Here is a 72,089-nt window from a genome sequence, read left to right on the forward strand (position 1 = left end):
TCAAAGTATTCGGATTGCTAGGTCGAGAGTTGTGGTTAATTTTGATATATATATGTGGGAGTAAATGGATACTTGGGTCGGATTGTGGATTGATCTGTCCACAAACTTAAAACGGTTATGTATGTTTTGAAATTGCAATCTAACAAAATAAATACAACATTTTAACCAAATGTGATTAGGATGTGATTTGCCGAGGAATAATAGATTGGTAACAATTGAATGTTCGATAAAAAAAATATAAATCAAATATTTGATTGACCAAAGTGTGAAGTCACGATGTTTAATATTAAAAAATATAAATTAAATATTTGATAAAGCAAAGTGAAAGTGTAAGGTCACGATATCAAATGTTTACTATGTAATGAGATATGTGAGAAGATTAGTTGTTTTACCAAAGTGAATAAAATATGAAATGAGAGTGTTTTATTTTTTATTATTCGTGATTTATTAAGAATTTTAAACATTAAATAAATGTTTTATTTTTTATTTTATTATATTATTAAAATTATTATTTTATTTTTTATATATTTTTATCTGTATGTATTAATTACAAATAAATCAAGAAGAAGAAAAGAAATGATTTGGATTTTAAAAAAGAGACCGTGAGATTTAGGAAGAAGAAGATGAAAATGTTTCCTTTCATATTTGGTCGGTGACCCGATCCAAGATTGCCTTACTTTGACTTGCTCCGGAGTGGGCGGGTGTCTAACTATGAATTTGAATACTCTCCTTTTATATTACTTTTTTATATTAGAAGTGTAACGTTTATTTAAAATTGAGTAATTATTATAATTAAAATAATATGTAAAAGTTTATTAAATTTTATAATATTTTTTTGTCTTATTTTTACATTTTTAATAATACGTGATAAAATTTTAAATGTATAAATTTTCTATTTAAATCGGACATTGCCATCAGTTTTTAGATATCGTATAATTATTTTATTTTATTGGATATTCGTCGATTAGTTCGATTAATATGCTTGATATGTTCATTTGTTATCCATAATAATGTAATATCTATAATCTTTATAACTCAGGAAAAAAAATTATGAATTCGCCTTGATTAGGTGGACTATACCGACTTTCATATTTAATTTTGGGTTTGGTACAACTGTTGAAACGACAATGAAAAGAAATCTATATAAAATAAGTAACATATTGAATAAAAAACGAAAACATTTTACAAATTGAGAATAAATAAAATAAAATTATTAGTATTTAATTTTACAAAAATATTTAATATTTAACATATCAAATTATATAATTTAAAATATTTAATTTATTAATTAATATAATTAATATATAAGGATATAATAGTATTATATTTGTTCATATATATATTAGTTTTACATATTATCAAATAAATTCACATATAAAGTATTTAAAATTTAGATGTTTATATTTGATTAATTCAATTTTTATCTCCATATATTAAGATACAAATATTTAAAATTTAATATTTATATCTTAATTTTTAAGTTTATCTAAAAATTATATTAGGCCTCTTCACCTACTATTTAAAAAACCCTTATATCTTAAGTATTAAAATAAATAAATAAAAAATATTATTTTCGGCTCTACCTAAGGAGTTCGTGAATTGCTTCATTTAAGTTTATTTAACTAAACATGTATCTAAAAAAGAGTTATACAAAATTCAATATTCATTACCCGTCTTGCATATTTAATAGGATCGGTTGATTCGAATGTAGGCTTGATTATTCGGTTAATACAGATATTTATATTATTTTTTCTACAGCAAAAAAATAACAATAAATTTAATTAGTAACATTTTTCTTACTAAATCACGGATTATAATTTATTTATTTTAAATAATGCTGATATATTATTTAAAGAAATATATATATATATATTTATATATAACAAACATAATTATTTATTTATTTATTTATTTACAAAAGTTTGTTTAGTAAATGCGTTAATAATTGCGTAGATGTTTGTTTAGTAACGAAAGTTGTTGTACAATGCGTTAATTGCGTAGATGTCATCACGCTGTAAAATTCTTTTGGTAACCCCTCGTTTTGCATATGGCCACATTACGGCAGAAGGATCACTACTATGCATAAGACCAAGTATGTGTCCTAGCTCATGCACCGCAACTGTTTCAATGTCCCTTTCCCAAGGCAACAAACGCCTTGCTCCGTTCGACCAAGGAAGGTCTGCCCTGAAATGGAGCTTTCCTACAGGGGGATGATATGCGTAAGCCATCATTGTTGAGTCCTGTAGAAATGGGTAATAATCCTCACTAGGGTAACTAGTGAAACTTAGTTGAATATCTGCATTTCTATAAGCATCACTTCTTATAAAATTGAACTTCGTGACCTTTTTCCAACTGTAAAGCGCATAAGTAATTGGATTAATAGCGTCTGATCGCGTTCCGGGTGCTACAGTCCAGGATAGTCGGAGTTTCGACCACCTAGGTTGTCCATACATATTGTAGTTCAAACCACTTTTATAAGGGTCCCGAACTAACTTCACCCCGTGTTTGACGAGACATTCATTAACCAAATCAGGGAAGCCGCACCGGGGTTTAACCATTAGTGACAAAGTTTTCTCGTCTAAAATCCCCGAAACATTGAGACGAAAAAACTGTTGAAATTTTTTAATTGCTTTCTCCATGGCGTGATCCAAAATATTAGAGTCGTTCGATGTGAAACTACTCGTTTGGTAACAACCATCATTGGAGGAGGGACCAAAATAACCATATTTAGAAAGATAATTTTTCACTTTATCAAGTTTCTTAACTTTGTCACCTCTCTTGGAACCCAATAAATGTTTCATAGAGTTGAAAGATAATAATGAATTATCATTAATAGATGATGATTGGACAACTAGAAACAAGTCCAAGACAAAGAGTAACAAAAGAATACATATTTTGACCGTATTCATGTTTGTGATTTGATTTGTTACTTAGTTCTTGATTTTTGTTTCACGATTTGTTTATTCATTTTATAGACATTTTTTTTAATCAAAAGATTTTGTTAATCTTATGTATAAATCTATTTGATTGTAATATTATAAATTTCACTATTTTATCGTTCTAAAATAGTTAAAAGATACTAAATATTATAGTAAATAAAAGTCTTTTTTTTTCTCTTTTTAAAAACATATTAAATAATATTATAACTGGACAACTGGCCAGGCATGTATAAAAAAACAAGAATTCGACGCAACATAATATTTGATATTAATTATGTTAAACTATATGAACTATGTCATGAAGGTTAACACTACACTTACAAATTTTTATTTCAATTCAAATAAAAAATTACAACAAATCATAAATTTCTGGAAAAACAAATCAAATCAAACCATAACATAAAAATATAAAACAAATATAAATAAACTGGTTAGAATTAAGCTAATTCTGAATGAAAATAAGGATGTGATCAGTAAATAAAATCAAATAAAAATCACACTCAATTCAAACTTTTAATCCAAATTATAATTATATGTTAATTGTTTAATTAATATTTATGTCCAATTAGAAAATTAAAGTAATAATGTTACGACAAACATTCAACTATTTGCCTACCAATTGATTAAGGCATGGACTATTCAAGTATTGAATGTCTAACCTTGCAATAATGTTAAGTAGTTATGGATTAAGTGAAAATGAATGTAAATAAACTTGAATGATTTTATGGTTAATGTAAATAAACGCTTGAATAATGTTACGATAAACATTCAACTAATTGTCTGCCAATTGATTATCGCATGGAATTGAATAGTCTAACATTGCATTTCATCAAATCAACATAAAACAATGAGACCATTAATGTTAAGTAGTTATGAATTAAGTGAAAATGAATGAGCAATATTTACTATATAAATAAACGTTTGAATGATTTTATGGATTGTTTAATTCACATAAATTTTTGTGTAGAAATTATGAAATTAATGTGGTAGTTAATGATTTTTTTATTTAGAAATCAGTTAAAATTATTTTGGTTATTATTAAAACCAATTGATTTTAATTTTTAGGGTTAAATATATAATTTTGTGTTTCATTCTAAATTATATATTTTAATCCTTGATTTTTTTTTCCTAAAACTATTTTAAGATAAATAAGTACAACATTTATCTTAAATAATTTTATTTTATTATTTTGACATTTTCCCTTAATTATTTAATCTTTAAATATTATAATAATTAGGTAATTAAGTGTTTAAATTGGACTTTCCATGGGATTAATTATTTTTATTTTTATTTTATAAATTGGTGTGTATACTTTTACCATAATAACGAGAGTCTAAGTGAACAATAAATAATGATTTCAATATTTCAACTATCTATATGAGAGAATTTTTTTTTAATAACATGTCTATATCTCATATAAACAATTTTGTTCTCATATATATGAATAGAAAGGAATAATGTAAGGTGAACAAGAGCATATATTATATATTATGTTATATGGATGAGAGAAAAACGGTCATCATAATTGAGCGCTCCCTAGTTGTTGATTCTCTTTATTTTTCTGACCATTTCCATTAATGCATTTCATGGAATACGGCTTGTTTTGCTAAAAAAAAAATGATTGAGTGCTTCCTTAGTGGTAATGACATACTCCACGTATGCTTTAGACACAATAAATAGATCATCCGTAAAATATGTGTGTGTTAATTGCATCCCTTCAATGTGGGTGAAAGATAAATGATCGACTTTTTAATTGTATATTTGAAAACGCAATAAAAATCTTCATGATAAAGAAAAAAGGATAATGGATGTTTTATCTCCTTTATCTACCATGACTTCAAGACAACGCAAAACATTTTTTTAATCAAATAAACTTTATAGTCAAAAAAGATTATAAATAACTTTAACAAATATAAAGATGTGTGCTACATTTAAAAAAAATGGCTTCATGCAGAATTCTTGAACAACATATAAAATGTTATAAACAAAAATGATTCAAAAAACTCACAAACATCTACAAAACATAATTAGAAAAATAAACGATAAACCATGCTAACAAGAACATCATATTAGTATTAGTGTAATTTGTTATGCTTATAAATTTTTTTTATATGTGTTTTAGATCTATTTATATTTTGAATTTTTTATGTGTAATATTTAATAATAGTGAATTTTTATTTTGAAATTTTTATGTGTAATATTTAATAATAGTGAATTTGATTTGGACAAAATGTTTTGTGATTTTTACTCTTTTATTTAAAGAGGTGTTCCACTTCAAAATTATGTGTTATTTTATTTTATTTCTTTTTAGTCCTATATTAGTTTGATTACATCAAAAATATGCATTTTATTGTATTTAATATATTTAATTAACTTTATATTTAAATTTAAAAATAAATATATGTTATAATAATATTTATCCTTATAAAATAAAATATAATTCTATTAATAAATATTATTAATAAAATAACATGATTAAATATGAAATTTATAAATTAAATAAATATCTCATTTATAAAATTACAAGATGAAATTAATTTTATTAACTAAATAAAAATTAAATTTATAAAATTAATATTCAATCTAAAAAGTTTTTTGGTTTAAGAAATTTAATCTATATATATATATATTTAATGACGCTTAATTTAAAATGTTTGAGGTGTACAATTATTTTATATTTTATAAGATTTAAAACTATTTTTTTTACTATAATTATTTGATTTTTTTTCAAAACAGACATAATGAAGTCTAATATGATGTTAAGTTCATGTCAAATATAAAATACGACTCAAAACATAGTAAGAACAACTTTAAAACCAAAACTCCTTATAACTTTTAAATAGAGTAAATATTTTAGGAACGCTATGAAAATAGACAAGAGAGTTGGTTGATGGAAGAATACTACTAATCGAGGTATTCAAATACTGTCAAGTTGATATTTTAACCGTTTCTAGAAGTATTAGTGGGTTGAAAACCATTTATTAAAAATGTGTTAGTTGAGTCCATTCTATGAAACAAGTAGAGCTTTAAGATGTTATAAAAGTCAAACTATATTGACGAACAAGATAATGTGGCAAGAAAGTATTTTGGTTTCACATAATTTTAACCAGAAAATGTGTGAAATAAAATTGAACAAGTATGTGATCCTCAATGAAGCGTCATTTAAATTTGTCGAAGGAATGAGGTTTATGAGATTATTACATGAAGTACAACTGCGGTTCAAGGTTCTTGATCGAAAGAAAGTTGCAGGTATGGTTTTTGATTTATTCTTAGTTGAATTGATTTTTTAAGTTAATATGTTTCTTAGGTATCAAAGGTATAATATCGATACCGTGCTAAAATTATGGTATACTTTAAGCAAGGTAAGATAAAGATATGCATTTTTCTTTACCGAAGGCTAGGCGGCAAGTGTTGAAAGGACTGAAGGGAAGGACTCATACCAGGTGCGTAAATATAAAGTTGGATTGCCTTCCAAAGGCCTCTTAAAATGTAGTTGAACATCCTCAATAGGTCCGACTGCTATGGTTGATGCCCCACCTCAACTTCATGAGGAAGGCCTAATTGTTCACACATATCTCTTCGAGAGCTACTTAATGCCTTACTTGGGACTGACTGACTTCTATCTAACAACAATTCTGCCTTCTGGTGGGGAGGTTATCGGAAGCAAGGAAGAGCTCACGATTTACTAGCATAATCATTATTATTTAACTTCTTATAATGGAAAGCTGCAACTGAGGTTAATACTTTTTTATAGGTATCCTTATTATCACTATCCCTGGGCCTAGTAGAAAATACTATTAGACTTAGAGTATAATCACATTCTCCTAAATAAAAATATATCTTAACAAATATCATATATTTTTTTAATAATTATATTTTGATATTTATTTCAAATTATAAAATTCTATATTTATAATATTTAACTAAATTAATATATTAAATAATAATGTACATATTAATAATTTAAAAAATACTTAACATATTATACTAACTTAACTCATTCAGTTGGATTAATAATCTATATATAAACTAGTAAATAAACACAAAATAATAAAAAAATTAATTTAAATTCTTCCCAAAATTATTTTCAATTACTTTTATACATATGTTATTTAAAGTTTTTAGAATAATAGAGTGATACTATAATCACTAAAACTTACCTACCTAATTTATAGATTTTAAATAATTATTTTTGAATAAATAAATTTAAAATAATTAAAATTAAGGCAAAAATATGATTACATAATTTGTTAAATTAATTATTGTAATAATTAAATTCCAATTTAAAATAAAGGCCAAAGAAAAATAAATTAATTAATTTGAGATAAATGTTATATTTATTTTATCTCAAATTAATTTTAAGGACTCAAAATATTAAATAAATAATTTAGGATAAATGTTGTACCTATTTTATGTTAGGATCGGGTACAATAATAGAGATTGGGTCTGACTATGTTAGACGATTACACACACTACTTCGATATTAACTCTGTTAGAAGTTAATATCTAGTTTCTATTCTACACAAGTCTTCGCAAACTCTTGAACCGAGTTCAAGTGCAGAAATGTTTGTTTGGACTTGAAGCAGCAAGTAAGTGGGAATCAAGGAAAGAAACACAAGACATAAGAGATTTATGGATCTTCGGAGTAAAAGCTCATACGTCACCCATTATTCTCAACCTTGAGAAGGATATTTACTAGAAGATTTAGTTTAATACAATATTTGTACAAACTCAGCCGAACAACTAGGACTTAAACATTACCTGTTTCCGAACTCCTAGCACAACAAAAACAGATTCTGTCAAATTACAATACTGAATACTCACACAAAATAGGCAGTATGTAATACAACTTTAAAACTCTAGTAAACTTGTGAGCTTTTTGAGAATGATTACACTGATATTTCTTGTAACTCTCGTAAGATTGATTAAAAACTAGTGTCAATCTTGACTTCCAACTGCTCCTTAAATTGGCAGGTTGCCAACGAATATATTTTCTTCAAAGGACACCTGTCTTAATTTGATTGGCTGAGTCCAGAATAGTACATCAAAGAATATCCTTCTTTGATCTTGTCTGTACTTTATGATAATGAGCCAATAATTCATTAATGGAGCCTGTTGTACTAGGAACTTTCATTGCAAATGATTAGAATAATCTTGGTATGTGGCAGTCTTCTTTAGGTCTATCTATACTGCTGTGTCAGACTGCCCATCCCAAATTGGTGATATGTTACTTTGCCAGATTGTCCATGACGAATGCTCAATTTGGAGTTGTGATTGATCAGGTACTAGAAAACGTTTACCCAAAATGCCGAACTTGAAAGATATTGGAAGCGCCATATGTAGAACTGAAGTGGTAAAATACTTGAGACGCTTGAATAAAACCGATCTTATAAACTACAGGACGCGTATTTATAGAAACCAATCTCATAAACTAATGATCTCATAAACAAACTGGTCGCGTGTTTATAGAAACTGATCTCATAAACAAATCGGACGCGTGTTTATAGAAACTGATCTCATAAACTACCGGATGCGTGTTTATAGTAACCGATCTCATAAACTACTAGACGCGTGTTTATAGAAACCGATCTCATAAACTACCGGACGCGTGTTTATAGAAACCGATCTCATAAACAAACCGGATGCGTGTTTATAGAAACCGATCTTATAAACTACAAATCTCATAAATACCGATCTCAATTATAAAACCGAAGTTTATATAAAATCGATCTCGATTAAATACCGAACAACTTTCTTTCTGGTTTTCTTTAATCTGCACAAGATTAATTTAAACAATACTCAGTTCTTATTTATACATTTATGCTTTGATATTTTAATATAACGATTTCTCCCTTTTTGATTATTTAAACTAAATATTCAAAACTTGGTGATTTATAATTATTGGCTAATTCTCCTAAGTTAATTAGCTAATACAATCTAGAAGGCTTTATTATAACATTTTATTTTAAATGAATTAAAAATAAAGCCCCAAAATATACAAAAATAAAATAAAATAAATGGACAAAATAAATGTTATGTATATTTAAATATTTTGAAGGTTAAAAATGGAGCCAAAAAGAGATTGAAAAATATCGATTTCAAACAAATTCCAAAGCTGGAAAAGGGTCGGATCCGTCGCTGCCGAAATTAAGAGAAATCAATGCAATAGACCACACAACCATCATATGAGCGCCCATGCTTCATCCAACGAACGACAGAGGACCGTGTAACCCGCTGCAACGGAAGAGAAGTTCGTTCGCATTGCTGCCTGAAACGACGTTGTTTTCGCTTTGAATTGTCTTCTTCCTCGTGACGAACATCAATCATCATCGACTTAATGTTTTGATTTTTCAAAAGTGGAACTCGACCGTTACTGAATCAAACCGGCTGATTCAAATGATGAAATGATCACACTAACATGGTGATCTTTTCATCTACGATCGTAAATCTTCATCATCCTATAACGAGCCACTACTTCTAAAACTTGATGTGTTATCTTTGAGTCTAATTCACATCTAACCATAAATTTATACTATTATCTTTTGCTCCCTCTTTTATGTCATTTTGTAACATGTAAAATAAAATATATTAATGAAGATAAAAAATATATAATCATTAAGGATACAAAATAACCCAAATGAATGAATACATCAAGATATTAACAATCGGTTTTGATTGGTTGTTTCGACTAATAACAGGTTTATGAATGTTTGTGTACGTTGTAATTCGAATGATAACAGGTTGTTTGGATGATTGATTTGGTTTAGAATTTTGAATGATAATGGTCATTATCTTTATGAATGTTATTTGTATATATATTGGTTGGGCTGAACAGGTTTGGTTGTGTACAAAATAATCGGACTATTTTATACATTTTATAGGGAAAAACCGAGAGTTATATGGAAAACTTTAGGTTTTTCTTCAATGGGAAAAACCGAAAATTTTTCATAAACCTCTCGGGTTTATTTCAAAGGGAAAAAACAAAAGTTAATTGAAAATCTTTCGGGTTTTCCTTAAAGAGAAAAAACGAAAGTTTTTCATATACCTCTCGAGTTTATTTGAAAAGGAAAAAAATGAGAGTTATATTGAAAGTTTTTGTTTTTCTTCAAAGGGAAAAACCAAAAGTTTTTCATAAACCTCTCGGGTTTATTTCAAAAGGAAAAACCGAAAGTTAATTGAAAATCTTTCGGTTTTTCTTGAAATCGAAAAACCGAGAATTATAGGGAAAATTTTCGGGTTTTCCATTTCAAGAAAAACTGAAAGCTTTCCAGTTAAATCTCGATTTTTCTCTCGAGTATCTAAACCGAAAAATTTATGATATCTCTCGGTAACCACCCAATTATATTTACCGAGAATGTCAATACTGAGGGATGACGAGAGTACTTAAACTTTTGGTATTAAGTCTATATCGAGAGATATAGAGTCATTAACGAAAGTTTTTACTCTCGATTTTGATCTCTTTTTCACCAGTGAAGAGATAAAGAGGTTACAATAATAATAATGATCTAACTATATTTTACCGGTCGGATAATAATGGCGATGATTATCCTTCCTGTTGTTCCTGAAAGCAGCCAATCGAATAAACGATGATAAGGAAGACGATGAATATAATGTTCACCATTGCCACCTTCTTCCAATCATGTTTCAAATTATACAACAGACCCGCCTACAAGACCGACAACCATAGCACAATAAACTCTCATCATTCCTCCACACTTTGCAATCAGGGTTGCCATCGATGGTTGAATTTCCCGTCTGATTCCAATTCGTAAGGCTTACATATTCGAATATACAGTCATTCGATGGTTTACAGAAATCAGACGGTAGAGAAGATAAATATTCCCTAAAGAACTGATCAACATGGGTGGTTTGAGATTTGATCAAGCTCTTGTAAACATTTCTATCCTGTAAACAACTCTGTATTTTGTTCCAATTCTTAGGGTTGTTAACGCGTTTCTGAAGCCAATTTGAGTAGTCATCGAGACGATACTCTTTGTAACCCTTGCTGGAGAGATTTTCACCGGCTCCTTTGTTGGTGACAGCAAAAGCGAAGATGGTGAAGCAGAAGAGAATGAGGATGAACATGTCGAGAAGGTAAACCTAGAGTAACAAGGCGACGTGACAATAGGCACCGATTAGACCTGCTAGGAAAATGAGCATTAGAAAGTCTCCAAGTGCTATTAATGGGTTTTCTAGAAAATGCTCGCATTCGTTGACGCCTTGATTGATTAGCCATACTCCTGCCCAGAGGATTGGGATCGAGAGGAGGAAGGTGATGAAGTTTAAGATCCCTACTAGGTTGTTGTTATATATATATATATATATATATATATATATATATATATATATATATATATATATATATATATATATATATATATATATATATATATATATATATAAAGTGATGCTTAATTTTCAAAATGTCTGGATTGTCGGGTCGAGAGCTGTGGTTAATTTGGATATATATGTGAGAGTAAATGAATATTTGGGTCGGATTGTGGGTTGACCCGTCTATAAACTTAAAACTATTAAAATTAAAATTAAAAGTTCTATATATATGTTTCGGTAACCTAACAAAAATAAGTATAAATCTTTAACCAATTGGAAAGCCGTTACTGATAACCTTTTCCCAAAACGCTAACTGAAGCCGTATTTATAACGGCTATTGAGAAACTATTACAGTAAATACATTAGTAACGGTTATTGTAGAAAGTCGTTACTGATGCCATTTTCCCAAAACTGTAAAGTAATGTAATATCAGTGACGGTTATCCAAAAACCGTTACTGATACCCTTAATTCGAAAAATAAAATTTAAGTCGCTACTATCTGTAACTCTGTAATTCCATATATCCATTACAGTAACTTTTTATCTGTAACGGTTTTATAAAGCCGTTACTGATGTTCTAATAACAGTAACGGTTTAGTATAACCGTTACAGATAAAAAGTATTAGTAAGAGTGTTCGAACGCCGTTACTAGTAGTCGTTACAGAAGACATTTTTTCTACTAGTGCAACTAGCTAATAAGACTTTATATTTTAAATTTAACACTAAATTTGATTAACGCGAAATATTTTTAATAATATAAGTTCAACTTTTTAACTAACTAATTTATATATATATATATATAATTATATATATATATATATATATATATATATATATATAATGATACTTAATTTTCAAAGTGTCCGGATTGCAAGGTCGAGAATTGTGGTTAATTTGGATATATATATATATATATATATATATATGAGAGTAAATGGATACTTGAGTCGGATTTTAGATTGATCTGTCCACAAACTTGAAACGGTTATGTATGTTTTGAAATTGCAACCTAACAAAACAAATACAACCTTTTAACCAAATGTGATTATGATGTGATTTGCCGAGGAATAATATGTTGGTAACAATTGAATGTTCGATAAAAAAAAATATAAATCAAATATTTGATTGAACAAAGTGTGAAGTCACGATGTTTAATATTAAAAAATATAAATCAAATATTTGATAAAGCAAAATGAAAGTGAAAGGTCACGAGATCAAATGTTTATTGGAAAAAAATATGTAAGGAAATATGTGAGAAAATTAGTTGTTTTACCAAAGTGAATAAAATATGAAATGAGAGTATTTTATTTTTTAATTTAATATATTATTTGTGATTTATTAAGAATTTTAAACATTAAATAGAATGTTTTATTTTTTATTTTAATATATTATTATAATTTTTATTTTTTTTTATATATTTTTATGATTATATATTAATTACAAATAAATCAAGAAGAAGAAAAGAAATGATTTGGATTTCAAAAAAGAGACGGTGAGATTTAGGAAGAAGAAGATGAAAAGATTTCCTTTCCTATTTGGTCGGCGACCGATCAAGATTGCCTTACTTTGACTTGCTCCGGTGTGGGCGGGTGTCTAACTATGAATTTGAATACTCTCCTTTTATATTACTTTTTTATATTAGAAGTGTAACGTTTATTTAAAATTGAGTAATTATTATAATTAAAATAATATGTAAAAGTTTATTAAATTTTATAATAATTTTTTTGTTTATTTTTATATTTTTAATAATACGTGATAAAATTGTAAATATATAAATTTTCTATTTAAATCGGGTATTGCCATCAGTTTTTAGATATCGTATAATTATTTTTTTTATTGGGGTATTCATCGATTAGTTTGATTAATATGCTTGATATGTTCATTTGTTATCCGTAATAGTGTAATATCTATAATCTTTATAATTCAGAAAAAAAAAAATTAATTCGCCTGGATTAAATAGATTATACTGACTTTCATATTTAATTTTGGGTTTGGTACGACTATAAATGGATGGTTGAAACAACAATCAAAAGAAATCAAATATCAAGTATTTAAAATTTAGAAGTTTATAATTGATTAATTCAATTTTTATCTCCATATATTAAGATACAAATATTTAAAATTTACTATTTATATCTTAATTTTTAGGTTTATCAAACACTGTCTTAGGCCTCCTTACCTACTATTTAAAAAAACCTTATATCTTAAGTATTAAATAAAAAATATTATTGTCGGCTCTACATAAGGGCGTTCGTGAGTTGCTTCATCTTAACGAAACATGCATCTAAAAAAGAGTTATACAAAATTCAATATTCATTACCCGTCTTGCATATTTAAACGGATAGGTTGATTCAAATGTAGGCTTGATTATTCGGTTAATTCAGATATTTATATTATTTTTTCTACAGCAAAAAAATAACAATAAATTTAATTAGTAACATTTTTCTTACTAAATCACCGATTATAATTTATTTATTATAAATAATGGTGATATATTATTTACAGAAATATATATATATATATATATATATATATATATATATATATATATATATATATATATATATATATATATATATATATATATAACAAACATATTTATTTATTTATTTATTTACAAAAGTTTGTTTAGTAAATGCTTCAATTAATTGCGTAGATGTTTGTTTAGTAACGAAAGTTGTTGTACAATGCGTTAATTGCGTTGATGTCATCATGCTGTAAATTCCTTTTGGTAACCCCTCGTTTTACATATGGCCACATTACGGCAGAAGGATCACTACTATGCATAAGACCAAGTATGTGTCCCATCTCATGCACCGCAACTGTTTCAATGTCCCTTTCCCAAGGCGCTTGGCGCCCTGCTCCGTTCCACCAAGGAATGTCTGCCCTGAAATGGAGCTTTCCTTTAGGGGGAAGATATGAGTATGCGATCATTTCTGATATCTGTAGAAATGGCTCATAATCCTCACTAGGGTAACTAGTGAAACTTATTTGAATATCTGTATTTCTGTAAGCAGCACTTCTTATAAAATTGAACTTGGTGACCTTTTGCCAACTGTAAAGCGCATAAGTAATTGGATTAATAGCGTCTGATCGCGTACCGGGTGCTACAGTCCAGGATAGTCGGAGTTTCGACCACCTAGGTTTTCCATACATATTGTAGTTCAAACCACTTTTATAAGGGTCCCGAACTAACTTCACCCCGCGGTGTTTGATGAGACATTCATTAACCAAATCAGGGAAGCCGCACCGGGGTTTAACCATCAGTGACAAAGTTTTCTCGTCTAAAATCCCCGAAACATTGAGACGAAAAAACTGTTGAAATTTTTTAATTGCTTTCTCCATGGCGTGATCCAAAATATTAGAGTCGTTCGATGTGAAACTACTCGTTCGGTAACAACCATCCTTGGAGGAGGGACCAAAATAACCATATTTCGAAAGATAATTTTTCACTTTATCAAGTTTCTTAACTTTGTCACCTCTCTTAGAACCCAATAAATGTTTCATAGAGTTGAAGGATAATAATGGATTATCATTAATAGACGATGATTGGACAACTAGAAACAAGTCCAAGACAATGAGTAACAAAAGAATACATATTTTGACCATATTCATGTTTGTGATTTGATTTGTTTCTTAGTTCTTGATTTTTGTTTCACGATCTGTTTATGCATTTTATAGACATTTTTTTTAATCAAAAGATTGTGTTAATCTTATGTATAAATCTATTTGATCGTAATATTATAAATTTCACTATTTTATCATTCTAAAATAGTTAAAAGCTACTAAATATAATAGTAAATAAAAGTATTTTTTTTTTCTCTTTTTTAAAAAATATTAAATAATATTATAACTGGACAACTGGGCAGGCATGTCTAAAAAAACAAGAATTCGACACAACATAATATTTGATATTAATTGTGTTAAACTATATGAACTATGTCATGAAGGTTAACACTACACTTACAAATTTTTATTTCAATTCAAATAAAAAATTACAACAAATCATAAATTTCTGGAAAAACAAATCAAACCTTAAAACAAATATAAATAAACTAGTTAGAATTAAGCTAATTCGGAATGAAAATAAGGATGTGATCAATAAATAAATCAAATAAAAATCACACTCAATTTAAACTTTTAATCCAAATTATAATTAAATATTAATTGTTTAATTAATATTTATGTCTAATTAGAAAATTAAAGTAATAATGTTACGTTAAATATTTAATTAATTGCCTGCCAATAGATTAACACTATTCAATTAGCTAGTATTGAATGTGTAACATTGCATTTCATTAAATCAACATAAAACAACGAGACCAATAATAGTAAGTAGATATGGATTTATTGAAAATGAAAATGAATGAGTAATATTTATTGTTAATATAAATAAACGTTTGAATGATTATATGGTTAATGTAAATAAACGTTTGAATAATGTTACGATAAACATTCTGTCAATTGATTAACACATGGAATTGAATAGTCTAACTTTGCATTTCATCAAATCAACATAAAACAATGAGACCATTAATGTTAAGTAGTTATGAATAAGTGAAAATGAATGAGCAATATTTATTGTGTAAATAAACGTTTGAATGATTTTATGGATTGTTTAATTCCCCTAAATTTATTGTGTAGAAATTATGAAATTAATGTGGTAGTTAATGATTTTTTATTTAGAAATCAGTTAAAATTATTTTGGTTATTATTAAAACCAATTAATTTTAATTTTTAGGGTTAAATAAATAATTTTGTGAGATGAGATCAGTACCTCGTTTCATTCTAAATTATATATTTTAATTATTGATTTTTTTTTCTAAAACTATTTTAAGATAAATAAGTACAACATTTATCTTAAATAATTTTATTTTATTATTTTAACATTTTCTCTTAATTATTTAATCTTTTAATATTATAATAATTAGGTAATTAAATGTTTAAATTGGACTTTTTCCATGTGATTAATTATTTTAATTTTAATTTTATAAATTGGTGTGTATACTTTTAGTGCTTACAAGATAGTTTTATTATATTTAGAGTATTATCTGATAAAATTGGTACACTACTTTTGGGAAATTCAAGACGTGAGTTAGAATGACATCGAATGGTGGTCTCAATATCTTATCTTCTTTGAGTATTTTTTTACTTTGTAGTGATCCGATATATCCTACATTTATGCTCTTATTTTTAACCATAATAATGAGAGTCTGAGTGAACAATAAATGATGATTTCAATATTTCAACTATCTATATGAGAGAATTTTTTTTAATAACATGTGTATATCTCATAGAAACAATTTTGTTCTCATATATATGACTAGAAAGGAATAATGTAAGGTGAACAAGAGCATATCTTATGTTCTATGGATGAGAGCAAAAAGGTCATCATAATTGAGCGCTCTCTAGTTGTTGATTCTCTTTATTTTTCTAACCATTTCCATTAATGCCTTTCATGGAATATGGCTTGTTTTGCTAAAAAAAAAAATGAATGAGTGCTTCCTTAGTGGTATTGACATACTCCACGTTTGTTTTAGACACAATAAATAAATAATCTGTAAAATATATGTGTGTGATAATTGCATCCCTGCAATGTGGGTGAAAGATAAATGATCGACTTTTCAATTGTATATTTGAAAACGCAATAAAAATCTTCATGATAAAGACAAAAGGATAATGGATGTTTTATCTCCATTCTCTACCATGACTTGAAGACAACGCAAAGCATTTTTTTAATCAAATAACCTTCATAGTCAAAAAAAGATTATCAATAACTTTTAACAAATATAAAGATGTGTGCTAAATTTTTTTAAAAAAATGGCTTCATTCAGAATTCGTGAACAACATATAAAATCTTATAAACAAAAATTATTCAAAAAATTCTCAAACATCTAAAAAAACATAATTAGAAAAATAAACGCTAAACCATGCTAACAAGAACATCATATTAGTATTAGTGTATTTTGTTATGCTTATAAATTTTTTTATATGTGCTTTAGATCTATTTATATTTTGAATTTTTTATGTGTAATATTTAATAATAGTGAATTTTTATTTTGAAATTTTTATGTGTAATATTTAATAATAGTGAATTTGATTTTAAAAAGTTTTGTGATTTTTACTCTTTTATTTAAAGAGGTGTTCCACTTCAAAACTATGTGTTATTTTATTTTATTTCTTTTTAGTCCTATATTTGTTTGATTACATCAAAAATATGCATTTTATTGTATTTAATATATTCAATTAACTTTATATTTAAATTTAAAAAGTTTAAAAAGATTTGTGATTTTTACTCTTTTATTTAAAGAGGTGTTCCACTTCAAAATTATGTGTTATTTTATTTTATTTCTTTTTAGTCCTATATTTGTTTGATTACATCAAAAATATGCATTTTATTGTATTTAATATATTCAATTAACTTTATATTTAAATTTAAAAATAAATATATGTTATAATAATATTTATCATTATAAAATAAAATATAATTCTATTAATAAATATTATTAATAAAATAACATGATTAAATATGAAATTTATAAATTAAATATCTAATTTATAAAATTAATATTCAATCAAAAAGTTATTTGGTTTAAGAAATCAAATCTATATAATATTTAATGACGCTTAATTTAAAATGTTTGAGGTGTACAACTATTTTATATTTTATAAGATTTAAAACTATTTTTTTTCACTATAACTATTTGATTTTTTTTTCAAAACAGACCTAATGAAGTCTAATATGATGTTAAGTTTATCTCAAATAGAAAATACGGCTTAAAACATAGTAAGAACAACTTTAAAACCAAAGCTCCTTATAATTTCTAAATAGAGTAAATATTTTAGGAACACTGTGAAAATAGACAAGAGAGTTGGTTGATGGAAGAATACAACCAATCGAGGTATGCAAATACTGTCAAGCTTAGATTCTAATCGTTTCTAGGAGTATCAGTGGGTTGAAAACCATTTATTAAAAATGTGTCAGTTGAGTCCATTCTATGAAACAAGTAGAACTTGTAGAGGTTATAAAAGTCAAACAATATTGACGAACAAGATAAGGTGGCAAGAAAGTATTTTGGTTCCACACAATTTTAACCAGAAAATGTGTGAAATAAAATTGAACAAGTATGTGATCCTCAATGAAACGTCATTTAAATTTGTCGAAGGAATGAGGTTTATGAGATTATTATATGGAGCATAACTGCAGTTCAAGGTTCCTGATCGAAAGAAAGTTGCAGGTATGGTTTTTGATTTATTTTTAGTTGAATTGATTTTTTTTTGTTTAAGTTAATATATTTCTTAGGTATCAAAGTTATAATATCGATACCGTGCTGAAATTAAGGTATACTGTAAGCAATGTAAGGTAAAGATATGCATTTTTTCTTTACCGAAGGCTAGGCAGCAAGTGCTGAAAGGACTGAAGGGGAGGACTCATACCAGGTGCGTAAATATAAAGTTGGATTGCCTTCCAAGTAGTTGAACATCCTCAATAGGTCTGACTGCTATGGTTGATGCCCCACCTCAACTTCATGAGGAAGGCCTCATTGTGCACAGATATCTCCTGGAGAGCTACTTAATGCCTTTCTTGGGACTGGCTGACTTCTATCTAACAAAAATTCTGCCTTCTAGTGGAGAGGTTATCGGAAGCAAGGAAGTGCTCACGATTTACTAGCATAATCATTATTATTGAACTTCTTATAATGAAAAGCTGCAGGTGAGGTTAAGGGCCTAGTAGAAAATAATATTAGACTTCGAGTAAAATCACGTTCTCCTAAATAAAAATATATCTTAACAAATATCATATATTTTTTTAATAATTATATTTTGATATTTATTTCAAATTTTAAAAATTATAAAATTCTATATTTATAATATATAACTAAATTAATATATTAAATAATAATATAGATATTAATAATTTAAAAAATGCTTAACATATTACACTAACTTAACTCATTCAGTTGGATTAATAATCTATATATAAACCAGTAAATCAACACAAAATAGTAAAAAAAATTAATTTAAATTCTTCTCAAAATTATTTTCCAATTACTTTTATACATATGTTTTTCAAAGTTTTTAGAATAATATAGTGATACTATAATCACTAAAATTTAACTACCTAATTTATAAATTTTAAATATTATTTTTGAATAAATAAATTTAAAATAATTAAAATTAAGGCAAATATATGATTACATAATTAGTTAAATTAATTATTGTAATAATTAAATCCCAATTTAAAATAAAGGCCAAAGAAAAATAAATTAATTAATTTGAGATAAATGTTATATTTATTTTATCTCAAATTAATTTTAAGGACTCAAAAAATTAAATAAATAATTTAGGATAAATGTTGTACCTATTTTATGTTAGGATCAGGTACAATAATAGAGATTGTGGTCTGACTATGTTGGACGATTACACACTACTTCGATATTAACTCTGTTAGAAGTTAATATCTAGTTTCTATTCTACACAAGTCTTCACAAACTCTTGTACCGAGTTCAAGTGCGTAAATGTTTGTTTGGACTTGAAGCAGAAAGTAACTGGGAATCAAGGAAAGAAACACAAGACATAAGAGATTTATGGATCTTCGGAGTAAAAGCTCATACGTCATCCCTTCTTCTCAACCTTGAGAAAGATATTTACTAGAAGATTTGGTTTAATACAATATTTGTACAAACTCAGTCGGACAACTAGGACTTAAACACTACCTGTTTCCGAACTCCTAGCACAACAAAAACAGATTATGTCAACTTATAATACTGAATACTCATCCAAAATAGGCAGTATGTAATACAACTTTAAAACTCTAATAAACTTGTGAGCTTTTTGAGAATGATTACACTGATATTTCTTGTAACTCTCGTATGTTTAATTAAAAACTAATGTCAATTTTGACTTCCAACTGCTCCTTAAATAGGCAGGTAGCCAACGAATATATTTGCTTCAAAGGACACATGTTCTAATTTGATTGGTTGAGTCTAGAATAGTACATCAAAGAATATCCTCCTTTGATCTTGTCTGTACTTTATGATAATGGGCCAATAATTCATTAATGGAGCTTGTTGTACTAGGAACTTTCATTGCAGATGATTTGAATAATCTTGGTATGTGGCAGTCTTCTTTAGGTTTGTCTCTACTGCTGTGTCAGGCTGGCCATCCCAAATTGGTGATATGTTGCTTTGCTAGATTGCCCATGACGAATGCTCAATTTGGAGCTGAGATTGATCAGGTACTAGAAAGCGTTTACCCAAAATGCCGAACTTGGAAGATACTGGAAGCGCCTTATGTAGAACCAAAGTGGTAAAATACTTGAGACGCTTGAATAAAACCGATCTCATAAACTATCGGTCGCGTGTTTATAGAAACTGATCACATAAACTACCGATCTCATAAACAAACTGGTCGCGTGTTTATAGAAACCGATCTCATAAACAAATCGGACGCGTGTTTATAGAAACCGATCTCATAAACTATCGGATGCGTGTTTATAGAAATCGATCTCATAAACTGCTAGACGCGTGTTTATAGAAACAAATCTCATAAACTCCCCGACGCGTGTTTATAGAAACTGATCTCATAAACAAACCGGATGCGTGTTTATAGAAACCGATCACATAAACTACTAATCTCATAAATACCGATCTCAATTATAAAACTGGAAGCGCTTCTTCATATAAAACCGAAGTTGATATAAAATCGATCTCGATTTTGATCTCTTTTTCACCAGTGAAGAGATAAAGAGGTTACAATAATAATAATGATCTAACTATATTTTACCGGTCGGATAATAATGGCGATGATTATCCTTCATGATGTTCCTGAAAGAAGCCAATCGAATAAACGATAATAAGGAAGACGATGAATACAATGTTCACCATCGCCACCTTCTTCCAATCATGTTTCAAATTATACAACAGACCCGCCTTACAAGACCGACAGCCATAGCACAATAAATTCTCATCATTCCTCTACACTTTGCAATCAGGGTTGCCATCGATGATTGAATTGCCCGTCTGATTCTAATTCGTAAGGCTTACATATTCGAATATACAGTCATTCGACGGTTTACAGCAACCAGACGGTAGAGAAGATAAGTATTCCCTAAAGAACTGATCAACATGGGTGGTTTGAGATTTGATCAAGCTCTTGTAAATATTTCTATCCTGTAAACAACTCTGTATTTTGATCCAATTCTTAGGGCTGTTAACGCGTTTCTGAAGCCAATTTGAGTAGTCGTCGAGACGATACTCTTTGTAACCCTTGCTAGAGAGATTTTCACCGGCTCCTTTGTTGGTGACAATGAAAGCGAAGATGGTGAAGCGGAAGAGAATGAGGATGAACATGTCGAGAAGGTAAACCTAGAGTAACAAGGTGACGTGACAATAGGCACCGATTAGACCTGCTAGGAAAATGAGCATTAGAAAGTCTCCAAGTGCTATTAATGGGTTTTCTAGAAAATGCTCGCATTCGTTGACGCCTTGATTGATTAGCCATACTCTTGCCTAGAGGATTGAGATCGAGAGGAGGAAGGTGATGAAGTTTAAAATCCCCACTAGGTTGTTGTTTTATATATATATATGTATATATATATATGTATATATATAAAGTGATGCTTAATTTTCAAAATGTTTGGATTGTCGGGTCGAGAGCTGTGGTTAATTTGGATATATATGTGAGAGTAAATGGATACTTGGGTCGGATTGTGGGTTGACCCGTCTATAAACTTAAAACTGTTAAAATTAAAATTAGAAATTCTATATATATGTTTCGGTAACCTAACAAAAATAAGTATAAATCTTTAACCAATTGGAAAGCCGTTACTGATAACCTTTTCCCAAAATGCTAACTGAAGCCGTATTTATAACGGCTATTGAGAAACTATTACAGTAAATACATTAGTAACGGTTATTGTAGAAAGCCGTTACTGATGCCCTCTTCCCAAAACTGTAAAGTAATGCAATATCAGTAACGATTATCCAAAAACCGTTACTGATACCCTTAATTCGAAAAATAAAATTTAAGCCGCTACTATCTGTAACTGTAATTCCATATATCCGTTACAGTAACTTTTTATCTGTAACGGTTTTATAAAGCCGTTACTGATGTTCTAATAACAGTAACGGTTTAGTATAACCGTTACAGATAAAAAGTATTAGTAAGAGTGTTCGAGCGCCGTTACTAGTAATCGTTACAGAAGACATTTTTTCTACTAGTGCAACTAGCTAATAAGACTTTATATTTTAAATTTAACACTAAATTTAATTAACGCGAAATATTTTTAACAATATAAGTTCAACTTTTTAACTAACTAATTTATATATATATATAATTATATATATATAATGATACTTAATTTTCAAAGTGTCCGGATTGCTAGGTCGAGAGTTGTGGTTAATTTGGATATATATATATATATATATATATATATATATATATATATATATATATATGAGAGTAAATGGATACTTGAGTCAGATTTTAGATTGATCTGTCCACAAACTTGAAACGGTTATGTTTGTTTTGAAATTGCAACATAACAAAACAAATACAACCCTTTAACCAAATGTGATTAGGATGTGATTTGCCGAGGAATAATATGTTGGTAACAATTGATTGTTCGATAAAAAAAATATAAATCAAATATTTGATTGACCAAAGTGTGAAGTCACGATGTTTAATATTAAAAAATATAAATCAAATATTTGATAAAGCAAAATGAAAGTGCAAGCTCACGAGATCAAATGTTTATTGGAAAAAAATATGTAATGAAATATGTGAGAAAATTAGTTGTTTTACCAAAGTGAATAAAATATGAAATGAGAGTGTTTTATTTATTATTTTAATATATTATTTGTGATTTATTAAGAATTTTAAACATTAAATAGAATGTTTTATTTTTTATTTTAATATATTATTATAATTTTTTATTTTTTTTTATATATTTTTATCATTATATATTAATTACAAATAAATCCAGAAGAAGAAAAGAAATGATTTGGATTTCAAAAAAGAGACCGTGAGATTTAGGAAGAAGAAGATGAAAAGGTTTCCTTTCCCTATTTGGTCGGCGACCGATCCAAGATTGCCTTCCTTAGACTTGCTCCGTGTGGGCGGGTGTCTAACTATGAATATGAATACTCTCCTTTTATATTACTTTTTTTTATATTAGAAGTGTAACGTTTATTTAAAATTGATTAATTAATATAATTAAAATAATATGTAAAAGTTTATTAAATTTTATAATAATTTTTTTGTTTATTTTTATATTTTTAATAATACGTGATAAAATTGTAAATATATAAATTTTCTATTTAAATCGGGTATTGCCATCAGTTTTTAGATATCGTATAATTATTTTATTTTATTGGGGTATTCATCGATTAGTTTGATTAATATGCTTGATATGTTCATTTGTTATCCGTAATAGTGTAATATCTATAATCTTTATAGTTCAGAAAAAAAAAATTAATTCGCCTGGATTAAGTAGATTATACTGACTTTCATATTTAATTTTGGGTTTGGTACGACTATAAATGGATGGTTGAAACAACAATCAAAAGAAATCAAATATCAAGTATTTAAAATTTAGAAGTTTATATTTGATTAATTCAATTTTTATCTCCATATATTAAGATACAAATATTTAAAATTTACTATTTATATCTTAATTTTTAGGTTTATCAAACACTGTCTTAGGCCTCCTTACCTACTATTTAAAAAAACCTTATATCTTAAGTATTAAATAAAAAATATTATTGTCGGCTCTACATAAGGGCGTTCGTGAGTTGCTTCATCTTAACGAAACATGTATCTAAAAAATAGTTATACAAAATTCAATAGTCATTACCCGTCTTGCATATTTAAACGGATCGTTTGATTCGAATGTAGGCTTGATTGTTTGGTTAATTCAGATATTTAAATTATTTTTTTCTTCAGCAAAAAAAATAACAATAAATTTAATTAGTAACATTTTTCTTACTAAATCACCGATTATAATTTATTTATTATAAATAATGGTGATATATTATTTACAGAAATATATATATATATATATATATATATATAACAAACATATTTATTTATTTATTTATTTACAAAAGTTTGTTTAGTAAATGCTTCAATTAATTGCGTAGATGTTTGTTTAGTAACGAAAGTTGTTGTACAATGCGTTAATTGCGTTGATGTCATCATGCTGTAAATTCCTTTTGGTAACCCCTCGTTTTACATATGGCCACATTACGGCAGAAGGATCACTACTATGCATAAGACCAAGTATGTGTCCCATCTCATGCACCGCAACTGTTTCAATGTCCCTTTCCCAAGGCGCTTGGCGCCCTGCTCCGTTCCACCAAGGAATGTCTGCCCTGAAATGGAGCTTTCCTTTAGGGGGAAGATATGAGTATGCGATCATTTCTGATATCTGTAGAAATGGCTCATAATCCTCACTAGGGTAACTAGTGAAACTTATTTGAATATCTGTATTTCTGTAAGCAGCACTTCTTATAAAATTGAACTTGGTGACCTTTTGCCAACTGTAAAGCGCATAAGTAATTGGATTAATAGCGTCTGATCGCGTACCGGGTGCTACAGTCCAGGATAGTCGGAGTTTCGACCACCTAGGTTTTCCATACATATTGTAGTTCAAACCACTTTTATAAGGGTCCCGAACTAACTTCACCCCGCGGTGTTTGATGAGACATTCATTAACCAAATCAGGGAAGCCGCACCGGGGTTTAACCATCAGTGACAAAGTTTTCTCGTCTAAAATCCCCGAAACATTGAGACGAAAAAACTGTTGAAATTTTTTAATTGCTTTCTCCATGGCGTGATCCAAAATATTAGAGTCGTTCGATGTGAAACTACTCGTTCGGTAACAACCATCCTTGGAGGAGGGACCAAAATAACCATATTTCGAAAGATAATTTTTCACTTTATCAAGTTTCTTAACTTTGTCACCTCTCTTAGAACCCAATAAATGTTTCATAAAGTTGAAGGATAATAATGGATTATCATTAATAGACGATGATTGGACAACTAGAAGTCCAAGACAATGAGTAACAAAAGAATACATATTTTGACCATATTCATGTTTGTGATTTGATTTGTTTCTTAGTTCTTGATTTTTGTTTCACGATCTGTTTATGCATTTTATAGACATTTTTTTAATCAAAAGATTGTGTTAATCTTATGTATAAATCTATTTGATCGTAATATTATAAATTTCACTATTTTATCATTCTAAAATAGTTAAAAGCTACTAAATATTATAGTAAATAAAAGTTTTTTTTTTCTCTTTTTTAAAAAATATTAAATAATATTATAACTGGACAACTGGCCAGGCATGTATAAAAAAACAAGAATTCGACACAACATAATATTTGATATTAATTGTGTTAAACTATATGAACTATGTCATGAAGGTTAACACTACACTTACAAATTTTTATTTCAATTCAAATAAAAAATTACAACAAATCATAAATTTCTGGAAAAACAAATCAAACCATAACATAAAAATATAAAACAAATATAAATAAACTAGTTAGAATTAAGCTAATTTGGAATGAAAATAAGGATGTGATCAATAAATAAATCAAATAAAAATCACACTCAATTTAAACTTTTAATCCAAATTATAATTAAATATTAATTGTTTAATTAATATTTATGTCTAATTAGAAAATTAAAGTAATAATGTTACGTCAAATATTTAATTAATTGCCTGCCAATTGATTAACACTATTCAATTAGCTAGTATTGAATGTGTAACATTGCATTTCATTAAATCAACATAAAACAACGAGACCAATAATGGTAAGTAGATATGGATTTATTGAAAATGAAAATGAATGAGTAATATTTATTGTTAATATAAATAAACGTTTGAATGAGTATATGGTTAATGTAAATAAACGTTTGAATAATGTTACGATAAACATTCTGCCAATTGATTAACGCATGAAATTGAATAGTCTAACTTTGCATTTCATCAAATCAACATAAAACAATGAGACCATTAATGTTAAGTAGTTATGAATCAAGTGAAAATGAATGAGCAATATTTACTGTGTAAATAAACGTTTGAATGATTTTATGGATTGTTTAATTCTCATAAATTTATTGTGTAGAAATTATGAAATTAATGTGGTAGTTAATGATTTTTTATTTAGAAATCAGTTAAAATTATTTTGGTTATTATTAAAACCAATTAATTTTAATTTTTAGGGTTAAATAAATAATTTTGTGAGATGAGATGAGTACCTCGTTTCATTCTAAATTATATATTTTAATCATTGATTTTTTTCTAAAACTATTTTAAGATAAATAAGTACAACATTTATCTTAAATAATTTTATTTTATTATTTTAACATTTTCTCTTAATTATTTAATCTTGTAATATTATAATAATTAGGTAATTAAATGTTTAAATTGGACTTTTTCCATGTGATTAATTATTTTAATTTTAATTTTATAAATTGGTGTGTAAACTTTTAGTGCTTACAAGATAGTTTTATTATATTTAGAGTATTATCTGATAAAATTGGTACACTGCTTTTGGGAAATTCAAGACGTTAGTTAGAATGACATCGAATGGTGGTCTCAGTATCTTATCTTCTTTGAGTATTTTTTTACTTTGTAGTGATCCGATATATCCTACATTTATGCTCTTATTTTTAACCATAATAATGAGAGTCTGAGTGAACAATAAATGAAGATTTCAATATTTCAACTATCTATATGAGAGAATTTTTTTTAATAACATGTGTATATCTCATAGAAACAATTTTGTTCTCATATATATGACTAGAAAGGAATAATGTAAGGTGAACAAGAGCATATCTTATGTTCTATGGATGAGAGCAAAAAGGTCATCATAATTGAGCACTCTCTAGTTGTTGATTCTCTTTATTTTTCTAACCATTTCCATTAATGCCTTTCATGGAATATGGCTTGTTTTGCTAAAAAAAAATGAATGAGTGCTTCCTTAGTGGTATTGACATACTCCACGTTTGTTTTAGACACAATAAATAAATAATCTGTAAAATATATGTGTGTGATAACTGCATCCCTGCAATGTGGGTGAAAGATAAATGATCGACTTTTCAATTGTATATTTGAAAACGCAATAAAAATCTTCATGATAAAGACAAAAGGATAATGGATGTTTTATCTCCATTCTCTACCATGACTTGAAGACAACGCAAAGCATTTTTTTAATCAAATAAACTTCATAGTCAAAAAAAGATTATCAATAACTTTTAACAAATATAAAGATGTGTGCTAAATTTTTTTAAAAAAATGACTTCATTCAGAATTTGTGAACAACATATAAAATCTTATAAACAAAAATGATTCAAAAAATTCTCAAACATTTAAAAAAACTAATTAGAAAAATAAACGCTAAACCATGCTAACAAGAACATCATATTAGTATTAGTGTATTTTGTTATGCTTATAAATTTTTTTTATATGTGCTTTAGATCTATTTATATTTTGAATTTTTTATGTGTAATATTTAATAATAGTGAATTTTTATTTTGAAATTTTTATGTGTAATATTTAATAATAGTGAATTTGATTTTAAAAAGTTTTGTGATTTTTACTCTTTTATTTAAAGAGGTGTTCCACTTCAAAATTATGTGTTATTTTATTTTATTTCTTTTTAGTCCTATTTTTGTTTGATTACATCAAAAATATGCATTTTATTGTATTTAATATATTCAATTAACTTTATATTTAAATTTAAAAAGTTTAAAAAGTTTTGTGATTTTTACTCTTTTATTTAAAGAGGTGTTCCACTTCAAAATTATGTGTTATTTTATTTTATTTCTTTTTAGTCCTATATTTGTTTGATTACATCAAAAATATGCATTTTATTGTATTTAATATATTCAATTAACTTTATATTTAAATTTAAAAATAAATATATGTTATAATAATATTTATCCTTATAAAATAAAATATAATTATATTAATAAATATTATTAATAAAATAACATGATTAAATATGAAATTTATAAATTAAATATCTAATTTATAAAACTAATATTCAATCAAAAAGTTATTTGGTTTAAGAAATCAAATCTATATAATATTTAATGACGCTTAATTTAAAATGTTTGAGGTGTACAAATATTTTATATTTTATAAGATTTAAAACTATTTTTTTTCACTATAAGTATTTGATTTTTTTTCAAAACAGACCTAATGAAGTCTAATATGATGTTAAGTTTATCTCAAATAGAAAATACGGCTTAAAACATAGTAAGAACAACTTTAAAACCAAAGCTCCTTATAACTTCTAAATAGAGTAAATATTTTAGGAACACTGTGAAAATAGACAAGAGAGTTGGTTGATGGAAGAATACAACCAATCGAGGTATGCAAATACTGTCAAGCTTAGATTCTAATCGTTTCTAGGAGTATCAGTGGGTTGAAAACCATTTATTAAAAATGAGTCAGTTGAGTCCATTCTATGAAACAAGTAGAACTTGTAGAGGTTATAAAAGTCAAACTATATTGACGAACAAGATAATGTGGCAAGAAAGTATTTTGGTTCCACATAATTTTAACCAGAAAATGTGTGAAATAAAATTGAACAAGTATGTGATCCTCAATAAAGCGTCATTTAAATTTGTCGAAGGAATGAGGTTTATGAGATTATTACATGGAGCATAACTGCAGTTCAAGGTTCCTGATCGAAAGAAAGTTGCAGGTATGGTTTTTGATTTATTCTTAGTTGAATTGATTTTTTTTGTTTAAGTTAATATGTTTCTTAGGTATCAAAGGTATAATATCGATACCGTGCTGAAATTAAGGTATACTGTAAGCAAGGTAAGGTAAAGATATGCATTTTTTCTTTACCGAAGGCTAGGCAGCAAGTGCTGAAAGGACTGAAGGGGAGGACTCATACCAGGTGCGTAAATATAAAGTTGGATTGCCTTCCAAGTAGTTGAACATCCTCAATAGGTCCGACTGCTATGGTTGATGCCCCACCTCAACTTCATGAGGAAGGCCTCATTGTGCACAGATATCTCCTAGAGAGCTACTTAATGCCTTTCTTGGGACTGGCTGACTTCTATCTAACAACAATTCTGCCTTCTAGTGGAGAGGTTATCGGAAGCAAGGAAGTGCTCACGATTTACTAGAAAAATCATTATTATTGAACTTCTTATAATGAAAAGCTGCAGGTGAGGTTAATACTTTTTTTATAGGTATCCTTATTATCACTATCTCTGGGCCTAGTAGAAAATAATATTAGACTTCGAGTAAAATCACGTTCTCCTAAATAAAAATATATCTTAACAAATATCATATATTTTTTTAATAATTATATTTTGATATTTATTTCAAATTTTAAAAATTATAAAATTCTATATTTATAATATTTAACTAAATTAATATATTAAATAATAATATAGATATTAATAATTTAAAAAATGCTTAACATATTACACTAACTTAACTCATTCAGTTGGATTAATAATCTATATATAAACCAGTAAATCAACACAAAATAGTAAAAAAATTAATTTAAATTCTTCTCAAAATTATTTTCCAATTACTTTTATACATATGTTTTTCAAAGTTTTTAGAATAATAGAGTGATACTATAATCACTAAAATTTAACTACCTAATTTATAAATTTTAAATAATTATTTTTGAATAAATAAATTTAAAATAATTAAAATTAAGGCAAAAATATGATTACATAATTAGTTAAATTAATTATTGTAATAATTAAATCCCAATTTAAAATAAAGGCCAAAGAAAAATAAATTAATTAATTTGAGATAAATGTTATATTTATTTTATCTCAAATTAATTTTAAGGACTCAAAAAATTAAATAAATAATTTAGGATAAATGTTGTACCTATTTTATGTTAGGATCAGGTACAATAATAGAGATTGTGGTCTGACTATGTTGGACGATTACACACACTACTTCGATATTAACTCTGTTAGAAGTTAATATCTAGTTTCTATTCTACACAAGTCTTCACAAACTCTTGTACCGAGTTCAAGTGCGTAAATGTTTGTTTGGACTTGAAGCAGAAAGTAACTGGGAATCAAGGAAAGAAACACAAGACATAAGAGATTTATGGATCTTCGGAGTAAAAGCTCATACATCATCCCTTCTTCTCAACCTTGAGAAAGATATTTACTAGAAGATTTGGTTTAATACAATATTTGTACAAACTCAGTCGAACAACTAGGACTTAAACACTACCTGTTTCCGAACTCCTAGCACAACAAAAACAGATTATGTCAACTTACAATACTGAATACTCACCCAAAATAGGCAGTATGTAATACAACTTTAAAACTCTAATAAACTTGTGAGCTTTTTGAGAATGATTACACTGATATTTCTTGTAACTCTCGTATGTTCAATTAAAAACTAATGTCAATTTTGACTTCCAACTGCTCCTTAAATAGGCAGGTAGCCAACGAATATATTTGCTTCAAAGGAAACCTGTTCTAATTTGATTGGTTGAGTCTAGAATAGTACATCAAAGAATATCCTCCTTTGATCTTGTCTGTACTTTATGATAATGGGCCAATAATTCATTAATGGAGCTTGTTGTACTAGGAACTTTCATTGCAGATGATTTGAATAATCTTGGTATGTGGCAGTCTTCTTTAGGTTTGTCTCTACTGCTGTGTCAGGCTGGCCATCCCAAATTGGTGATATGTTGCTTTGCTAGATTGGCCATGACGAATGCTCAATTTGGAGCTGAGATTGATCAGGTACTAGAAAGCGTTTACCCAAAATGCCGAACTTGGAAGATACTGGAAGCGCCTTATGTAGAACCAAAGTGGTAAAATACTTGAGACGCTTGAATAAAACCGATCTCATAAACTATCAGTCGCGTGTTTATAGAAACCGATCTCATAAACTACCGATCTCATAAACAAACTGGTCGCGTGTTTATAGAAACCGATCTCATAAACAAATCGGACGCGTGTTTATAGAACCCGATCTCATAAACTATCGGATGCGTGTTTATAGAAATCGATCTCATAAACTGCTAGACGCGTGTTTATAGAAACCGATCTCATAAACTCCCCGACGCGTGTTTATAGAAACTGATCTCATAAACAAACCGGATGCGTATTTATAGAAACCGATCGCATAAACTACTAATCTCATAAATACCGATCTCAATTATAAAACTGGAAGCGCTTCTTCATATAAAACCGAAGTTGATATAAAATCGATCTCGATTTTGATCTCTTTTTCACCAGTGAAGAGATAAAGAGGTTACAATAATAATAATGATCTAACTATATTTTACCGGTCGGATAATAATGGCGATGATTATCCTTCATGATGTTCCTGAAAGAAGCCAATCGAATAAACGATAATAAGGAAGACGATGAATACAATGTTCACCATCGCCACCTTCTTCCAATCATGTTTCAAATTATACAACAGACCCGCCTTACAAGACCGACAACCATAGCACAATAAATTCTCATCATTCCTCTACACTTTGCAATCAGGGTTGCCATCGATGATTGAATTGCCCGTCTGATTCTAATTCGTAAGGCTTACATATTCGAATATACAGTCATTCGACGGTTTACATCAACCAGACGGTAGAGAAGATAAGTATTCCCTAAAGAACTGATCAACATGGGTGGTTTGAGATTTGATCAAGCTCTTGTAAACATTTCTATCCTGTAAACAACTCTGTATTTTGTTCCAATTCTTAGGGCTGTTAACGCGTTTCTGAAGCCAATTTGAGTAGTCGTCGAGACAATACTCTTTGTAACCCTTGCTAGAGAGATTTTCACCGGCTCCTTTGTTGGTGACAATGAAAGCGAAGATGGTGAAGCGGAAGAGAATGAGGATGAACATGTCGAGAAGGTAAACCTAGAGTAACAAGGTGACGTGACAATAGGCACCGATTAGACCTGCTAGGAAAATGAGCATTAGAAAGTCTCCAAGTGCTATTAATGGGTTTTCTAGAAAATACTCGCATTCGTTGACGCCTTGATTGATTAGCCATACTCCTGCCTAGAGGATTGAGATCGAGAGGAGGAAGGTGATGAAGTTTAAGATCCCCACTAGGTTGTTGTTTTATATATATATATGTATATATATATATATGTATATATATAAAGTGATGCTTAATTTTCAAAATGTTTGGATTGTCGGATCGAGAGCTGTGGTTAATTTGGATATATATGTGAGAGTAAATGGATACTTGGGTCGGATTGTGGGTTGACCCGTCTATAAACTTAAAACTGTTAAAATTAAAATTAGAAATTCTATATATATGTTTCAGTAACCTAACAAAAATAAGTATAAATCTTTAACCAATTGGAAAACCGTTACTGATAACCTTTTTCCAAAACGCTAACTGAAGCCGTATTTATAACGGCTATTGAGAAACTATTACAGTAAATACATTAGTAACGGTTATTGTAGAAAGCCGTTACTGATGCCCTCTTCCCAAAACTGTAAAGTAATGCAATATCAGTAACGATTATCCAAAAACCGTTACTGATACCCTTAATTCGAAAAATAAAATTTAATCCGCTACTATCTGTAACTGTAATTCCATATATCCGTTACAGTAACTTTTTATCTGTAACGGTTTTATAAAGCCGTTACAGATGTTCTAATAACAGTAACGGTTTAGTATAACCGTTACAGATAAAAAGTATTAGTAAGAGTGTTCGAGCGCCGTTACTAGTAGTCGTTACAGAAGACATTTTTTCTACTAGTGCAACTAGCTAATAAGACTTTATATTTTAAATTTAACACTAAATTTAATTAACGCGAAATATTTTTAACAATATAAGTTCAACTTTTTAACTAACTAATTTATATATATATATAATTATATATATATAATGATACTTAATTTTCAAAGTGTCCGGATTGCTAGGTCGAGAGTTGTGGTTAATTTGGATATATATATATATATATATATATATATGAGAGTAAATGGATACTTGAGTCGGATTTTAGATTGATCTGTCCACAAACTTGAAACGGTTATGTTTGTTTTGAAATTGCAACATAACAAAACAAATACAACCCTTTAACCAAATGTGATTAGGATGTGATTTGCCGAGGAATAATATGTTGGTAACAATTGATTGTTCGATAAAAAAAAATATAAATCAAATATTTGATTGACCAAAGTGTGAAGTCACGATGTTTAATATTAAAAAATATAAATCAAATATTTGATAAAGCAAAATGAAAGTGCAAGCTCACGAGATCAAATGTTTATTGGAAAAAAATATGTAATGAAATATGTGAGAAAATTAGTTGTTTTACCAAAGTGAATAAAATATGAAATGAGAGTGTTTTATTTATTATTTTAATATATTATTTGTGATTTATTAAGAATTTTAAACATTAAATAGAATGTTTTATTTTTTATTTTAATATATTATTATAATTTTTTATTTTTTTTTTATATATTTTTATCATTATATATTAATTACAAATAAATCCAGAAGAAGAAAAGAAATGATTTAGATTTCAAAAAAGAGACCGTGAGATTTAGGAAGAAGAAGATGAAAAGGTTTCCTTTCCCTATTTGGTCGGCGACCGATCCAAGATTGCCTTCCTTAGACTTGCTCCGTGTGGGCGGGTGTCTAACTATGAATATGAATACTCTCCTTTTATATTACTTTTTTTTATATTAGAAGTGTAACGTTTATTTAAAATTGATTAATTAATATAATTAAAATAATATGTAAAAGTTTATTAAATTTTATAATAATTTTTTTGTTTATTTTTATATTTTTAATAATACGTGATAAAATTGTAAATATATAAATTTTCTATTTAAATCGGGTATTGCCATCAGTTTTTAGATATCGTATAATTATTTTTTTTATTGGGGTATTCATCGATTAGTTTGATTAATATGCTTGATATGTTCATTTGTTATCCGTAATAGTGTAATATCTATAATCTTTATAATTCAGAAAAAAAAAAATTAATTCGCCTGGATTAAATAGATTATACTGACTTTCATATTTAATTTTGGGTTTGGTACGACTATAAATGGATGGTTGAAACAACAATCAAAAGAAATCAAATATCAAGTATTTAAAATTTAGAAGTTTATAATTGATTAATTCAATTTTTATCTCCATATATTAAGATACAAATATTTAAAATTTACTATTTATATCTTAATTTTTAGGTTTATCAAACACTGTCTTAGGCCTCCTTACCTACTATTTAAAAAAACCTTATATCTTAAGTATTAAATAAAAATATTATTGTCGGCTCTACATAAGGGCGTTCGTGAGTTGCTTCATCTTAACGAAACATGCATCTAAAAAAGAGTTATACAAAATTCAATATTCATTACCCGTCTTGCATATTTAAACGGATAGGTTGATTCAAATGTAGGCTTGATTATTCGGTTAATTCAGATATTTATATTATTTTTTCTACAGCAAAAAAATAACAATAAATTTAATTAGTAACATTTTTCTTACTAAATCACCGATTATAATTTATTTATTATAAATAATGGTGATATATTATTTACAGAAATATATATATATATATATATATATATATATATATATATATATATATATATATATATATATATATATATATATATATATAACAAACATATTTATTTATTTATTTATTTACAAAAGTTTGTTTAGTAAATGCTTCAATTAATTGCGTAGATGTTTGTTTAGTAACGAAAGTTGTTGTACAATGCGTTAATTGCGTTGATGTCATCATGCTGTAAATTCCTTTTGGTAACCCCTCGTTTTACATATGGCCACATTACGGCAGAAGGATCACTACTATGCATAAGACCAAGTATGTGTCCCATCTCATGCACCGCAACTGTTTCAATGTCCCTTTCCCAAGGCGCTTGGCGCCCTGCTCCGTTCCACCAAGGAATGTCTGCCCTGAAATGGAGCTTTCCTTTAGGGGGAAGATATGAGTATGCGATCATTTCTGATATCTGTAGAAATGGCTCATAATCCTCACTAGGGTAACTAGTGAAACTTATTTGAATATCTGTATTTCTGTAAGCAGCACTTCTTATAAAATTGAACTTGGTGACCTTTTGCCAACTGTAAAGCGCATAAGTAATTGGATTAATAGCGTCTGATCGCGTACCGGGTGCTACAGTCCAGGATAGTCGGAGTTTCGACCACCTAGGTTTTCCATACATATTGTAGTTCAAACCACTTTTATAAGGGTCCCGAACTAACTTCACCCCGCGGTGTTTGATGAGACATTCATTAACCAAATCAGGGAAGCCGCACCGGGGTTTAACCATCAGTGACAAAGTTTTCTCGTCTAAAATCCCCGAAACATTGAGACGAAAAAACTGTTGAAATTTTTTAATTGCTTTCTCCATGGCGTGATCCAAAATATTAGAGTCGTTCGATGTGAAACTACTCGTTCGGTAACAACCATCCTTGGAGGAGGGACCAAAATAACCATATTTCGAAAGATAATTTTTCACTTTATCAAGTTTCTTAACTTTGTCACCTCTCTTGGAACCCAATAAATGTTTCATAGAGTTGAAGGATAATAATGGATTATCATTAATAGACGATGATTGGACAACTAGAAACAAGTCCAAGACAATGAGTAACAAAAGAATACATATTTTGACCATATTCATGTTTGTGATTTGATTTGTTTCTTAGTTCTTGATTTTTGTTTCAGATCTGTTTATGCATTATAGACATTTTTTTTAATCAAAAGATTGTGTTAATCTTATGTATAAATCTATTTGATCGTAATATTATAAATTTCACTATTTTATCATTCTAAAATAGTTAAAAGCTACTAAATATAATAGTAAATAAAAGTCTTTTTTTTTCTCTTTTTTAAAAAATATTAAATAATATTATAACTGGACAACTGGACAACTGGGCAGGCATGTCTAAAAAAACAAGAATTCGACAAACATAATATTTGATATTAATTGTGTTAAACTATATGAACTATGTCATGAAGGTTAACACTACACTTACAAATTTTTATTTCAATTCAAATAAAAAATTACAACAAATCATAAATTTCTGGAAAAACAAATCAAACCTTAAAACAAATATAAATAAACTAGTTAGAATTAAGCTAATTCGGAATGAAAATAAGGATGTGATCAATAAATAAATCAAATAAAAATCACACTCAATTTAAACTTTTAATCCAAATTATAATTAAATATTAATTGTTTAATTAATATTTATGTCTAATTAGAAAATTAAAGTAATAATGTTACGTCAAATATTTAATTAATTGCCTGCCAATAGATTAACACTATTCAATTAGCTAGTATTGAATGTGTAACATTGCATTTCATTAAATCAACATAAAACAACGAGACCAATAATGGTAAGTAGATATGGATTTATTGAAAATGAAAATGAATGAGTAATATTTATTGTTAATATAAATAAACGTTTGAATGATTATATGGTTAATGTAAATAAACGTTTGAATAATGTTACGATAAACATTCTGTCAATTGATTAACACATGGAATTGAATAGTCTAACTTTGCATTTCATCAAATCAACATAAAACAATGAGACCATTAATGTTAAGTAGTTATGAATAAGTGAAAATGAATGAGCAATATTTATTGTGTAAATAAACGTTTGAATGATTTTATGGATTGTTTAATTCCCCTAAATTTATTGTGTAGAAATTATGAAATTAATGTGGTAGTTAATGATTTTTTATTTAGAAATCAGTTAAAATTATTTTGGTTATTATTAAAACCAATTAATTTTAATTTTTAGGGTTAAATAAATAATTTTGTGAGATGAGATCAGTACCTCGTTTCATTCTAAATTATATATTTTAATTATTGATTTTTTTTTCTAAAACTATTTTAAGATAAATAAGTACAACATTTATCTTAAATAATTTTATTTTATTATTTTAACATTTTCTCTTAATTATTTAATCTTTTAATATTATAATAATTAGGTAATTAAATGTTTAAATTGGACTTTTTCCATGTGATTAATTATTTTAATTTTAATTTTATAAATTGGTGTGTATACTTTTAGTGCTTACAAGATAGTTTTATTATATTTAGAGTATTATCTGATAAAATTGGTACACTGCTTTTGGGAAATTCAAGACGTGAGTTAGAATGACATCGAATGGTGGTCTCAATATCTTATCTTCTTTGAGTATTTTTTTACTTTGTAGTGATCCGATATATCCTACATTTATGCTCTTATTTTTAACCATAATAATGAGAGTCTGAGTGAACAATAAATGATGATTTCAATATTTCAACTATCTATATGAGAGAATTTTTTTTAATAACATGTGTATATCTCATAGAAACAATTTTGTTCTCATATATATGACTAGAAAGGAATAATGTAAGGGTGAACAAGAGCATATCTTATGTTCTATGGATGAGAGCAAAAAGTCATCATAATTGAGCGCTCTCTAGTTGTTGATTCTCTTTATTTTTCTAACCATTTCCATTAATGCCTTTCATGGAATATGGCTTGTTTTGCTAAAAAAAAAAAATGAATGAGTGCTTCCTTAGTGGTATTGACATACTCCACGTTTGTTTTAGACACAATAAATAAATAATCTGTAAAATATATGTGTGTGATAATTGCATCCCTGCAATGTGGGTGAAAGATAAATGATCGACTTTTCAATTGTATATTTGAAAACGCAATAAAAATCTTCATGATAAAGACAAAAGGATAATGGATGTTTTATCTCCATTCTCTACCATGACTTGAAGACAACGCAAAGCATTTTTTTAATCAAATAACCTTCATAGTCAAAAAAAGATTATCAATAACTTTTAACAAATATAAAGATGTGTGCTAAATTTTTTTAAAAAAATGGCTTCATTCAGAATTCGTGAACAACATATAAAATCTTATAAACAAAAATTATTCAAAAAATTCTCAAACATCTAAAAAAACATAATTAGAAAAATAAACGCTAAACCATGCTAACAAGAACATCATATTAGTATTAGTGTATTTTGTTATGCTTATAAATTTTTTTATATGTGCTTTAGATCTATTTATATTTTGAATTTTTTATGTGTAATATTTAATAATAGTGAATTTTTATTTTGAAATTTTTATGTGTAATATTTAATAATAGTGAATTTGATTTTAAAAAGTTTTGTGATTTTTACTCTTTTATTTAAAGAGGTGTTCCACTTCAAAACTATGTGTTATTTTATTTTATTTCTTTTTAGTCCTATATTTGTTTGATTACATCAAAAATATGCATTTTATTGTATTTAATATATTCAATTAACTTTATATTTAAATTTAAAAAGTTTAAAAAGATTTGTGATTTTTACTCTTTTATTTAAAGAGGTGTTCCACTTCAAAATTATGTGTTATTTTATTTTATTTCTTTTTAGTCCTATATTTGTTTGATTACATCAAAAATATGCATTTTATTGTATTTAATATATTCAATTAACTTTATATTTAAATTTAAAAATAAATATATGTTATAATAATATTTATCCTTATAAAATAAAATATAATTCTATTAATAAATATTATTAATAAAATAACATGATTAAATATGAAATTTATAAATTAAATATCTAATTTATAAAATTAATATTCAATCAAAAAGTTATTTGGTTTAAGAAATCAAATCTATATAATATTTAATGACGCTTAATTTAAAATGTTTGAGGTGTACAACTATTTTATATTTTATAAGATTTAAAACTATTTTTTTTCACTATAACTATTTGATTTTTTTTCAAAACAGACCTAATGAAGTCTAATATGATGTTAATTTTATCTCAAATAGAAAATACGGCTTAAAACATAGTAAGAACAACTTTAAAACCAAAGCTCCTTATAATTTCTAAATAGAGTAAATATTTTAGGAACACTGTGAAAATAGACAAGAGAGTTGGTTGATGGAAGAATACAACCAATCGAGGTATGCAAATACTGTCAAGCTTAGATTCTAATCGTTTCTAGGAGTATCAGTGGGTTGAAAACCATTTATTAAAAATGTGTCAGTTGAGTCCATTCTATGAAACAAGTAGAACTTGTAGAGGTTATAAAAGTCAAACAATATTGACGAACAAGATAATGTGGCAAGAAAGTATTTTGGTTCCACATAATTTTAACCAGAAAATGTGTGAAATAAAATTGAACAAGTATGTGATCCTCAATGAAACGTCATTTAAATTTGTCGAAGGAATGAGGTTTATGAGATTATTACATGGAGCATAACTGCAGTTCAAGGTTCCTGATCGAAAGAAAGTTGCAGGTATGGTTTTTGATTTATTCTTAGTTGAATTGATTTTTTTTTGTTTAAGTTAATATATTTCTTAGGTATCAAAGTTATAATATCGATACCGTGCTGAAATTAAGGTATACTGTAAGCAAGGTAAGGTAAAGATATGCATTTTTTCTTTACCGAAGGCTAGGCAGCAAGTGCTGAAAGGACTGAAGGGGAGGACTCATACCAGGTGCGTAAATATAAAGTTGGATTGCCTTCCAAGTAGTTGAACATCCTCAATAGGTCTGACTGCTATGGTTTATGCCCCACCTCAACTTCATGAGGAAGGCCTCATTGTGCACAGATATCTCCTGGAGAGTTACTTAATGCCTTTCTTGGGACTGGCTGACTTTTATCTAACAAAAATTCTGCCTTCTAGTGGAGAGGTTATCGGAAGCAAGGAAGTGCTCACGATTTACTAGCATAATCATTATTATTGAACTTCTTATAATGAAAAGCTGCAGGTGAGGTTAAGGGCCTAGTAGAAAATAATATTAGACTTCGAGTAAAATCACGTTCTCCTAAATAAAAATATATCTTAACAAATATCATATATTTTTTTAATAATTATATTTTGATATTTATTTCAAATTTTAAAAATTATAAAATTCTATATTTATAATATTTAACTAAATTAATATATTAAATAATAATATAGATATTAATAATTTAAAAAATGCTTAACATATTACACTAACTTAACTCATTCAGTTGGATTAATAATCTATATATAAACCAGTAAATTAACACAAAATAGTAAAAAAAATTAATTTAAATTCTTCTCAAAATTATTTTCCAATTACTTTTATACATATGTTTTTCAAAGTTTTTAGAATAATATAGTGATACTATAATCACTAAAATTTAACTACCTAATTTATAAATTTTAAATAATTATTTTTGAATAAATAAATTTAAAATAATTAAAATTAAGGCAAATATATGATTACATAATTAGTTAAATTAATTATTGTAATAATTAAATCCCAATTTAAAATAAAGGCCAAAGAAAAATAAATTAATTAATTTGAGATAAATGTTATATTTATTTTATCTCAAATTAATTTTAAGGACTCAAAAAATTAAATAATAATTTAGGATAAATGTTGTACCTATTTTATGTTAGGATCAGGTACAATAATAGAGATTGTGGTCTGACTATGTTGGACGATTACACACACTACTTCAATATTAACTCTGTTAGAAGTTAATATCTAGTTTCTATTCTACACAAGTCTTCACAAACTCTTGTACCGAGTTCAAGTGCGTAAATGTTTGTTTGGACTTGAAGCAGAAAGTAACTGGGAATCAAGGAAAGAAACACAAGACATAAGAGATTTATGGATCTTCGGAGTAAAAGCTCATACGTCATCCCTTCTTCTCAACCTTGAGAAAGATATTTACTAGAAGATTTGGTTTAATACAATATTTGTACAAACTCAGTCGGACAACTAGGACTTAAAAACTACCTGTTTCCGAACTCCTAGCACAACAAAAACAGATTATGTCAACTTACAATACTGAATACTCACCCAAAATAGGCAGTATGTAATACAACTTTAAAACTCTAATAAACTTGTGAGCTTTTTGAGAATGATTACACTGATATTTCTTGTAACTCTCGTATGTTTAATTAAAAACTAATGTCAATTTTGACTTCCAACTGCTCCTTAAATAGGCAGGTAGCCAACGAATATATTTGCTTCAAAGGACACCTGTTCTAATTTGATTGGTTGAGTCTAGAATAGTACATCAAAGAATATCCTCATTTGATCTTGTCTGTACTTTATGATAATGGGCCAATAATTCATTAATGGAGCTTGTTGTACTAGGAACTTTCATTGCAGATGATTTGAATAATCTTGGTATGTGGCAGTCTTCTTTAGGTTTGTCTCTACTGATGTGTCAGGCTGGCCATCCCAAATTGGTGATATGTTGCTTTGCTAGATTGCCCATGACGAATGCTCAATTTGGAGCTGAGATTGATCAGGTACTAGAAATCGTTTACCCAAAATGCCGAACTTGGAAGATACTGGAAGCGCCTTATGTAGAACCAAAGTGGTAAAATACTTGAGACGCTTGAATAAAAACGATCTCATAAACTATCGGTCGCGTGTTTATAGAAACCGATCTCATAAACTACCGATCTCATAAACAAACTGGTCGCGTGTTTATAGAAACCGATCTCATAAACAAATCGGACGCGTGTTTATAGAACCCGATCTCATAAACTATCGGATGCGTGTTTATAGAAATCGATCTCATAAACTGCTAGACGCGTGTTTTTAGAAACCGATCTCATAAACTCCCCGACGCGTGTTTATAGAAACTGATCTCATAAACAAACCGGATGCGTATTTATAGAAACCGATCGCATAAACTACTAATCTCATAAATACCGATCTCAATTATAAAACTGGAAGCGCTTCTTCATATAAAACCGAAGTTGATATAAAATCGATCTCGATTAAATACCGAACAACTTTCTTTTCGGTTTTCTTTAATCTGCACAAGATTAATTTAAACAATACTCAGTTCTTAATTATACATTTATGCTTGATATTTTAATATAACAATTTCTCCCTTTTTGATTATTTAAACTAAATATTCAAAACTTGGTAATTTATAATTATTGGCTAATTCTCCTAAGTTAATTAGCTAATACAATCTAGAAGGCTTTATTCTAACATTTTATTTTAAATGAATTAAAAATAAAGCCCCAAAAATATACAAAAATAAAATAAAATAAATGGACAAAATAAATGTTATGTATATTTAAATATTTTGAAGGTTAAAAATGGAGCCAAAAAGAGATTGAAAAATATTGATTTCAAACAAATTCCTAAGCTAGAAAAGGGTCGGATCTGTCGCTGCCGAAATTAAGAAAAATCAATGCAATAGACCACACAACCATCATATGAGCGCCCATGCTTCATCCAACGAACGACAGAGGACCGTGTAACCCGCTGCAACGGAAGAGAAGTTCGTTCGCATTGCTGCCTGAAACGACGTTGTTTTCGCTTTGAATTGTCTTCTTCCTCGTGACGAACATCAATCATCATCGACTTAAACTTTTGATTTTTCAAAAGTGGAACTCGACCGTTACTGAATCAAACCGGCTGATTAAAATGATGAAATGATCACACTAACATGGTGATCTTTTCATCTACGATCGTAAATCTTCATCATCCTATAACGAGCCACTACTTTTAAAACTTGATGTGTTATCTTTGAGTCTAATTCACATCTAGCCATCAATTTCTACTATTATCTTTTGCCCCCTCTTTTATGTCATTTTGTAACATGTAAAATAAAATATATTAATAAAGATAAAAAATATATAATCATTAAGGATACAAAATAACCTAAATGAATGAATACATCAAGATATTAACAATCGGTTTTGATTGGTTGTTTCGACTAATAACAGGTTTATGAATGATTGTGTACGTTGTAATTCGAATGATAACAGGTTGTTTGGAAGATTGATTTGGTTTAGAATTTTGAATGATAATGGTCATTATCTTTATGAATGTTATTTGTATATATATTGGTTTGGCTGAACATGTTTTTGGTTGTTTACAAAACAATCGGCCTATTTTATACATTTTATAGGGAAAAAACCGAGAGTTATATGGAAAACTTTCGGTTTTTCTTCAATGGGAAAAATCGTAATTTTTTCATAAACCTCTCAGGTTTATTTTAAAGGGAAAAAACAAAAGTTAATTGAAAATCTTTCGGTTTTTCCATAAAGAGAAAAAACGAAAGTTTTTCATATACCTCTCGGGTTTATTTGAAAAGGAAAAAATGAGAGTTATATGGAATGTTTTCGGTTTTTCTTCAAAGGGAAAAACCAAAAGTTTTTCATAAACCTCTCGGGTTTATTTCAAAAGGAAAAACCGAAAGTTAATTGAAAATCTTTCGGTTTTTCTTGAAAAGGAAAAACCGAGAATTATAGGGAAAATTTTCGGTTTTTCCATTTCAAGAAAAACTAAAAGCTTTCCAGTTAAATATCGATTTTTCTCTCGAGTATCTAAACCGAAAAATTTATGATATCTCTCGGTAACCACCCAATTATATTTACCGAAAATGTCAATACTGAGGGATGACGAGAGTACTTAAACTTTTGGTATTAAGTCTATATCGAGAGATATAGGGTCATTAACGAAAGTTTTTACTCTCGATTTTGATCTCTTTTTCACCAGTGAAGAGATAAAGAGGTTACAATAATAATAATGATCTAACTATATTTTATCGGTCGGATAATAATGGCGATGATTATCCTTCCTGATGTTCCTGAAAGAAGCCAATCGAATAAACGATAATAAGGAAGACGATGAATACAATGTTCACCATCGCCACCTTCTTCCAATCACGTTTCAAATTATACAACAGACCCGCCTTACAAGACCGACAGCCAGGGTTGCCATCGATGGTTTAATTGCCCGTCTACACTTTGCAATAAACTCTCATCATTCCTCTACACTTTGCAATCAGGGTTGCCATCGATGGTTTAATTGCCCGTCTGATTCTAATTCGTAGGGCTTACATATTCGAATATACAGTCATTCGACGGTTTACAGCAACCAGACGGTAGAGAAGATAAGTATTCCCTAAAGAACTGATCAACATGGGTGGTTTGAGATTTGATCAAGCTCTTGTAAACACTTTTATCCTGTAAACAACTCTGTATTTTGTTCCAATTCTTAGGGCTGTTAACGCGTTTCTGAAGCCAATTTGAGTAGTCGTCGAGATGATACTCTTTGTAACCCTTGCTGGAGAGATTTTTACCGGCTCCTTTGTTGGTGACAACGAAAGCGAAGATGGTGAAGCAGAAGAGGATGAGGATGAACATGACGAGAAGGTAAACCTAGAGTAACAAGGTGACGCGACAACAGGCACCGATTTGACCTGCTAGGAAAATGAGCATTAGAAAGACTCCAAGTTCTATTAATGGGTTTTCTAGAAAACGCTCGCATTCGGTGACGCCTTGATTGCTTAGCCATACTCCTGCCTAGAGGATTGGGATCGAGAGGAGGAAGGTGTTGAAGTTTAAGATCCCCACTAGGTTGTTGTTCAGTCGAAACATCTCCTGATCAAATATATATATATATATATATAATGATGCTTAATTTTCAAGATATCTGGATTGTCGGGTTGAGAGCTGTGGTTAATTTGGATATATATGTGAGAGGAAATGGATACTTGGGTCGGATTGTGGGTTGACCCGTCTATAAACTTAAAACTGTTAAAACTAAAATTAAAAATTTTATATGTATGTTTCGGTAACCTAACAAAAATAATTACAAATTTTTAACCAACTAGCTAATAAGACTTTATATTTTAAATTCAACACTAAATTTGATGAACGCAAGATATTTTTAACAATATAAGTTCAACTTTTTAACTAACTAATTTATATATATATATATAATTATATATATATATATAATATATATATATATAACTAATGACGCTTAATTTAAAATGTTGGAGGTGAAAAACACGCTCTCTCCATATTCATCCACAAATCAAGTCATTTCTCTTTTCTAATTTAATTATATTAATTATTTTCTCTCTCTTAATATATATATATATACATTTATTTCATAATATATATATATATATATATATATTTCTCTTCCTTAATATAATTATTAGTTTCCTCATTTTATATATGAGTTTCTCTCTCCTATCATAATTATATTTCCATAATTACTAATTTATCTATATTATACTTTCTAATTAATTTCAGTTTTTATTTTCTCTCTCATTATATATATATATATATGAGAAATGATTAGGTGAGAAAATTTGGTGAGGGAATTTGGTGAGGGTTATTCGCTGAAAAAATCAAATAATTTCTCTTTTTTCTCTATTTCCTCCCACTTTTACATTTTCCAACCAATAAAGGGTGATGACACGTCATTCCCTCACCGAATTCCCTCACCAAATTCCCTTACTCTATCACTCCTCTATATATATATATAATTAATTTTGAATAGCTAATAATTAATTTATTTTTTATTTTATCACTTTTTCATTTATATATTAAGTTTCCTTCCTAACTAATATGAAAAGTTTTTTTTTAATTATTAGTCTCCATATTTATTAAATTAATTTTTAAAAAAATAGTTAAAATATATATATTTATTTTCTCCTCATATTTATTATGTATATATATATATATATAATTTATCTCTCATAATTAATTTGTGTATTTTATCTCTTTTTTGTATATATAATATATTACGGAAGAAAATAAATATAGGGCGACATCCACGCTCTCACCACAGCTCACACAAGCTTATTATATTTTTTTTAACATTTTATAACTGTTTCTCTCTTATCATAATTATTATAATTATTATTTTATTTTTACTAATTGATTTTTATTTTATTTTACTAATTTCTCTTTCCTAATTATTATTTTTATTATTTTATCTTAATATAAAAAACGTTAAATTTAATAAATGAAAGATTAGAAATAAATAAAAGAAAAACTTTAAATTTAATAAATGATAAATTAATGAGAATTAAACATAAATAAGAAAAAAACAATATAAATATTTGTGAACTTTTCTTTCTCTCACATGTTCCTTTTTTACTTTTTCTTTTCTCACTTATTCATTTTTTTACTTAGGATTTTGGACGTGCGAGACACTATCATGCACTGATGAGCGATCTTCTTCGATTCGCAGACGTTGACGTTGAATGACAGCTTCAATGTTGAGGATTTCGAACTGGAAGCGGATGAATTTTAAAGACAATTTCACTCTCTCACTGTGGTAACTTTTTATTCTTTTTCTTTTTCAAAAAAATAAACATTATATATCTTATGAGCCCTAAACTATTTATCTTTTACGGTTAAAAGGAACAATGCTAACTGGATGATGGTCTCATTGGCATTTTGTGTTAAATCTAACACACTGATGAGCGATCTTCGATCCGCAGACGTTGAATGACAGCTTCAATGTCAGCTTCAATGTTGAGGATTTCGAACTGGAGCGGATAAATTTTAAAGACAATTTCACTCTCTCATCGACATGTGGTAAGCTTTCTATTCTTTCTCTTTTTCAAAAAAATAAACAGTATATATCTTACGAACCCTAAACTATTTATCTTTTACGGTTAAAGGGATGCAATGCTAACTGGATGATGGTCTCATTGGCCTTTTGTGTTAAATCTAACCTATGATTGTTGCCAATTTCGAACTGGAGCTAATGGATTTCAAGGCGATTTTACTCCCACTTTAGACACGTTATATATAATTTTAAGAGAAGATTTTAAGAGAGAGAACAGTTTAATATTAATTTTTTAAATAAATTAAAATATTTATAATTTTTTATTTTATTAAAAAATATAAAAATTATGTGTAAAAATATATGAAATATATATAAAGAATGAGAAAGATAATAAATATATATATAAATATATATATATATATATAAAGATATATAAATATATATATATATATATATATAAATATATATATATATATATATTTATATATATATAAAAATGAGGGAAAAGAAAATAAAAAATTAATTATTTATTAGAGTTATAATATATATATATATATATATATATATATATATATATATATATATATATATATATATATATATATATATATATATATATATATATATATAGGATGAGAAAGAAAATAAAAAAGAAAATTAATTAGGAATTATATATTATTAATATGAAAGAGGAATGAATGTTTAATATTTAAGATGGAGAAATTTGTAATTTTAGTGTAAGTTTAATCAATGCTATTAAATGTCATTATATATTATTATTATTATATTATAAATATTTATATAAAAAAATAAAAAAATATTTAATATTAAATATAAGTTTATATAAAATTAATGAATAAAAATAATATATATAAGACATATAATAATAAAAAATATAATTAAGAAAAAAAAATTAATAAAATAAAATAAAATTAAATTAGGAAAGTTAAACTAATAATTATAGTAGGAGAATAAATTAATAATTATGTATAGGTAATTATGATAGATTAGAGAAATTCTTATAAACTGGGGTAATATTTAATATTGGTTTTTAAAATTTTATTTGTAAAGACAATATAATTTTTTTTTATATTATTATAAAATTAATGATAAAATATAATATATATATATATATATATAAATATATATGATGAAATAGAAAATAAAATATAAACTAATTATTAGGGTTACCAAATTTATATATATATATATAAATATTAATTAGGAAGAAAAAAATATTATATATAAATTTAAGAGAGACATACTTAATATTAAGTTTGTATCTCTAATAATTAATTATTTTTTTTTAATTTTTCTATTCTCATTTATATATATATTTTTCATATTGTCGAAAAAAAATTTGATAAAAAAAAATTAGTAATTACAAAATGAGAGATAAATTAATAATTATTATATTTTTTTTTCAGAAATTTGATTTGTTTACCTATTTATTTATTTTCATAAAATTTACTTATATTATCAAACAATTATTAATAATTAATTATATATATATATATTATATATTTTCTCTTCATATAAATACATTCTCTTTTATTAAATTAAATATTTTATAAAAAAAAATTATTTATATTTATCCCATATTATTCTGCAAGTATATACCTACTAATAATAATTTTCAAATTATCTTTTATAATAATTACTAATTAACTCTTATTTCATAATTATTAATTTATCTTTCTTCTCGTTAATATATATACTAATTTATTTCTCTTACCATAATTATTAATTTATCTTTCTTATTTTATTTTTATTTTATTTTCACACAAATTACATAAAATATATATTACCTTATTAATAATTTTATATTTAATATTAAATATCTATTTATTTTTATTTTGTATAGCTAATAATATTTTCTTCCAGAGTCAATGGTGTTAAAAACGAAGTCTGCGTCCGCTGACTTTTGAGTTTAAAGAATAGTGCATTGTTTTTTATTTTATCACTTTTTCATTTATATATTAAGTTTCCTTCTTCCTAAGTAATGAAAAGTCTTTTTTCAAATTATTAGTCTCCTTATTTATTAAATTAATTTAAAAAAAAATAGTTAAAATATAGGAAAAAAGCTCGTTTAACTTGTACAACTAGCTCAATTAGACGTATGAACTAATAAAAGTTCATTTAGGCGTACATACTTTTAAAAATTGGCTCATCTAGTCTCTGTTAGTAAACTCTGTTAATTTGTTTTTAAATTTTTAATATTTATTATTTAAATATTCATTTTCTCTCTCTCTTTCTTCTTTATTAATTATATTTTTGTTATGTCTTTTCATCTTCTTTATTTTACATCTTTTCATCTTCTTTCTCTCATCCTCGTTCTTTTCTCCCTTTTCATCTTCCTTTTCTTCATCTTCTTTCTTTTCCCTCTTTTCATCTTCTTTCTCAATCAGTTTTCTTTCGTTTCAAAGAAGTTTGTTCAACCAAAGAAAGTTTGTTCAACCAAAGAAGCTCGTTCAATCCTCTATTTACGACTTCAAAGGTTAGTTATCATTCTCCCACTTTAGTGTTTATGTTCAAACTCTACCATTTTCTTTGTGTGCTTACTAAAACTTTAATCCTAAAATTTCACTCATTTTTATGACTAGTTTGTGTTTATGTTAAAATATTAATAATTGTTTTGTTGATAATTATGACAGAAAATTAAGGTTAAAAATGATAGAACATGATGAATCGCCTTTACAATTAGGATGTGAAGCAGAAGTGCCTCAATTGGATTTGTCTATAATGGATTGGGATAAGGCTAGCGAAGGGTTTGAGACATGATTTTTGACAAAATCTAACAGCGGTGGTGGTGTCAGTGACAGTGATAGTGATAGTGATAGTGATAGTGATAGTGATAGTGATAGTGATAGTGATAGTGATAGTGATAGTGATAGTGATAGTGATAGTGATAGTGATAGTGATAGTGATAGTGATAGTGATAGTGATAGTGATAGTGATAGTGATAGTGATAGTGATAGTGATAGTGATAGTGATAGTGACAGTCATGATGACGATGGCGAAGATGAAGATGATGATCCGTATATGTGTGAAGATATCAGTACTCACATTTTGTCAAAGCAATCAAGTGAGGTATTCTTTATTGGTATGTCATTTAGAGATCACAATGAATTTAAATCTGCTGTGATAAAGTATTCATGTGAAAAAAGGGTATGTCTATATGCTAGACCAAATGAGTCGACAAAGGTAAAATATGTGTGTAAGGCAAAAAATTGTAAATGGATGATATATGCTAGCAAAGATGGTACAAGTGGTGCATTTTTGGTTAAGTCTCTTCACCAAGAACACACTTGTTTTGCGGATAATAAAAACAAACTAGTCACTGCATCTTATATTGCTCAACATTTTAAGACAAGAGTGATATCACAGCCTAACATAAAGATCAAAGAGCTCGTTGAGCTATGTAGAGTTCAACTAAATGCAAGTGTGAGTAAAGCTAAAGTGAAAAGAGCAAAAAAACTTGTGAGAGACATGGTGAAAGGGGGTTTCAAGACAGAATATGCTAGTTTATGGAATTATGCAGCAGAGTTAATGAAAACTAATCCAGGAACGTCAGTGAAAATAAAAGTTACTAGAGATGAAGAGAAAGATGTTACTCATTTCAAAAGGATTTACATATGTTTTGAAGCTTGTAAACGGGGATTTATAGATGGATGTCGACCATTTATAGGAATTGATTCTTGTTTTATAAAACATACATGTCAAGGACTATTAGCTTCCGCAATTGCTAGAGATGGAAATAATCAAATTTTTCCATTAGCTTGGACAGTCATTGAAACAGAAAGTAAAGATAGTTGGACATGGTTTTTTGAAAACTTGGTGCGAGATATTGGATTCGAAAATGGAGAAGGTCTAACTATAATGTCAGACATGCATCTTGTAAGTTTTCATACTCTAATATTTTCATATTTTGCTCAAAATTATCTTTATTCAATATTTATTTGTATAATCTTTTTTTAGGGAATTTTATATGCTGTGCAAACTGTTCTTCCACAAGCTGAACACAGATTATGCACTCGTCATATTTATGCAAATTGGAGTAAAAATCACAGGGGAGGACAAATGAATAGAAGGAAAGATAGGGATGAACCTCCAAAGAACTTTGGAAAGATGTCAAGAAAGGGGAGAATCATGCATTGTAGTGTTTGTGGTTCAAGTACTCACAATAAAAGGGGGTGCAAACAACAAGGCCAAACATCATCGACAAATAATATTGTAAGTTAAATTCAACATTGTGAGATAATTGAGATTTGACAGCACTTTATTTGATAATGTACGAGAATTTTGATTTGGCAACTTGTTTGTATTTGAGATCTTTTAGATGTATTTGAGAAATTATTTTTTGGAGGTTTTGTGAAGGATTTGTTCTATTGTAATAGGCCTTCTACATTTGAGAAGAGGATTTAACAATTTTTTTTTTTGTTAATTTTGTTCTACTATAATGTTTTGAGAAGGGTTTGTTTAATTGTAACATGTCTTCTAATTTTGTGAAAAAAATTTAACAACTTGTTTGTAATTTTTTTTTAATATAAACAAAAATGAAATTAATAGTTTTTATGTTTAATCTTTGATTTATGATTTAGATTTTTTAATAGAATTAAATATTATAGTAAATAATAAACTATTTTATACATAATATTATGTTATTTAAAAAAAGTAAAATAGTAGAAAAAAATAAAAATAAAATACTCAAATAACAAAAAAAAATAGTAAAAAGAAAAAAAATAGTAAAGAGAGATAAATAAATAAATTAATTAATTAATAAAAAAAGAATAAAAAAAAGAAATAATAAAAGGAGATAAATAGATTAATTAATTAATAAAAAAAAAGAGAGAGAAAAATGAATATTTAAATAATAAATATTAAAAAATTTAAAAATAATTAACAGAGTTTACTAAAGAGGCTAAATGAGCCAATTTTTAAAAGTACATACGCATAAATGAACTTTTATTAGTTCATACGTCTAATTGAGCTATTGTACAAGTACATACGGCTAGACGAGCTTTTTTCCTAAAATATATATATTTATTTTCTCCTCATATTTATTATTTATATATATATAATTTATCTCTCATAATTAATTTGTGTATTTTATCTATTTTTAGTATATATATATTTATTATTTTCTCTCTCATCATATATATATATATATACTAATTTATTTCTCTTACCATAATTATTAATTTCTCTTTCTTATTTTATTTTTATTTTATTTTCTCTCTCATATAAATATATTATTTTTCACACAAATTATATAAAATATATATTACTTTATTAATAATTTTATATTTAATAATTTTTATATAAATATAATTTTTTTTTTATATTTTCACACAAATAAATTTTATATTTTTTTTAATAAAAAAAAATATATATATTTTAATTTATCTAAAAATTAAATATTTTAAAAACAAATAACATTTCTCTCACCTAAAATTTATATATATTAATTTTTTTCCTATTTTTTTTTCTTTCTTATCTTTATATATATATATATATATATATATATATATATATATATATATATATATATATATATATATATATATATATATATATATATAATATACCTAATAATAATAATAATTCTCAAATTTTCTCTTATAATAATTACTAATTTAACTCTCATTTCATAATTACTAATTTCTCTTTCTTTCGGTTTTTATATATATTAATTTTTTCTTCCTAAATAATATTTTTTTATTTTTCTTTTATAACTTTAATAATTAATTTATATTTTATTTTCTCTTTATATTATTTAATAGATTTTGTGGGGCTCCAATTATTTTTAATGTTTAATTCAATTCAGAATTTTTTAGATAAAGAAGTAATGCAGAAGCCAGTTGTGCGAGAAGATGAGATTGATGCACAGGAGGATGTGGCGTTCATCGCGTCGTCTTCTACTAACATTCCACGTTGTAACTATAGGTATCCTTAAGGTACACATTGATTTTTCTGAGTTTCGATTGATCTTGTATTCTGTTACACTTTTTGGTAGACGGCCTACTAGAAAATTGTTCTATTGCAGGACATCGTAAATGGTGAGTGCATCGTCTTCTTCCCCCGATGAGACGACGGTGACGATGAAGACGACGAGGAAGAGGAGAGATGAGAAGAATCAGAGGAGTGATGTGATAGTTGTAGAATACCAAGTGTTCGACGAAATGACAAAGAGAGGTTCTTACTTTCTCATCTCTTTCAATAAATAAAACTTTTATATAATTTTTAGATAAGAGTGCACCTTCCACCATTTTCTCAAATTTTGATTCTAAAAGCTGTCTAAATCAATTTTATTCTTCCTAATTGCTTAAAGTTTGAGCCAATTTTTTAAAATTGAATCTAGGTTAATTATGAGATTATATAAAAATTCACCACTTTACTTCGAACTTTAGGCATTGTTTAATTCGATTATGACATAACAATGGTTGTCACAGATTTGCCTTGTTTACTCGAGGGCGCTCACCAAGGTTTTGGTTTAATCCATGAATTTCTTAGTCACACAGAAAGATGTTTTGTTTTGATAAAATGAAATTATATATTCATTAATGTCATCATACTGTTCTACTGCTTATTTATAGCCATTATGAAAACCAGGTACAAGTTATTGATGGTTCATCTGAACAGTCAGAATACGAATATGATTCAGTTCGGCTTGAAATATAATTCTTTATTCCAGAGCTTTCTGAAAAATCATGTTGGGTAGATTATAAATAAATTGATCTTCCAGAAGCATATGAGAAATGAACATCATTCAAGGAAAATATTAAAGGACGTGACATTATATGTTTTATGTATTAGTGTTGCCACTGGAAAGGGTACCCACAATACCTGCAGCTTATGAACTCATACTGGCTCAAAGAGAAGACAATATAAATAAAGTTCTTACCCTTTATTTAAAAGAAATCTTAATATCTCTAGAATATTTAAAATCTTATATTAATGTTTAGATACAAAATTGTTTCCAAATATTGCTCTCTTTTAAAGTGGAATGTCTCAATTTTCATTGTATCTCAACTAGGGACATCTTTCTGTATCTATAAATTTATTAGCAGTTTTTTAGAAGTATATTGCACACGTGTTTATGAATGAACCTATAAACATATTTTTGTTTGTGATGATGATACAAAGCATAAACTCTTTATTTTTTATGTTAGATTCTCTTTTCATTACTAAACATGAATTGATAATTATATAACTGACAACTTTTCATTTCAGTTACATAGATTCAGAAACATGTTTGGTAGTTTATAACAAAATGGATCATCCAGAAGCACATGAAAAATGGGTATCATTCAAGGAAATTTTGAAGGATGTGGTATTAAATGTTTTTTGTATGAGTACCTTAGAAGTGATATATGCAACTTATAAACTCATATTGGCTCAAAGAGAAACAATATAAATCAAGGTCTTACCTGTTTTTAAAAAAAAATCTTAATGTCTCTAGAATATTTGAAATATCATATTAATGTTTAGATACAAATTTATTTTCAAATATTACTCTCTTTTAGAGTGGGAGGTTTCTATTTCATTGTATCTCAACCAAATACATATTTTTGTATCCATAAATTTATTAACGTTTTTTCAAAAGTATAATGCAAAAGTGTTTATGAATGAACCTATAAACATATTTTTGGTTGTGATGATGATACAAAACATAAACCCTTTATTTTTTTTATGTTGGATTCTCTTTTCATTACTAAACTTGAATTGATAATTTTATAATTGACCACTTTTCATTACAGTTGCATAGATTCAGAAAGAAGATTTTAATACAAGAGAGAAAGGTATTAGGGTTAAATATAGTGACGAAAATAAAGTGACAATTATAATGTAGTTAATTGTGAAGAGTGTGTAATGAAATGATTTTAGTTGTATCAGATTTCAGCACGTATTGGAAGTATGTGGAGTATATAAGTCTCTGTCTAAATTTTGGTGTAAAGGAGGTGACACCGTTTTTGTTGGAGAGGTTACATTTAGGTTTTTCTTCTTCCAACGATTTTGTATCTTCTTAATAATTGAGTTATGAAAACACATTTTGCAGATGGAGATGACATTGAATGACTCTAATGGACCAGATGGCCTAAATGGAATTAAAATCTTAACTTGCATCTACACAACATGTAAACATAACTAATCACTTTTCATTACAATTACATAGATTTAAAAATAAGATTTCAGCACATCTTAGAAGTAGGTGGGTATAGAAGTCTTTGTCTAAACTTGGTGTAAAGGAGGGTGACACCGTTTTTGTTGAAGAGGTTAAATTTAGCTTATTCCAACGATTTAGTATCTCTTAATAATTGTTATGAACACATTTTGCAGAACACCATTAAATTTACATTAAAAAATTTCATTCTTTAACATTAAAAAGAACAAAATTTATAAAATTAATAAAGAAATTAAAATAGTGTAAGTTCATATTTATATTTATATAAGAATATTTAGTTCATATAAGTTCGTTTATAAAAAATTTAAATATTGTAAGTTCATATATGTATATATATATATTTTTTAATATAAATATATATTATTTTATTATTAATTTTATATAAATATATTTTCTTTCATTATATATAAACATATTGAATTAAATATCATATAAAAATTTCATTTATATTTTTTCCCGTACAACGTAGGGTATTTTACTAGTTATATATAATGATACTTAATTTTCAAAGTGTCCGGATTGCTAGGTCGAGAGTTGTGGTTAATTTGAATATATATATATATATATGTGGGAGTAAATGGATACTTAGGTCGGATTTTGGATTGATCTGTCCACAAACTTAAAACGGTTAGGTATGTTTTGAAATTACAACCTAACCAAAAAAAATACAACCCTACAAAACAAATACAACCCTTTAACCAAATGTGATTAGGATGTGATTTTCCGAGAAATAATAGGTTGGTAACAATTGAATGTTCGATAAAAAAAATATAAATCAAATATTTGATTGACCAAAAGTGTGAAGTCACAATGTTTAATATTAAAAAATATAAATCAAATATTTGATAAAGTCAAATGAAAGTGCAAGGTCATGAGATCAAATGTTTATTGGAAAAAAATATGTAATAAAATATGTGAAAAAATTAGTTGTTTTACCAAAGTGAATAAAATATGAAATGAGAGTGTTTTATTTTTTATTTTAATATATTATTTGTGATTTATTAAGAATTTTAAACATTAAATAGAATGTTTTATTTTTTATTTTAATATATTATTATAATTTTTAACTTTTTTTATATATTTTTATCATTATATATTAATTACAAATAAATCAAGAAGAAGAAAAGAAATGATTTGGATTTTAAAAAAGAGACCGTGAGATTTAGGAAGAAGAAGATGAAAATGTTTCCTTTCATATTTGGTCGGTGACCCGATCCAAGATTGCCTTACTTTGACTTGCTCCGGAGTGGGCGGGTGTCTAACTATGAATTTGAATACTCTCCTTTTATATTACTTTTTTATATTAGAAGTGTAACGTTTATTTAAAATTGAGTAATTATTATAATTAAAATAATATGTAAAAGTTTATTAAATTTTATAATATTTTTTTGTCTTATTTTTACATTTTTAATAATACGTGATAAAATTTTAAATATATAATTTTTCTATTTAAATCGGACATTGCCATCAGTTTTTAGATATCGTATAATTATTTTATTGGGATATTCGTCGATTAGTTCGATTAATATGCTTGATATGTTCATTTGTTATTCGTAATAATGTAATATCTATAATCTTTATAACTCAGGAAAAAAAATTATGAATTCGCCTTATTAGGTGGACTATACCGACTTTCATATTTAATTTTGGGTTTGGTAAACTGTTGAAACAACAATGAAAAGAAATTTATATAAAATAAGTAACATATTGAATAAAAAACGAAAACATTTTACAAATTGAGAATAAATAAAATAAAATTATTAGTATTTAATTTTAAAAAAATATTTAATATTTAACATATCAAATTATATAATTTAAAATATTTAATTTATTAATTAATATAATTAATATATAAGGATATAATAGTATTATATTTTTTCATATATATATTAGTTTTACATATTATCAAATAAATTCACATATCAAGTATTTAAAATTTAGATGTTTATATTTGATTAATTCAATTTTTATCTCCATATATTAAGATACAAATATTTAAAATTTAATATTTATATCTTAATTTTTAAGTTTATCTAAAAATTATCTTAGGCCTCTTCACCTACTATTTAAAAAAACCTTATATCTAAAGTATTAAAATAAATAAATAAAAAATATTATTGTCGGCTCTACCTAAGGAAGCGGAATTGCTTCATTTCAGTTTATTTAACTAAACATGTATCTAAAAAAGAGTTATACAAAATTCAATATTCATTACCCGTCTTGCATATTTAAACGGATCGGTTGATTCGAATATAGGCTTGATTGTTTGGTTAATTCAGATATTTATATTAATTTTTCTACAGCAAAAAATAACAATATTTTTAATTAATAACATTATTCTTACTAAATCACCGATTATAATTTATTTATTTTAAATAATGCTGATATATTATTTAAAGAAATATATATATATATATATTTATATATAACAAACATATTTATTTATTTATTTATTTATTTACAAAAGTTTGTTTAGTAAATGCGTTAATAATTGCGTAGATGTTTGTTTAGTAACGAAAGTTGTTGTACAATGCGTTAATTGCGTAGATGTCATCACGCTGTAAAATTCTTTTGGTAACCCCTCGTTTTGCATATGGCCACATTACGGCAGAAGGATCACTACTATGCATAAGACCAAGTATGTGTCCTAGCTCATGCACCGCAACTGTTTCAATGTCCCTTTCCCAAGGCAACAAACGCCTTGCTCCGTTCGACCAAGGAAGGTCTGCCCTGAAATGGAGCTTTCCTACAGGGGGATGATATGCGTAAGCCATCATTGTTGAGTCCTGTAGAAATGGGTAATAATCCTCACTAGGGTAACTAGTGAAACTTAGTTGAATATCTGCATTTCTATAAGCATCACTTCTTATAAAATTGAACTTCGTGACCTTTTGCCAACTGTAAAGCGCATAAGTAATTGGATTAATAGCGTCTGATCGCGTTCCGGGTGCTACAGCCCAGGATAGTCGGAGTTTCGACCACCTAGGTAATCCATACATATTGTAGTTCAAACCACTTTTATAAGGGTCCCGAACTAACTTCACCCCGTGTTTGATGAGACATTCATTAACCAAATCAGGGAAGCTGCACCGGGGTTTAACCATCAGTGACAAAGTTTTCTCGTCTAAAATCCCCGAAACATTGAGACGAAAAAACTGTTGAAATTTTTTAATTGCTTTCTCCATGGCGTGATCCAAAATATTAGAGTCGTTCGATGTGAAACTACTCGTTTGGTAACAACCATCCTTGGAGGAGGGACCAAAATAACCATATTTAGAAAGATAATTTTTCACTTTATCAAGTTTCTTAACTTTGTCACCTCTCTTGGAACCCAATAAATGTTTCATAGAGTTGAAAGATAATAATGGATTATCATTAATAGACGATGATTGGACAACTAGAAACAAGTCCAAGACAAAGAGTAACAAAATAATACATATTTTGACCATATTCATGTTTGCGATTTGATTTGTTACTTAGTTCTTGATTTTTGTTTCACGATTTTTTCTGCATTTTATAGACATTTTTTTAGATCAAAAGATTGTGTTAATCTTATGTATAAATCTATTTGATCGTAATATTATAAATTTCACTATTTTATCATTCTAAAATAGTTAAAAGCTACTAAATATTATAGTAAATAAAAGTCTTTTTTTTTTCTCTTTTTAAAAAAATATTAAATAATATTATAACTGGACAACTGGCCAGGCATGTATAAAAAAACAAGAATTCGACACAACATAATATTTGATATTAATTGTGTTAAACTATATGAACTATGTCATGAAGTTTAACACTACACTTACAAATTTTTATTTCAATTCAAATAAAAAATTACAACAAATCATAAATTTCTGGAAAAACAAATCAAACCATAACATAAAAATATAAAACAAATATAAATAAACTAGTTAGAATTAAGCTAATTCGGAATGAAAATAAGGATGTGATCAGTAAATAAAATCAAATAAAAATTACACTCAATTTAAACTTTTAATCCAAATTATAATTAAATGTTAATTGTTTAATTAATATTTATGTCTAATTAGAAAATCTCTATATATATATATAATGATGCTTAATTTTTAAAGTGTTCAGATTGCCGAGTCGAGAGTTGTTGTTAATTTGGATATATGTGAGAGTAAATGAATACTTGGGTCGGATTATGGGTTGACCCGCCCATAAAAATTTTACCGTAATATTTTTTTCACGGTTTTTTATATTATTATTCGTGCGCATTTATAAATGCTAGTTAAAGTAATAATGTTACGACAAATATTCAATTAATTGCCTGCCAATTGATTAACGCATAAACTAATTGATTAACGCATGGAATTGAATAGTCTAACCTTGCATTTCATCAAATCAACATAAAACAATGAGACCATTCATGTTAAATACTTATAAATTAAGTGAAAATGAATGGGAAATATTTATTATCTAAATAAATCGTTTGAATGATTTTATGGATGGTTTAATTCTCATAAATTTATTGTGTAAAAATTATGAGATTAATGGAGGTAGTTAATGATTTTTTTAGAAATCAGACTCGTTAAAATTATTTTTGTCATTATTAAAACCAATTAATTTTAATTTTTAGGGTTCAATAAATAATTTTGTAAGATGAAATGGATACCTCATTTCTTTCTAAATTATATATTTTAATCCTTAATTTTTTTTTTCTAAAACCATTTTAAGATAAATGAGTACAATATTTATTATAAATAATTTTATTTTATTATTTTGACATTTTTCCTTAATTATTTAATCTTTAAATATTACAATAATTAGGTACTTAAGTGTTTAAATTGGTTTTTTTATGTGATTAATTATTTTAATTTTATTTATTCAAAATAATTATTTTTTTATTTTATAAATTGGTGTGTAGAGTTTTAGTGCATACAAGAGAGTTTTATTATATTCAAAATATTATCGGATAAAATTGGTACACTCGTATTGCTTTTGGGAAATTCAAGACGTGAGTTAGAATAACATCGAATGGTGTTCTCAATATCATATATGCTTTGAGTATTTTTTTACTTTGTAGTGATCCGATAAATCCGATAGAATTGATACATTTATGCTCTTATTTTTAACCATAATAATGAGAGTGTAAGTGAACAATAAATGGTGATTTTAATATCTCAACTTTCTATATGAGAGAATTTTTTTTTAGTAACATATGTATATCTCATAGAAACAATTTTGTTCTCATATATATGACTAGAAATGAATAATGTAAGGTGAACAAGAGCTTATATTATGTTCTATGGATGAGAGAAAAAACTGTTATCATAATTGAGCGCTCTCTAGTGTTGATTCTCTTTATTTTTAACCATTTCCATTAATGCCCTTCATAGAATACGGCTTGTTTTTGCTAGAAAAGTGAATGAGTGTTTCCTTAGTGGTATTGACATACTCCGTGTTTTCTTTAGACACAATAAATAGATCATTCGCAAAATATATGTGTGCTAATTGTATCCCTGCAATGTGGTCGACTTTTCAATTGTATATTTGAAAACGCAATAAAAATCTCCATGATAAAGAAAAAAGGATAATTGATGTTTTCATCTCCATTCACTACATGACTTGAAGACAAGTCAAAGCATTTTTTTAATCAAATAAACTTCATAGTCAAAAAAGATTATCAATAACTTTATTAATTATAAACATGTGTGCTAAATTTTTTTTTAAAAATGACTTCATGCAGAATTCGTGAACAACATATAAAATGTTATAAACAACAATGATTCAAAAAATTCACAAACATCTACAGAACATAATTAACATATAAAATGTTATAAACAACAATGATTTAAAAAATTCACAAACAACTACATAATATAATTAGAAAAATAAACGATAAACCATGCTAACAAGAACATCATATTAGTGTATTTTGTTATGCTTATATATTTTTTTTTATATGTTTAATATTTAATAATAGTGAATTTTTATTTTGGATTTTTTATATGTAATATTTAAAAATAGTGAATTAGATTTGGACAAAAAGTTGTGTGATTTTTACTCTTTTATTTAAAGAGGTGTTCCACTTCAAAATTATGTGTTATTTTATTTTATTTCTTTTTAGTCCTATATTAGTTTGATTACATCAAAAATATGCATTTTATTGTATTTAATATATTTAATTAACTTTATATTTAAATTTAAAAATAAATATATGTTATAATAATATTTATCCTTATAAAATAAAATATAATTCTATTAATAAATATTATAAATAAAATAACATGATTAAATATGAAATTTATAAATTAAATAAATATCTCATTTTTAAAATAACAAGATGAAATTAATTTTATTACTTAAATAAAAATTTAATTTATAAAATTAATATTCAATCTAAAAAGTTATTTGGTTTAAGAAATCAAATACTTTTAATTATATTAATTAGAAAAATTAATTTTACATTTTATTTAATATATTTAATTAACTTTATATTTAAATTTAAAAATAAATATATATTATAATAATATTTATCCTTACAAAATAAAATATAATTCTATTAATAAATATTATTAATAAAATAACATGATTAAATATAAAATTTATAAATTAAATAAATGTCTCATTTATAAAATAACAAGGTGAAATTAATTTTATTAATTAAATAAAAATTTAATTTATAAAATTAATATTCAATCTAAAAAATTATTTGGTTTAAGAAATCAAATACTTTTAATTATATTAAATAGTAAAATTAATTTTACATTTTCTAAAATTAATATTATATCAACCACTCATAATAATAGTTGATTGCATATTTGTAGTTTTATTACATATTTATTTGTATACCCACTAATCATTTAAAAATAATCTTAAATCAATCTAAAATATTAAAACTAATAACAACTTTTATTTAATAAAAATTAAATATCTTATAAAATAAAAAGATTAAATTAACTTTATTAATATATTAAAAATTTTAAAATATATATATATATATATTATATATATATATATATTATATATATATATATATATATATGTTGAGTGTGCTCGGATTTGAAGTTTTGTATAAATATATCACAATGCTATAAGTCCCATTCTTATACCCTTTCTCGGGAGTCAATGACTTTTCATAACTACTACCTTGACACCCAAGAAGAGTTCGACTGAATGCTTTATTTATGTCCTAGTTGATCCTGATTCAATATTTATTTATATATATATATATATATATATATATATATATATATATATATATATATATATATATATATATATATATATATATATATATATATATATATATATATATATATATAAAACTAGTCCATCAACACAAAATAGTAAAAATAAAAATTTAAATTCTTCCCAAAATCCTTTTCAATTATATTTATACATCTCTTCTTCATTTACTAGTAGTCATATTATTAATGTATAAATACTAGTTTCAAAATTTTAGAACAATAGAGGACAAATGAAGCCACAATTAGTAGCACAAAATATATTAATCTTAAATCACTCTAACATTCTTAAACTTAATAACAGAAGATTATCACTGACCTTAAAAAAATATTGAAACGCGTCTGAATGTCCTAATATGAACTATGATTTTCTTCTTCTTTTTTTTGAATGTCCCTAATGTGATCTAGATTTTTTTCCTTTTTGAATGGTATACAAGACTCAATTATATCGAGCCTATAGAATACGTTACTTGCGGTAAACATCTTACGTTCCGTGATCATTAATTTTTTCATTTTTGGGGGGAAAAACGACTTAACGTTATTTCATTAAAAATTTCCAAAAACGGGAAAAAAATTCAAGAGTTTAAGAGATCATTCTAGATAGCCTAGAATGATTGTGAAGTCATATCATTCTAAATAAAGTTAAAAAGCTAAAAACGTAAATAAATTATCTGATTACAATGTTTTCAATTCTAGTGAGTTCAAAAAATGGTAAATTCCAGTTCCTGCAGATATTCCAGTTCTGCTCTGTGCTTGGAATTTCTTCTCCACGTTTCCGCGAGGGCGCTGCAATCTGATACAATATCTTTCCATAACTCTTCAACTCTCCTGCGGGTTCTGCCATATACCCTTGCATTCCGTTCTTTCCAAATGTTATACACCACTGCCCCAAAGCCGCACTTGAACACGCTTGTTGCAAATCTATTTCCCTTGACTTTGAGTAGTACTGCTTCTTTGATTTCATTCCATTCGCTCGGGAAACTGATCAACTCCAGGCTTTTATAGAATCTGTTTCAAAGCTCCGAAGCAATACAGCAGCTCCTGAATAGGTGATCTATGGTTTCTTCATTTCCTCTACATAGAAGACAGCTCGCGTCTAGGATGCTCATATACTTGCTGATACTATCACGAGTGTTGAGTCTTTCCCAGAAGGTGAGCCATAGGATGATCTGGTGTCGAGGGATAATCTTCATTGACCATACAAGAGGAGCCCATTCTACTTTCTACACTTTTTCCTAGGTTACCTCCCATATTTTCTTCGATACTAGCTTACCATTGTCCTCAGCTTTCTATTCATGAATATTCGGTCTGTCGTGTAGTTGTATGTTACTTATATGATCAAGTATCCTCTGTCCTTCTGGATTTCTTCTCAGGATTATGTCCCAATTCCCGTCTATAATGTCTCTGATTTTCGCTTCTACACAGTCCCTTCTGATACGGGTATTTTGAAACTCCTCCTTGTGGATGATAGGTTGGTTTTCGAACTAGGGGTCATGTCAGAATAGAGTGTCTTTCCCATCCCCTAGCCGGATGTCATAATGATCTGAAATATCGCTTAATTTTTTTATTTTAAGATGGCTTACAACGCGTTATCGATGATATATATTTTACCTCACATCTTTTTGTTTTGTTTTTGATGATTTAGCACGCTATCAAGAATATACATCTTACATCACATATATTTATTTTCCTTTTTTCTTCTTTGTTTGGATGATTTAGAATGTAATATCGGTGGTAGACATTTTACACCGTATTTTTTTGTGTTGGGAGAGAGAAATAATAGGTTGCTACACTTGGACAATTAAACAATGCATAAATCAATCAAACTTGCGGATAACATTTGACACACATAGTCTCTTCAAAGAGACAATGTTTTAAGAATAAAAGAAGTGAACCAAGAAAATAAAATAGAAATAGAACCCACAAACATTTTATACTTGTTAACAAAAGGCCTACATCCAATTGCCAAGAAACATCAAGGCTATTCACTATGATCAAATAGTAAAGTTACAAGAAGATACACAAAGATTTATAAGAAAACTCTTAGAAATAAAAAAAAAAAATTAGAATGTTCATGGGCAGTCTCACTTTAGAAATGAATATTTTTCAACTCAAATTTTAACTATATCTTATTGGGTTCTCTTTAACTTCCACTAAAAAGTCAATTTCCAGAAAATTAGAATTTTAGGACAAATCAAATATGAGATATGCAATTGTTATCACAATTACATAGTTTTACATTTTCTAGTGGTGTGTTGTCACTTTTAGCTTGGGCAACCAAGAATTCAAATTAACTTGTTCTCTTCTCTATTATTTTTTTCCTAGTTGTTGTGCTTTCTCCCGAGCTCAATTGATGCCATTTTTATGACATGTATCAATAACATGGCAGTTACATTTCCATTCTCCAATCAAAATCATTTACTTCGATTTATTCCTTTATTTTTTAGTTTTCTTTTCCAACATTAATTCTTCAACACATAATTAATCTTTAATCTTCTTGTCTTCAATATGATTAAGACTGGGTATTAACATATTTATCATTAATCCCAACAATTTGGATGACTTAAAATGCACTATCGGGGATATACATCTAACATCGCATCTCATTTTTTTTTGATGATTTATAATGCGTTGTCGGGGAACAACTTTTGACATTGCATTTTTTTTCAAGGTTAGACCTTTTTTTCGTATTTTCTGAATAAATCCCCTAGGAATTTGTTTTTTTTATTGAAATTAGGAATATCGTCTTAATAATTTTTTTACAAAGAGAAATGACGATTATAACCAGACTTAATGAATAGGCTATTATGTATCTTTATACAAAGAATACTATCATTGAAGTAGTTTGTGATCATTAATTTATTTCTTTTTGTTCGTGTTTCATTTTATCATTTATTTTTATTTTGGAGATGTCATAGTGCATGAACTAGGATTTCATTTTATTAGAAAACCACTTAGCATGAAAACTACGGGTTTATTACTTATTATTTTGATGACTTTCTTTTCTCTTTCCTTTTTAGTTATTTTTCATTCATCATATTTTTTATTTCCTTTAGTGTAAAAACTAGAGGTTTATTATTGTTGATGTTTTTATCATTTTTTTATGTTTATTGATACCCATATTTTCAATGCAAATGATGTTAATACATGTATATATTCAAATGCAATCCTACGAATGGTTCATCAACTCCAAAATCTTCATTCTTGGCGTTTTTAGATTTACATGCATATTATAATCAGATTGCTCTCTAATTTACTTTGAATGTTTGACTCACTAGCTTGAGTAGACATTGGTATTATTCTTCCATGAGCATCGTCTTTGAGTTTGAACTTTAGTCGCGTCCTCAGGACCTAGAGTCATTGTTTATGATCGAGAGATTTTGTCCTAATTTTGTGCTCTAATTTTCTGAGAGATGCTTCATCGTCTTCCGTGATTTATCCTGAATGTTTGACTCACTAGCTACAATAGACGCTAAGATTTTTCTTCCAAAAGAATCGTTCTAGCGTTTGAGCTCTAGTCACAGTCTTGGGACTTAGAGTCATTATTTTTGTTTGAGAGATCATGTTTTAGTTTGGAGACCAATGAACGAGCACAATTATCGTTGACTTTAGATCCATCTCTAGCCTTGTCATATGCTCGAGTCGCACTAAGATGTCGTATGAAAATTTTGATAGGGCCTCGTGAAAACTATAATAGGACTCACATTGATGATGTGCGTCATCTCTCGATTTTTTTATACCGAGTTAACATTTCTCACATGCTTGCTTATCCGCAATGCATTGCTCCATTTACATGGTTGACTATTATAGATACTCTTTTTGTTCGAATGAAATCATAGATTCTTCAACATGGTATGACGAGGCCGCTTCGAGTTTGATGAGTGTACTAGTGTATAAAATATTAAAAAGTGATTTACATTCTCGTCCTTGTATTTGACCTTCAACTGAGCTATAGTATTTTGAAGTCATGGGTTATGATCAAGAGATCATGTGTTGAATTTGAGGTTGATAAATATGCATGACCACCCTCAATCACGTATTCATCCCTTAGAATCTTCACATACTTAAGTTGTTTCGAGATGTCATCGTTTATACATATGATATCTTGTCCATCAAACAATAATAGGTATCATATCAATGGAGTGCACCATCTCTTGATTCTACATAGATTTAGCATTTTCTACATACTTGTATATCCATAATGCATTGTTCTATTATAACATGGTTAAATTTTTTAGTTACTCATTTTGTTTGAATTAATTCAAATATTTTTAAAAGGATAAAAGTCTTACGTCTATCATCCTTAGCATACCAATGTATAGGAGTTTGAGGTAAATATTTTCATTCTCTTCTTTGTGTTTCTCATAATTGTTGTGTGGATCAAGAATTTTTATTGTCTAGATGACATGATAGTCCTTGTCTCGAAGCAATAGTGTACGAGTGTTTAAAAACGTACGCCCAGAAGAAGCAATTTTTTCGAATTTTAAGAAATAAATTTTAAAAAAAAATATCTCTTCGAAAATTTTAAAAATAAAATTGAATCAAATCGAAGAATGGTTTAAAAACCAGTTTGTGACTAAAGAGTCGCCACCAAAATTTTCTTACAAAATTAGGAATGAAAATAAATTCTTAGCGTGTAGAATAATAACGCCTTCAGAAAAAATATTTTTTGGGGTTTTAATGCTTGGTTACATGTAAGAAATGGCATTGACGATATGTTTAACGTGCATGTTAGAATGTTTATTTGTCAAATATCTAGTCTATCCCTTAATACTAAATTTAAAGGTAATATATTAACTAGTATAATGATTTTAAGTATAATAATTATTATTTACAAACAAATAAACTAATACTTTGAACGTAAGAAAAAAAAGAAAATAAGAGAATTTAAAATTTATTATATTCATAAATTATTTTTACAATGATAAATAAATCAACCCACAATTTTTAGAGTTTTATATTGGGGCACAAAAATAAAATAAAATATTTACAAATGAACCAAAAAAAAATGTTTTTATTTAAAATATTATATTTATTTTATGTTTGGATTTTTATAAAATGGTTCAAAAAGGCATTTAAATGTAAAAAATAAAATAAAACTAAAATAAATAGTGAGTTGGTTATCTTTAACCTTCCGTTTGCTGTAAATTTTACGGTTTTATGTGATATTTCGAGGGTTGCCGTTCTTGAACAGGAATGACAAATCCGTTTTTGGATTTCAAAATTTCAATTTAGATATTTTATATAAAATTAATGGAATAAATATAATTCAACGAAAAAACTTTTAAATTATGTTCAATCAACAATTTAAATTTAAAGAATTTAAACTCTATATGAAATATACAAACTTTATAAATGCAATTAAGTCAAAATGAGAGCTTTTATTGGACTTTAGATGCTTCCTAAAAATTGTTAAAATCTTCTTGAATACATAACTAACACTCAAACCATCTCAAACACGAAAAATGTAAAATTTGGATAAAAGCTTGAAAAACAAAAATATGGTGCATCGTCTAAGTTTATTTCATCTGATTTCCTTTTCAATCGTTTTTTTCTTTTTTTTTTCTTGTCTTGGTCTGCTATTTATAGCGATCTCAATGCTCTTTCCCCTTCTAAAATAGAGTTTAGCCTTCTTTTGATGAAAAAAGTTTAGAATTTATGCCGATAAATTTAGCAACTAACCGTATTATGGTTTTCCCAAGTCAATATCCATTTATTTAGTTTTATTTTTATCTCAATATCCATTTATTTAGTTTTATTTTTATCTCTCCACCACTAGTTTTCTAGATTTGCCTATCAATATCTTTTTTTTCTTCTCTCCACCACTTCTTACAAATAAAACAAATAAATTAGAATTATTAAATATTATTTTATTTTACATATTAGTTTATTAACAATAAAAAATAAAATATATTTTTTAATAATACATTAAATCATTTAAAATTCAAACATATTTATCAAACTATTATTTACTTTATATTATTAAAAATTGTTCGAAAGTTATTTTGGGATCTAATCGTTACAATATTATTCCCCAAAATAATTTTATTTTTCAATTCTCGTGCAATGAGCTCGTATATAATTTTAAAAAATATTTTTGTAGGCTCGAGATTTTTTTTAAAAAATAAAAATTAGAGATCGAAAATGAGTGTCTACAAATAGAAAGTCAAACTATCATGAATGCATCTTTTGGAGTGATGACTTTTAATGCCTATATGCAATGAAAATGTTGTGCACATTAAGCCTAATCAACTATGTGCTCGTTGTGATGCTTTCAATCAATCAATCTATTTTTGGTTTGTCATGAATAACCTGTAAATCTCAAAACATGGTTAAGAAGAAAAGTTACATTAATCAATGACCCATGTCGTCATATATGCATACCTAAGAGGATATAAACGCACACTTTTCAACTCTTCTTTTATTTAAAATGAAAATATTTAAAAGTGGGGGTTAGTAGTAAACAAGATAAACAGTTATGAGAATTCAACCCTCGTCCTAGCCATAAAATGTTTTGCAAAGTATAAGAAAAAAATTACGTCAATGGATAAAAAAAATCGAGTCTTCTTTGAGCTCATCATTTCCTCGTCATTTAGTCTTTCATCTTCTTTGTTTTTTTGGCTGCCTCTTGTAGAAACTTAGCCATAAATGTCGAACTCTTTTGTCGAAACCTTCATCGTCTTCGTTTCTCTACACTTAGAAGAGTAAAAGGTATATGGTCTATGGTTGATCATGAACTTTATGACTAAGCTATTTCCTCAAAGGGCGTTATCTCACTTCACTTGAACATCTTGTGGTTTCCGGCGTGGTTATATCGATCAGAACGACAAATCGAAGAGTCATGGGAGTAGTGTCCAGTTTATTGTCTAAGTGAAATCATAAGAGAAAGTTTGATCCACACATTTAGAAAAATTAGGAAAGAAAAATATTTTGCGTATTTAAATTAATTTTAGAGATTCTGTTTTCGGTTCGGTACTTGATTACACTTAATAAAGGGCTCTAGTGCTATGACTCACGTGCCTAACACATGATAGTCTCTACCTTAAACTTTTGGAAATTAAAAAAAAAATATTGTTCTATAACTTATTTAATCATAGAGCATGCATCTACAGGTAATCCAAACATAAATATTAGTCTAGTTTTATATAATTATGTTTTCGAATATGCATCTATGTCATGGGTCTTGAATAAAAAATAAAAAATTTGTAATATTTGTAAACGAATGGAAAAACAAATATACCTAAAAAAGAAAAAAGTAAATGACTTAGTTTAAAAGGAAAATAGAATCTAAAAAATATCCATATTCAAGTTTATTATTTGTATATATTTTGGTTTTTATTAGAACTCTTTTTTTGTTATAATTTAGTACATGATTTGGGGATTTTTATTTTTTTTGAAAATTCACCTAACACTCTTCTAGGTTTATTTTTTTAATTGTGAGTGAAGATGTGCCTTAATATCTCTCATTTTACAACGAATCCCAAATCAAAATATATTTGGAGTCTCATCTTGAGTGTGGTTTTTTCGATCATTTCAAACGAAGACCGATTTTCCTTATATTTCCTTTTGCAAAGATTATAAATTATGCACTTGAAACCGTGTTCTCACGGTTATTTGGAAAGAATATTTTGTGCAAAAGAAATTTTCTACACAAACATCATAGTTAAATTTGGAAATAAATGAAATATAACCTAAATCTATCAAAATCAAACAACTTCACAAATAAATCAAACAAATTATAATCTTCATTGAATAATTTAAAAATTACAATTAGCCTAAAGAAAATTCAGAGCCAATAACTTTATAGTAACAGAAATTCGTAAAAACCAGTATAGTTATCAAACAAGAAAAACCGAATTCATAATTGATTTATTTATATAGGTGAAGTCCAGCACCAAACAACTAACAAGTTGTAACATGCATATACATCATCTTCAAAGTTAAAAGTTCATGTTTTGGATTCTAAAACACAGCAAAAATGGCCATTATATGAGTCTGGAGCGGGGGAGCATGGAGCATGTATGCAGCAGCAAGGGAAATATCAATTAGCCTAAATAAATATTAAGTCTCTTTGGGAGATGTCCAAAAGTCGAAATAATATTAGGGTTTATTCGTTACTAGCTGTTTAAAAACTCTATTTCAATTTTTATAGATCAAGATAAAGCAATACATTCTCCATATGAAAGATGATCGGTAAAATCAACACCAATTTTAAATAATCTAGAAATCTTACAAGTAAGAAAACAAATAAAGCGAACGAGAGAGAGAAATTTTTGTTTACCAATGGGAGAGAGCGAGATTTTTGGATGGAATAGACGAGATTGGCGAAGCTCTTCAAATCCTCCTCCGATTGGCAGCGGCTGCGGATCTTGAACGGCGGTGGCTGCGAATCGCGAATCTTGTAAAAGGCGGAAAAAGAGATTGAATGAAAGAGATAAGCTGGGGAGAGGGGAGGCTCTCGACCTGTAAATGGTTTTAATAGGAAATAATGATCGGTGTGGGAACCAATCGCTAGTATCACTTAAGTAAATAGCGATGGTCAATGTACCCATCGCTAGTATATATGTAATTGTGGTGGGTCATTATACCGATAGCTATTATATTTGAGTTATATTTTTATGACCATGTGCTCATGGGTTCGAGTCTCATGGTGAGAGTTAGTTTAAATGTTTTTTTTACTATTTCCAATAAATCTAGTAACATTTTTCTTTTTAAATCACAAATTCTAATTTCTTTATTATAAATAATGCTGTTATATTATTTAAAGAAATATATATATATATATATATATAATATTTATTTATTTAATTCAAACAAAATAAAATGCAGAATAAAATATTCCCAACTAGTAACGAAAGTTGTTGTACAATGCGTTAATTGCGTAGATATCATCATCTTGTAATTTTCTTCTGATAAACCCTGGTCTTGTATATGCCCACATTACGGCAGAAGGATCCCTACTATGCATAAGACCAAGAACGTGTCCAAGCTCATGCAACGCAACTGTTTCAATGTCCATTTCCCAAGGCCTTGTTCCGTTCGACCAAGGAACGTCTGCCCTGAAATGGAGCTTTCCGCTAGGGGGAAGTTGTGCGTAAGCCACTATTCCTGAGTGCTGCAGAAATGGGTAATAATCCTCACTAAGGTAACTAGTGAAACTTATTTGAATATCTGTATTTCTATAAGCACTCCTTATAAAATTGAACTTCGTGACCTTTTGCCAACTGTTAAACGCATAAGTAATTGGATTAATAGCGTCTGATCGCATTCCGGCTGCTAAATACCAGGATAGTCGGAGTTTCGACCACCTTCGTTTTCCATACATGTAGAACAAACCACTTTTATAAGGATCCCGAACTAACTTCACCCCGTGTTTGATGAGACATCCATTAACCAAATCAGGGAAGCCGCACCGAGGTTTAACCATTAGTGACAAAGTTTTCTCGTCTAAAATCCCCGAAACATTGAGATGAAAAAACTGTTGAAATTTTTTAATTGCTTTCTCCATGGCGTGATCCAAAATATTAGAGTCGTTCGATGTGGAACTACTCGTTTGGAAACAACCATCCTTGGAGGGACCAAAATAACCATATTTTGAAAGATAATTTTTCACTTGATCAAGCTTCTTAACTTTGTCACCTTTCTTGGAACCCAATAAATGTTTCATAGAGTTGAAAGATAATAATGGATTATTATTAATAGATGATGATTGGACAACTAAAAACAAGTCCAAGACAAAGAGTAACAAAAGAATACATATTTTGACCATATTCATGTTTGTGATTTGATTTGTTACTTAGTTCTTGATTTTTGTTTCACGATTTGTTTATGCATTTTATAGACATTTGTTTTTCATCTAAATATTGTGTTAATCTTATGTATAAATTTATTTGATCTTAATATTATAAATTTCACTATTTTATCGATTCTAAAATAGTTAAAAGCTATTAAATATTAGAGTAAATAAAAATCTTTTCTCTCTTTTTAAAAATATATTAAATGATATTATAACTGGACAACTGCATGTATAAAAAAACAAGAATTATACACAACATAATATTTTATATTAATTGTGTTAAACTATATAGATGAACTATGTCATGAA

At 27.2% G+C, this 72,089-nt stretch overlaps 6 protein-coding genes and 4 pseudogenes across 6 annotated transcripts; all 10 read right to left on the reverse strand.

The window, feature by feature from the left end:
• Nucleotides 1-1,961: 1,961 nt before the first annotated feature.
• Nucleotides 1,962-2,639, reverse strand: LOC124912971 (metalloendoproteinase 5-MMP-like). Its single transcript, XM_047453599.1, has one exon. It carries the CDS (start codon nucleotides 2,637-2,639, stop codon nucleotides 1,962-1,964), a length of 678 nt encoding a protein of 225 aa, XP_047309555.1.
• Nucleotides 2,640-10,448: 7,809 nt separating this feature from the next.
• On the reverse strand, nucleotides 10,449-11,252 carry LOC124912972 (annotated as a pseudogene).
• A 2,681-nt stretch (nucleotides 11,253-13,933) lies between these two features.
• On the reverse strand, nucleotides 13,934-14,614 carry LOC124912973 (metalloendoproteinase 5-MMP-like). Its single transcript, XM_047453600.1, has one exon. The coding sequence runs from the start codon at nucleotides 14,612-14,614 to the stop codon at nucleotides 13,934-13,936; it is 681 nt and encodes a 226-aa protein (XP_047309556.1).
• A 6,430-nt stretch (nucleotides 14,615-21,044) lies between these two features.
• Nucleotides 21,045-21,849, reverse strand: LOC124912974 (annotated as a pseudogene).
• Nucleotides 21,850-24,419: 2,570 nt separating this feature from the next.
• Nucleotides 24,420-25,100, reverse strand: LOC124912975 (metalloendoproteinase 5-MMP-like). Its single transcript, XM_047453602.1, has one exon. The coding sequence runs from the start codon at nucleotides 25,098-25,100 to the stop codon at nucleotides 24,420-24,422; it is 681 nt and encodes a 226-aa protein (XP_047309558.1).
• A 6,470-nt stretch (nucleotides 25,101-31,570) lies between these two features.
• Nucleotides 31,571-32,375, reverse strand: LOC124912976 (annotated as a pseudogene).
• A 2,599-nt stretch (nucleotides 32,376-34,974) lies between these two features.
• LOC124912977 (metalloendoproteinase 5-MMP-like) lies at nucleotides 34,975-35,655 on the reverse strand. The gene has a single exon (XM_047453603.1). It carries the CDS (start codon nucleotides 35,653-35,655, stop codon nucleotides 34,975-34,977), a length of 681 nt encoding a protein of 226 aa, XP_047309559.1.
• Nucleotides 35,656-43,807: 8,152 nt separating this feature from the next.
• Nucleotides 43,808-44,652, reverse strand: LOC124912978 (annotated as a pseudogene).
• A 12,628-nt stretch (nucleotides 44,653-57,280) lies between these two features.
• On the reverse strand, nucleotides 57,281-70,536 carry LOC124912979 (metalloendoproteinase 5-MMP-like). Its single transcript, XM_047453605.1, has 2 exons — nucleotides 70,266-70,536; nucleotides 57,281-58,170 (listed from the first exon to the last, which is right to left on the reverse strand). Exons 1-2 carry the CDS (start codon nucleotides 70,534-70,536, stop codon nucleotides 57,281-57,283), a joined length of 1,161 nt encoding a protein of 386 aa, XP_047309561.1.
• Nucleotides 70,537-70,829: 293 nt separating this feature from the next.
• Nucleotides 70,830-71,651, reverse strand: LOC124912980 (metalloendoproteinase 5-MMP-like). Its single transcript, XM_047453606.1, has one exon. The coding sequence runs from the start codon at nucleotides 71,649-71,651 to the stop codon at nucleotides 70,830-70,832; it is 822 nt and encodes a 273-aa protein (XP_047309562.1).
• Between the last annotated feature and the right edge of the window lie 438 nt (nucleotides 71,652-72,089).

Source organism: Impatiens glandulifera, chromosome 8 (genome assembly GCF_907164915.1).
Source record: "Impatiens glandulifera chromosome 8, dImpGla2.1, whole genome shotgun sequence".
In the NCBI taxonomy this organism is placed as follows: Eukaryota; Viridiplantae; Streptophyta; class Magnoliopsida; order Ericales; family Balsaminaceae; genus Impatiens; species Impatiens glandulifera.

Bases quoted from the DNA above. Each gene is read 5' to 3' on its own strand.
- LOC124912977 (XM_047453603.1), bottom strand. From the start codon at position 35,655: ATGGAGAAAGCAATTAAAAAATTTCAACAGTTTTTTCGTCTCAATGTT.
- LOC124912971 (XM_047453599.1), bottom strand. From the start codon at position 2,639: ATGGAGAAAGCAATTAAAAAATTTCAACAGTTTTTTCGTCTCAATGTT.
- LOC124912979 (XM_047453605.1), bottom strand. From the start codon at position 70,536: ATGGGTACATTGACCATCGCTATTTACTTAAGTGATACTAGCGATTGG. The intron at 58,171-70,265 runs GTAAACAAAAAT...ACTTGTTTCTAG, and splicing joins AATCTCGCTCTCTCCCATTG to TTGTCCAATCATCGTCTATT.
- LOC124912973 (XM_047453600.1), bottom strand. From the start codon at position 14,614: ATGGAGAAAGCAATTAAAAAATTTCAACAGTTTTTTCGTCTCAATGTT.
- LOC124912975 (XM_047453602.1), bottom strand. From the start codon at position 25,100: ATGGAGAAAGCAATTAAAAAATTTCAACAGTTTTTTCGTCTCAATGTT.
- LOC124912980 (XM_047453606.1), bottom strand. From the start codon at position 71,651: ATGAAACATTTATTGGGTTCCAAGAAAGGTGACAAAGTTAAGAAGCTT.